General features: G+C 42.2%; 2 protein-coding genes and 1 long non-coding RNA gene across 4 annotated transcripts in view; 1 reads left to right on the top strand and 2 right to left on the bottom strand.

Annotated features, from left to right (window-relative positions):
• The window catches only part of get4 (guided entry of tail-anchored proteins factor 4), a 19,482-nt gene extending 13,514 nt beyond the window's left edge, over nt 1-5,968 (bottom strand). For both annotated transcript variants that reach the window (XM_034241278.1, XM_034241271.1), the window contains exons 1-5: nt 5,782-5,968; nt 4,156-4,234; nt 2,173-2,254; nt 1,916-2,065; nt 331-469 (exon numbers count right to left, since the gene is read on the bottom strand). In XM_034241278.1, the coding sequence (XP_034097169.1) occupies nt 331-469; nt 1,916-2,065; nt 2,173-2,254; nt 4,156-4,234; nt 5,782-5,921 (590 nt within the window). In that variant the 5' untranslated portion in view covers nt 5,922-5,968. The remainder of the gene's footprint in view (nt 1-330; nt 470-1,915; nt 2,066-2,172; nt 2,255-4,155; nt 4,235-5,781) is intronic.
• A 10,599-nt stretch (nt 5,969-16,567) lies between these two features.
• On the bottom strand, nt 16,568-19,369 carry LOC117563161. Its single transcript, XR_004571667.1, has 3 exons — nt 19,283-19,369; nt 17,433-17,777; nt 16,568-17,081 (listed from the first exon to the last, which is right to left on the bottom strand). It is a non-coding gene; the product is annotated as an uncharacterized LOC117563161 (long non-coding RNA).
• Nucleotides 19,370-21,205: 1,836 nt separating this feature from the next.
• Nucleotides 21,206-64,309, top strand: LOC117563152 (myocardin-related transcription factor A-like; the record flags this gene model as incomplete). The annotated part of the gene is given in 4 exon segments (XM_034241331.1): nt 21,206-21,445; nt 22,334-22,395; nt 29,329-29,491; nt 64,244-64,309. Coding segments are annotated over 2 exon segments (208 nt in total), but the record flags the coding sequence as incomplete, so codon positions are not given.
• Between the last annotated feature and the right edge of the window lie 7,780 nt (nt 64,310-72,089).

The raw sequence follows: 72,089 nt of genomic DNA, 5'->3' as shown, positions 1-72,089 counted from the left end.
AGGGGACACATGTTGATGTAGAAGAGACATGAAGAAGAGGGGACACATGTTGATGTAGAAAGAGACATGAAGAAGAGGGGACACATGTTGATGTAGAAGAGACATGAAGAAGAGGGGACACATGCTGATGTAGAAGAGACATGAAGAAGAGGGGACACATGTTGATGTAGAAGAGACATGAAGAAGAGGGGACACATGTTGATGTAGAAGAGACGTGAAGAAGAGGGGACACATGTTGATGTAGAAGAGACATGAAGAAGAAGATTTTGCACAATAGGTGACCTTTAAAATACAAGAATACAAAGTAAGGGATATTGTAGTTTCACTCACTGTAGGACGGCCTGCGCCACAAACATGTCGACCTCGCTGCGGAAGCCTCGTGACGCTGAATACTCGACCAGCATCTGTGCGCAGCCCTCACCGTCAGTCGAGTGCAGGAAGTGGTAACGAGACTCACTGTAGTTTTGTTCTGAAGAAACAAAGTTATTACATATTTAAACTGATTCCCTTTGAATGGTGCTGAGTTATGAGCAGCACAAACACCCCGGTCTTTTCAAATGCTACATAGCTTGTGAGCAAACAGTCAGATGGTAATTTGGGAGGAAGTTGGGACACGTGTGCTGTGATTCATTTGTCATCGACACATCAGTCATCCATATTCTTTTTTTAATGAAGTAGGAAATAATTACAATTTACATGTGAACTTGTTCTAAAAGTGACGCATTTCTCTTCAAATAAGTGCTGTGTGGTGGATCTTATAAAAGCCGATGTGAAGCTTGGTTTATTTAGATTTTAAAAAGTAATTGATACAAATGAATCACCTTAACCCTTAGAGGCATAAGTGGGTCTTTTTTGACCCGGTGAGGTGGTTTTATTGAAGTATCTTTGTAATTACATTTTTTTATCATTTCATATTCCAGCTATTCCTCAAAAAACATGTTTTGGATATCATGCCATTCACATTTTAAATTTAAATAAATTGTAGTTTTTGTATTTCTACCCCAAGCTTCCATAAGTGGGTCAAAAATGACCCGCATGCATTTCCTATGGGAACCTTTAATTCCTATCACCTGTTGCTGTCAGGAATACATTCACTGTGGACCACACAGACGACATCACAAGTGACACCTCTCAGGAAGATTATTTTACACAGCAAGATCTGATACCTGTCAGTATGATAATAATAATACATTATATTTGTATAGGGCTTTTCAAGGACTCAACATCGCTTTACAATATAAGGGAAGGTTAGGGTGGGGGGGTATAGGACTATCAAACTTGATGGCATGGATTGATGGGGGGGGGGGGGGCTATGAGTAGACAAGAGGAGAAGAGATGAGTTTTGAAAAGGGACAGGAATACTGTGAGGGTCTCAGAATAGCGGAGATCTTTGCCTCGATATGTTAAAAATGTTTTTTTTCAAAATGTAAACAATTTTTCTAAAATTATAAATAGTGAAACATTTAATATAAAATATTTCTAATGTGAACCAAAATATAATACAAGTTTTTTTTTTAACCAAAATGACAAAAATGGCATAAAAACACATTATTCTAATACAGGTCCTTTTTGACCCACTTATGGAAGAGTGTAGGGTTCAGTCACTCGGGCATCTAAGGGTTAAACAAATGTGGCGGTAGATTGACTGTTTGATTGGGTTAGCTTTAGTCAACTTGCGGCCTACAGTATATAGACTTTTTGCACTACTTTTTATTTTATCATATATGTTGCATCGTTGGAGGAGCTCAGGTCAGAAGAATTTCATTGCCATTTCTACACTGTAGCTTTGTGCATATGACGATAAAAACCTTCTTTGAATCTATTGTATACCATTTAGTTCAAAATGTATTCTGACTTGTGTCAAACATGAGTTATAACCCTGTACACTGGGTCAAGTTGCTGATCCATAGGTTACCTTTCCACAGGGTGACAGCCAGCAGCTGGTGTAGTTTTGGGTGTCCCAGTTTGCCGGGCCCTCCTGTGGACCATTTCAAGGCTCTGGACACAAACGCTACCCTCTCCGGAGAGTTCGGCTCCATCCGGCTGAACAGCTTCGCCAGGCATTCTGCTCAACACACACATAACAAAAATCTCACCGTAAACATCTCGAAGCAAAGGGATTATTTTAGGTGTATTTGAAATCTTTTTTAAAAGTTCAAGGCTGCCACTTACCTAATAGTTCATCTTCAACTTTTACCTCAGATTTCTCAAACACCTCGAGCACCAGCATGGAGAGGTCTGCTGCGCTGTTTTGCTGGAGAAACACAAGTAAGGGCATCTTTAATTCCACATTTGACAAAGAATTTAATAACGTTTGCACAAGAGCCAGTGTGTGGCAGCGTTTCCGCCAGGGGGTGTCTTGCCGTCCAAAAAATAAATAATTAGAGAGTAGATCGAGAGTTTTTATCGCTTGAAATGACGAAAAGGAAAAAGGACAAGGACATCCCTCTGTTGGAGGGGCAAAGGAGTCTGGTGGGATTCTTTTCGCCGCCAGCAAAGCGTGTTCCTGTGACGGAAGGTGTACTGCCGGCGAGCCTTGACGGGGGGGTCTAGTGGAGCACGCGCGTGAACTGCGAGCGCCGGAGCCTCGCAGCGGCGAAACTGAGGCTCCGTGGTAAACTGTGGTAACATGAAGAGCCGTTTGGGAGCCGAAAGAGTCGGCTCTTCTTAGTGAGCCGAGCCAAATGATCCGGCTCACTAAAAAGAGCCGGAATTCCCATCACTAATACGTAAAGAGATAGTATCTATAAAGGACAGCTCAATTCAAAATTCAAGTCACGTGACGTCACCCCTCCCTCTCTCGGGATGGACGCCCTCTCAGTCCCGGGCTGCAGTCGAATAGTCCATTTAGCTTAGGAACCTTCCTAACCGAGTGAAATGACCCGGAAGTCCCTCAGTGGCAGCCATGATAAGTGCCGTTCCAATTCTCTAGAATGAAAGGAAAGGAGGTTTCAAACTTCCTTTATAACCTCCTTTAGCTTAGGAACCACTGGACCTCCCTAACCGAAAGGAGAGGAGAAAATGCTGCCCCACAATGCATTGCAGCCGCAGCATTTGCCGTCACACAACAGTCGGCCGTTCACGGAAACAACCGATTATGACGGAGAAATGATATCATGAACGTTACGGTGCTTATTAAGCATTTTAAAACGTATGTGGTAAGTTGCCAAAGTGCTTTGTTTTGAACGTTCATCAGTATTATAATCCAAAAGAGAAATATGAACGTTAGTTTTTACTGAAATGATCAAATAAAGTCAACATCTCACAGTCTTTACTGAGCTGTGTGGGGTTTGTTCAACTTTTAAAAGATGTTTGAATGGTGATATACACAGTGATAGATGTTAAGGACTAACGTTTATAATAAATACATCTGTATTTATTTTAAGATCTTTTCATAGTTCATACAATCATACGTATTGGGATCATTTGTATTAATGTGGACCGGAGGGAGAGGGTGACGAGCAGAAGCTTCACTTTTTTATTTCAATTCCAACTTTGGTCCTGAAGAATATGTTTCTCTGTTGTCCACGTTCATAAAGCATAAAGCAACAGCGTCAGAGCACGGTGCAGAGTCTCTAGATGAGTCCCTCGTTCTTATTAAACATCCATGTTGTAGTCCGCTGTATAGAGAACTATAGTTTCCATAGTTTCCCCACAGCAGCAGCAGACGCACACAATGACGTCCGCTGGCGCATCATAAACACATCGGAAAGTGAAAGTGCAGTCGGATTCTCTAAAGTACCGCAGTCTCTTCTCCTAAGTCCTTTTGAATTCTCCTATCCACTATCCCTTAACCCCGTGACGTTTCACTCAGAGGTCAAGGAATAGGAGATAGGGTTAGACGTTAGGAGCTGATTTTTAAACTATCCGAACACAACCCTGGTCTGGCGGAAACACTGGTGTGTGGCATTAGTGCGATGGGTCTCCAAACAAACTCTAAAGTGTCACCAGTAATAATCTGATATGCCTACTCTGGTATTAAAGTCAAACTAAAGTAGATAGTAAAAACAGTGGCCCAACGAACTTTGAAACATAACATTTTCATCAACCTATCAGGGGGCGTGTCCACGAACATGGGCACACTAATCTAACACTTGAAACAGGTTGAAACAAACCTGTTGTGGCCGGCTAATTGAATGTAACATCTAAATGTACCTGGTTATGGCTGAAGAAGAGTAGAGCTCCATTGTACATCAGCTCCCTGGCCTCAGCATGTTTTGCCTGTGACATGTACCTGATGAAGGGAAAGCACAACAAGCTGATATTATCTTACAACTGCTTTTCGAAACAGTCACACGCTTAGTTTGCATCACTCAAGAACTTTCCCGCATGGGGTGAAAGATAAGACCCATGCTGTGGGTTTAGCTTGAGGGACAAAACATGGTGTCATTGTGAACTTTGCAAATAAGTACAACAACAACTTGTTGGGCCAATTGAAGCATTTTTTTTTTTTTAGACGAACCAGCTTAAATTTAGGAGATGATTTACAGGAGATAATATTGCAATTGTAAGTGTTGGTCAAGGGAAGGACAATGACCAGCAGAAGGGAACACCCTCACTATTTGATATGGCGAGGGATATGTTTGGATTGAATTTAATTCGGAACAGATCACCTTATTTAGTTTACTATGCTCCAGGTATATATCAGTTTGGCAGCATTACTTATACATTTATTACGACAAACTGCTATGTTTCTATACATATATGTGCATGTGTGAATGTTCTTTAATTAATGGAAATAGGCAGACACTGGGTTTTGATCCTACGTGTCCAGCTGTCATGAGATCGTAATAAGATAAGATACATAGACTTTTTCAGCCCATCAGAATGTTAGGCATTGCACATAATTAAAAAAAAAGTAGAAAATAAACCAACAAAAACATCTCAAAATAGAAAATAAAACAGAACTGATATTTAAAATATATATAAGTTGACCGTAAATGAAACAAATGTATTCTGAGACAGAACATGCATTTCAGCTTATATTTTTAAAATGTATTATGCTAGTTTTTATCTTATATGTTTGTCTGTATGTATCGTTTCTTAATATTAAGGTGTGGAGAGCTGAACGTAAAGTAATTCACTGTTCTGTGAAACTGCCCAATTATACTTTATATATATGACAATAAATATATTGAATAAGTAGCTGTACAGAATAAATACATTAGGTAAACAGTAGAAAAAAACATGTTTTTAAATGGTCTTTTAATCTATATTTTAATATCGTTTTTGTATAGGTTTTTTTTTTAGCGTATTGGTTTTGCCTTCCTTTATTTTACCGAGAGGGATCATGCTTTTATAATATTGTGGTTTATTTTTATAAAGATGTATGGGTAGCACCTCTTAGCTCAGACTGCGGTGGTGCATAAGGTGGCTAAATGGCTACATGCTAACGCAGCTGGACAGCCTAAATAAGAAAACCACAACGGTTATGTTGTCTTAATGTACATGTAAAGTATGTTTTCTAATAACCCAAACACACAGAACTTCTGACTGTCTTGTTTTAGCAGTCTAGCTAACTCGGTTTTGGCCATGTATGTGTTGCTAAAACACGTAGCTAGCTCGCTAACTAGCATTCCCATTTTGTGGATTTTTGATTGACAGCACAGCTTGTCCACACAAACAGTCGGTCCAACGAGAGTGGGTGGGTCCGCGGTGGGATTCAACCAATCACGAACCGACAGGCGCACCAGCAAGGTTGACAGTGGAAGGATCTGGAACAGGCAGGCCCTGAAAAGCCAACTGACAGTTACAACTGCACATACAAAACGTAAGTCTTACCTAAAAAATAAAGTCCTGTACATCTGGTGTGCTTCATAGTAATCCCCCTTTTCTACGCTGGCTCTCAGTTTTCCTTCCACCCTCTGTACTCCTCCACGGTTTCTGGCACTGGAGCCCCGCAGAGACTCCGGCTCCGACATCGCTGCAAATGTTGACAGTGTGGGGAAGCGGAAAAGCCTTTAATAAAACGGACCCTCCTCGCTTTCCGTAGCCGGCGTGCTGTGGTTATTTGTGGTCGGGAAATAGTGAACACCAAAAATAACAAACTGATAATTAAAAATACAAACTTAGAAAAAGTACAACTCCAGGATAGAATCATTTATACTTCAAAGGTGGTAGTATAGATGCATTTGTTTGTACAGTTTTTTTTTTTTTTTAGGGAAAGGTCATATTCATTAAAAGACATGTTTACCAAGAATTAAAACAATGAATAAAAATGCAATCAAAAATAATTGTGTACTTAACACCTTTGTTTTCCTTTGTTGTATTACATTATATGTCTACCCAGGGGCGGATCTACGGGGGGCAAGGGGGGGCAGCTGCCCCCCACTGTAGAGCCTTTCCCCCCAGCTGCCCCCCTAACTTTTGTTTCCCTAAAACTGTACTAAAACAAACCTACACTATTTCCACAAGCTTCTCAAGCAACAAAACAAGCATTACATTAGTTAAAAGTGAATCATTTTAAATATCATTTTAGGCCCGTTAAAAACGCAGCTACGGCCCTGCATTAAACTGCGGAGCGGCGTTAACACAGACCGCGGTTCACACCGCTGCAGAGAGGGAGCGAGCTGTCCCAGCACCTATGGATCAGCTTCCCCTGGGAGTATTTCCCTTTTGTTTTGTTTTTACTAAGGACGAGAGCTTGAAACTAAATATTAATAAAACGCTGCCGTTTGAATCGATAGCGTTTAACAGACGGGCGCTATTTGGGGCGTTACGTTACAAAATACTACGCACACAGCGTTAGCTGGGAGATCGATCACTTTGCTAAACTACGCGGTAGCCTACTATTAAATCCACGTAAACTACACATCACAGCAATGAGGCCAGATCAATGAAACCAGGATACTGTGGTGACACGTTATTGGACATAATTCACCTTGCTTATTGTGTTGCCACACGGACCCTTTATTGGGGAACACCTGTAGCTTTAGCTGCCATTCCTGCTAGCTCATCAGGCAGAGCAGTGCATGTGTTAACCTCTCTGAAAGTAATGGATAATAAAGATTGGAACTCCATTCTTAATACACCGCCTCCGACTCTCTTTTCACGGCACTACACTGGTGACCCTGACTTTTCCGAGAAAGTTTCCGGAAAATTAACGAACATGGCTGAGCGCGATGTTTTCATAAAGCTGCCGGAATTCTGGGAGCACGCCGCGGAGGCATGGTTCGCACACGTGGAGGCACATTTCGCCTGCCGACAGGTCCGTGACGGGGACCTAAAATACTACCATGTGGTAGCAGCGCTGGGGAGCTCCACGTCGTCCAGGTTGGTGGGATTCATCGCAGCCCCCCCACATCATGGCAAATATGAGGCGATTAAGGCCCTTCTCCTTAAAGGGATAGTGGAAATGGAACCTCAAATAGTTTCGTTTTAACTTATATACAAGCATAATTACGTACCAAAACAATCACACCTGATTAAAAAAATATAATAATTGCCTTACGCATGTTAGAAGCACTTTATTGCAGCTTCCCCGAAGTTTTTTAGAAACGAAATGTTCGACTCAGCCAAACCGGAAGTGACGAAAACTCAGGAAGACGATACGATAACAAACTATGGCGTCTATGCAGAATGAACGTGGAAGGGCAAATATACCAGACAAAGAAGAAGGATTGTACGAGGTATCCAGTGATGATAGCGAGTCAGAAACATCCTCTCGGCTTTCCTACGAAAATGTCGTTTTAGGAACTGAATCTGAATCCGGTTCAGTAAGCGACGATGGTGAGAATATTGAGCCAGACGATGGACCATTACGTCCTTATTTGTTCGAGCCCGAGGTGATGGTTCACGGCATGGGCAATGGCGAGGATGACCAGGACCAGGCGCCAGATGATGCACCCCTACGCACAAATAATCTTGACTGGTAGGTCCCTAAGCATAGCTCACGCATCTTAAGATCACCTGTAGCCTTTACAAATATTAATCATTGTTAACCAGTTAAGCCCGAAGGTCCCCCCAGTGGACCCCTCCCACAGTTTTTTTTCTCTCACATGTCTCAGGGCTTCTTAACATTTATGAAACTATTAATGTTTCATACCCTTTTAAAGGTAAGAAACTCCGCTAACTGACAATAAGAACAATTGTTAGCTAGAAAAAAACACAAGAGTAATACCAAGCCTTTGAATTAGCATTGAGCGAAACAATGCTAACTAATGCTAACGCTTTTTTACACACAACACACGGTGGAAATGCCCTTATTACTATCTTAACTGCACAAACAAGATATACGATTTAAAGCTGAGACTCCACACATGTAATGTCATCACTGTAAGACCTCGGATTCCTGGAGCTATCAGCCAGAAAAGAGAAAGTAAACAACATCCGGTTCCAAAAATATTACAATAATTACGTCTTACCTTTTTTGATTTGTGATCAAAAGTTGTGTTCAACGGAATAAAAACGCATCTCAAGGTTAATCCAATGTCGTTGTGTCACGTAGATTTTTTTACTGATAATCAATCATCATATTTATGGCAATATACTTGGTATAAAGTATTGCCGTCTTACAGTCTTATAGTATTACCTATAGTGAACATTTCTGAACAAATTTCACCCACTGACGACGAATGGCTGGGTTTCTTGGAAACGCATGAGTCGATACGCCATTCTCTGCATTTGCTGTCGCACTACAGCCATACAAAACACATCTATTCACCATAATAAAGGTCGGCTATTCACATGCAAATGCTATTGAATGTCCGCCATTGTTTGTGCCCGTCTTCCTCTGCTCTCGTCAGCATCCGAAGATTCCCGACGATTCCCGAAGTATTTCGTTTCATTGAGAGGGCGCAGTAAAATTGAAAATAAAATGAAACTAGGCGCATGAAATAAAAAAAAATTGTTTATTATGCTTATTTTTAATACAAATACATAAGTTAAACCCAAAATTCGCGGATTTCCACTATCCCTTTAAGACATTTAGCTTATCTGCTAAGGAGAGGGCCCGCCAGATACTTGACATTCAAGGCCTAGGAGACAGCAAGCCATCCCAGCTAATGGAGAAAATGCTAAATCTGCTAGGGGGGGAAGATCCCCGGATTTTATTCACGGAGATTTTCCTGCGCCACTTGCCTCCCCGGGTACAGACGGCGCTGGCCAACACGCCTGTCACGGAGCCCCGTGCTTTGGCTGAGGAAGCGGATTGTTTTTTCCTGGCTACGCAACAGCCCGGGGCAGAGACGTTAGCCGCGACGCTCAGCGGCCCACCGGCAGTCAAGAAAGCGTGGCGGAGGCCGGACACGGCTGTGGCTAGCCGGCGTGGAGACGCCGGAGAGTGCGTTTACCACGCACGTTTCGGGACAAGGGCGAAGAGATGCATCGCTCCGTGCAGCTACAAACCCCCGGGAAACGGAGGGGCCGGCGCTCAGTAGTGGCTCAGAGCGTCGGCGGCACGTGCAGGCTCCTCTTCGTCAGCGACAGCGTTTCGGGGAGCTTGTTTCTGTGTGACACGGGCGTCGAGTGAAGACGTCGCCCGTGGGGGGCACGGACCGCGATTGACGACGGCTAACGGCAGTCCCATTCGCACGTACGGCGTGAGGCCTATGTGTTTGTGCATCGGAGGACAGCGTTTCAGCTGGGATTTTGTGACAGTGGACATTTCTTTTCCCCTCCTCGGAGCGGATTTTTTGTGTGCTCATGGACTCTTAGTGGACGTTAAGAATAGGCGTTTGGTTGATGCCTTAACGTTTTCTTCCCTCGTGTGCACACTTGGCAGCAGCGTACGAGCTGTCAGGCTCGCTGTCAAGTGCAGACACGTTTCTCAGACTGTTGGCCGAGTTTCCAGACCTGTCGCTACCCACCTTCTCTGCGCTTACCACTAAGCATGGCGTGGAACACCACGTCACTACCGGGGGGCCTCCTGTCTATGCCAGGGCCCGGCGGTTGAACCCTTCTAAGCTGGCTGTAGCGAGGGCGGAGTTCGCAGCCTGGGCATTGTCCGCCGCTCCGACAGTCCTTGGGCTTCCCCCCTGCACGTCGTTCCCAAATCGAACGGCGGGTTCCGCCCGTGAGGGGATTACCGCCGACTCAACGACGCCACTACGCCTGAAAAGTCCCGAAAAGTCCTGAATGTGCAGCACCGGATAGCGATCCGGTGCCGCACATTCAGGACTTTTCGGCGCATCTGGCCGGTACGGGGGTGTTTTCCAAGGTGGACCTGGTGCGTGGATACCACCAGGTGCCCATGCACCCCCTGGACATTCCCAAGACAGCAGTGATAACGCCTTTTGGACTTTTTGAGTTCCTGCGGATGCCTTTTGGACTCAAGAATGCCGCTCAGACGTTCCAGCGCCTGATGGATTCGGTGCTGCTGGGACCTGCCGTTTGTGTTTGTTTACCTCGATGACATACTCGTCACCAGCGCTTCAGTGCAGGAGCACCTGTCCCACCTCCGAGCCCTTTTCACAACGGCTCAACGAACACGGATTAATCATCAATCCTGCAAAGTGCCAGTTCGGGGTGTCGGACATCGATTTCCTGGGGCACCGCGTCACCAAGGGCGGTGCGACAACCTCTGCCAGCCGAAGGTGGAGGCTGTTGCGGCGTTTCCTCGCCCCGCTCACAGCCCGGTCGCTCCGTGAGTTTCTGGGGATGGTGACTTTCTACCACCGTTTCATCGCCCGGGCCGCACACATCATGCGGCCGCTGTATGAAGCGTTGAAAGGCAAGACCCCCGTCCAGGAGATCGACTGGACAGCAGAGGCGGACGGCGCTTTTGCTGAGGTCAAGACCGCGTTGGCTCAGGCGGCTTTGCTGGCACACCCATCATCTACGGCTCCCATCTCCATCACCACGGACGCGTCAGACTACGCGCTCGGCGCAGTGCACGAGCAGTGGGTGGAGGGCGCTTGGCAGCCGCTCGCCTTTTTCAGCCGCCAGCTGACGCCTAGAGAACGCAAATACAGCGCCTTTGACCGGGAGCTCCTCTGACTTTATTTGGCCGTGCGGCACTTCCGTTTCATGCTGGAAGGCCGTGAATTTACGGCGTTTGTCGACCACAAGCCGCTCACCTTCGCCATGTCAAAAGTGGCGGAGCCTTGGTCGGCACGTCAGCAGCGGCAGCTGTCCTACATATCGGAGTTCACTACGGACATTAAGCACGTGGCTGGCAAGTCGAACCTGGTTGCTGATTGCCTCTCCAGGGTCGTCATCGGTGCCGTCCAGTTGGGCCTGGACTATACTCGCATGGCGGCAGACCAGGTCACAGATCCCGGCGTCCAGGCCCTGAAGGTGGAGAGCGCGGGGCTGCGCTTGGAGGACGTGGTGTTCGGCGACGCGGGCATTACTCTCCTGTGTGACGTCTCTACGGGCCTGGCGCGGCCTGTCGTCCCTGCCAGCTGGAGGCGTCCTGTGTTCGAGGCTGTGCACGGCCTGTCACACCCCGGCGTTAAACCTTCGGTGCGTTTGGTAGCGGCGAAGTTCGTTTGGCAAGGACTGAAAAGGGACGTGAGGACTTGGGCCAGGGAGTGCGTGGCTTGTCAACGCGCTAAGGTGCACCGCCACACGAAGGCCCCGTTGGAGCGTTTCCTGGTGCCTGAGAGGAGGTTTGATCACGTCAACATTGACCTGGTTGGTCCGTTGCCTTCCTCTCAGGGGTTTTCCTACCTCCTCACCATGGTGGACAGAACGACCCGTTGGCCGGAGGCGGTTCCGCTCGTTTCGACATCAGCCGCAGACGTTGCCCGGGCCTTCATTGCAACGTGGGTGTGTCGTTTTGGCACCCCGTCAGACATTTCCTCAGACAGGGGCTCTCAGTTCACGTCCGAGCTCTGGAACGCTGTGGCAGGCGGTTTGGGGGTTAAGCTGCACAGGACTACCGCTTACCACCCTCAGGCTAACGGCCTCTGCGAGCGCTTTCATCGCTCCATGAAGGCGGCCCTCAAGGCCGGCCTTACGGACGGTAACTGGGTCGACAAGCTGCCCTGGGTGATGCTGGGCCTGAGGACCGCACCTAAGGAAGATCTGCAGTGTTCTACAGCGGAGATGGTCTACGGTCAGCCGCTGAGAGTTCCGGGGGATTTCCTCCCAAATGTATCGGCTCCCTGGTCGGCGTCGGCCCAGCGGGCTTTCCTGCGTGATGCCGCTGAGGCCTTTGCTCCAATCCCTACTACTCAGCACGGTACTCAGGTGTCCCAGGTTCCCGCAGAGCTCTGCTCGGCGGAGCACGTGTTCATCCGGCACGATGCGCACAGAGGCCCCCTGCAGCCCCCTTATGATGGGCCTTTCCGGGTCTTGGAGCACGGGGACAAGCACCTGGTGGTCGACCTCGGTGGCAAGGCCGAGCATGTCTCGGTGGACCGGGTGAAGGCTGCTCACCTGGACTTGGACCAGCCTGTGGTGCTGGCTCAACCTCCGCGACGGGGCCGCCCCCCGGCCTCGTCCCCCGTCACGGATTTAAGACCTGTTGTTCCGGTCCCTCCCCTTCCGGGGGCCGCACAGGCGGGAGTCACTTTTCCGACTCCCGTGCTCAGGAGTCGTGGGGGTCGGCCATTCCTGCTAGCTCATCAGGCAGAGTAGTGCATGTGTTAACCTCTCTGAAAGTAATGGATAATAAAGATTGGAACTCCATTCTTAATACACCGCCTCCGACTCTCTTTTCACGGCACTACAATACATCCTTTACTGTAAAAACTGGATCCAAACACAGCTGCCTGTGTGCGCTTGATCAATACTTTCTGATGTTATATGATATGCTACATATTAGCTAGGCTACATGGCCCTAACGCGTAAAGTTATACAAGCATTTGTACTAGTGCTTTTCACAAGTAGACTCTTGCAGGCCAGAGTATAGGAGTGATTCAACAACAACACAAAGACATATGAGAAGTGATCAGGACGAACAGAAAGAGGAAAAGGAAAAGAGAGTTCACTGAAGAGACCAGGAGGGTCAGAGCAGGAGGAAGAGGAGGAGATGAAGAGACCAGGAGGGTCAGAGCAGGAGGAAGACATTAGTGAAGAAGAAGAAATGTATGTGAGGAATAAAGATGAAGTATCAGAAAGAGGGACAGAGGCAGGGATCAGGAGGCAGATGAAACTCCAGCTGGACCACATGGTATGTTCTTAATCCCCTTACATATTCCATCACAGCAGCACAATCTAGCAGCTCTTAGTATTGACAAATATTGATTGAAATGTGTTGCTGCACAGGTCACCTTTAGCTCTCTGAAGAGATGGGTGATGTCATTTGTGTACTTCATTATAAATTGAAATGTTGAGTTTGTCAATCTTAATCTGAAAATACAAAAACTGAAATATAGGTAATGAGGAAACTGACACTTTTGTGATGTAATTCCCTCAATGCAGATCACACATGGACTGATCCATTATTTTAATAGGAGGGTAAATGGTATGGCGTGACGGGGTTGAAACAAACTGAGGGACAATATTGCAATTTCATAGATAATTCAAGTATTTTTTCAGAATTTATTTTTGATCAGTTAAAGTTGACAAGCATATGATTATATTAGCAGCAACATTTTGGGATAATTGGCCATTTTGATTGGTTTGATATTAAATTAATATGTAATAATGCTTAGTGAGGACATGCAAATATGTCTGTCTAATACTAAGAAAACCAATTTTTTAAAAACTAAATATATATTTAGTTTGACATTGTAATGCAAAAAAACCTGTTCCATTAATTCATTGCTTTAAAATACATTTTGTAGTTTCCTTTCATTTAAAATGGTTGAGGTAAGCTTGGGGGACTCAAAGGGCACCCGATTGTTTGTCTGAACACCTTGTTTCTCTTGTGCATTAAGAACACTTGTGTTAGGGCATGAATTAACAATAAATAGGTTATATACAGTATAAAATACCACGTACTGTCCGCCCTCCCATGCCACCCTGGCATGACCTCTTGCCCCCCCTTTGCCCCCCCATGTAAAATGTTCTAGAACCGCCACTGTGTCTACCCCTCTACAAAATATATGATGTTTATATAAGTTCTTGCATAAAAACATTTGTTATAAAATAGTGAACAACACGACCTCGGTCCAAGAAACCCTGTGACACCCTGAAGGCAGCATGGGCAGGGTCATCCCTCCCTACAGGCCGATCATGCAGGCTGCATGGAACCTCACATTGCGCAGGGGGCCTCGCGCAGGGTTCCTCAGTTTATGAGCTCGGCTTGTGCGCAGTTCTCCGCGCACAACATACCATTTTCATTGCAGGACTTTTACTGTAACAGAGTATTCCTACACTCTGGTACTTTTACTCAAGAACAAGATCTGAGTACTACCAAATTAACTTCTTAATAAAACTACTTGGTGGTTAGTTGAACATCGCAATAATGGTCATGATCACGTGGTTTTATGAGGTTCATTCAAGTTGTCTCTTCCTCTGCTCTGCCTTAGGTTCAGGGAAATATGGGTTCAGCGAGTCAGTTCATGCCCTCAAACATCTCGTCAAAAATTACACAATATCCTGTCTTGGAAGCAATGCCATGAGTGAGTGATATTTGTTGACTTTACTGAATAAAAGGCTCAAAACCAACCAAATAATTCATGTTTGATTAATAATTGTTGTTGATATTGAAGCTGCAGGTTCATGTAAGATTTTCCAACATTGTGTTCTAAACCTATAAGAAGGTTTTGAAAGATGGAGCAGTTATCAGTGCATTTATTATCGAATATAAACACAGAGCAAAATTGTTACAATTTAATATATATATTTATTATAAAAGACCATTTTAATTAGCTATTTCTAAGATATTTAAAGCTTGTGGGGAAAAAACTGGAGCACCCCGGAGAAAAAACTACGATCATAATTAACCTCCTAACCCCCCTTTTGGGAATTAATCTCAAAACAACGAGATGTCTTGAGATTGATCCACCTTTAACTCACCGTTAACCCTAAAATTGTAAACGGTGGTGTAGTCTATTCACCCCAGTTATTTAAAACCTGCAGCCTCACATGGCGGAAGACTCCTTTACTGGGATCCTGGAAAGAGACAAGAGATTAAAGTAGAGTCAGGCTTTTACAACAATGAAAGGATACAAGAAATGTTAAAGCAATATTCATCTATGTGGATTACATGCTTTGTTGGGAGCACTACTCAGATACCCTTATGTTGTGTTCGGGTCTCCCGTGACCCGTTTCAAGTTAAAATGATATATTAACTACGCTCTAGTTTTTTTTATCTGAACAAGGCTCCATGATATCCTCCACAACAGATATATAAACACAACTGATGTTGACCATTTGAGCCAAGTCTGAAGGTCTCTAAAAATAAAGTGTATAATTTGGTGTTGGGGTCTGGGGAGTCCCAGCAGAATTGTTTTGGGTGACTCGAGGTCAAATTTGGCCCAATCAAGATTCATCTTTGACTTTAAACACCCTTCCCCCTTCATCAACTGTAACAATATTTGTTCTCAACCTTTATATATACAGTCTATGTTCTCAACATGCACCTGGTCTCCCCTCCCTCTGGCCCCCTCCCCCACGGGAACTCGACCTTTCTCAAAGAATATGTACGCTAACACTTGAACCTGAACACACACATGCACGTGTGCAATATGTGGTGTAATGTGCTTTGGGCCATAACATTAAATTACAACAGGATTGTACGGTTATGGACGCATAATAAGTTAGTTATGATGTAGTTAATACAATTTTGGATGATAGTCATTTTTTGTGTGTGTTTTGGACTGAGATACATGATACCAATACCATGAACGGTAACAGCTTTCGAACACAATACAAGGGTTAAGTACAATTAGAAAAACTATGGTCTTAAAATACTTCACTACAAGTAAAGTCCTGATTTCAAAATGTTTTGCGAATAGTTTTAATAGCAACTCCATCTCTACAGTTGTCATGTGTTGTGTAATGATCTTAGCCCCTTAATATGTTTTTGAAAGTGTTTAAATAAAAAAAACAAGCATGTTCATAAGACCTTCACAGTTTCTCTTGAGTTATACTTACAGGCAGAGCAAAGGTCTGATATGCTGGACCGTCTTGATCGTACACCATTTTTCCCAGGAAGGTTCCTCTTTCTCCCGCGGTCCTCATTCCCTGGAGAGTAAAGAGAGACAAGGATGAGATGAATATTTTCATGAATCAATCAATCAATTGAAGTTTATTCATATAGCCCAATATCACACATTTTACATAGTAGGCTCTACAGTTTGTACAGAATATTAATATGACACCCTCTGTCCTTAAACCCTCACATCGGACGAGGAAACACTCCCAAAGAAACCCCAAAGTTAGTGGGGGAAAAATGGAAGAAACCTCTTTGATAGGAGGGATCCCTTTTCCAGGACGGACAGACGTGCAATAGATGTCGTGTGTAAAGATAATACATTTACAACACAGACAGTCCTAATGCTAGAAAAGATCATATGTCTATATACAGTATAAGAAGAAGATGGATCCAGGTGGATGTCAACAATCCTCTGGGGAAGTATTTTGTTGTGCATTTTGTGAATTACCAAAAATATACAAGACATATGGAGGATAACAACAGAAAATGTGTGACGTAGACTTCAAACTCCCTCGGTGCGCTGGGAATGTTTCTGATGATTGATTGGCTCTCAGTGATGTGACCCAGAGTCACCTGGGTGATGGACACTGGGTGGGACAGGGAGAGCATGTGCCCTCGTTCACCTGCAAAAGCCCAGCAATCTCCTGGTTGCAATATTGAACGTCCCTGAATAGAGAAAACAATTAATATGTACAATGTATAGACTACAACTGTTTTTCATTTGTTTCATGTGATTGAAATCCTAGAAGTAATACATTTGACTTCCTATACCTGAATCACTCGTCTCTGATTTTTTTAAAACCACCTGCTGAATATTATATCCGAAATTCCTTCAGTTGTCTGCTGGGACCACTACGTATCGGACGTCCAATGATGTAACACCCTAGCCCCTGCATGGACACAATGAAAAGTTAAGAAGAAAACAAGTTCCACTCTAAATCACATGTACGATGGAGGGAGATAAAGATGGCTCCATCTTGAGACTCCAACGCGAAATTCGACGTGTTTGGAGGAAGCAACATCACACGCTGTCTCAATGTCTGCAACTCATCCCAGTATGCGCTCATTGTAAAACATCCGTGTGCCAGACCTGAGGAACAACCAAGAAGAAGGTTCAGACATTTTAATTTGACTTACAAGGAAAACCTTAACATGTTTACAAGAAATGATTGTTGCAGACAATTAAGTCAAAGTCAACTTTATTGTCAATCTTTCAGTTTGTGTGTACAGACCTTTATATATACAGTATGGTACAGACCCATGGTACAGACAGAGAGATCGAAATACCGTTTCCCACAATCCCAAATACAAAAATACTAATATATATAAAAATATGTATATCCTATATATACCCAATCAACAGACACATTTATACATACGCACACATTAAGACATAAATAAAAGCACAACGATCAATATATACAAAATAACAGTCACTTACCACCAGCCAGAGGGATCAGGATGAACGAACAGCATATTTGTTTCTCTCCGATCTTCCTCGAAGTCCCTTGCTCAATTTTCCCGCCGTTGTCTCCATGGCTGTCAACTGACTGCTGGTCAACCATCAACTCGTGGTCTCCCATTAATTTGTGGTTGCCCATATACTTGTAGTCAGGGGCGCCGCCAGGGATTTTGGGCCCCATGAAATATCACATTGGTTACTTAAACATTTTTTTCTTAATGTTCTAAAATAGTTTGGGCCCCCTGTCAGTTACGGCGCCCCTGCTTCATGTACTTGGTCTCTCAGAAGGTGATCCTGGCCTCTTCCTGTCCTCCTCCGAAAGACCTTAAATAATGATTATAAATTGATTACACATATGCGCACGAAATGACTGCTATCGTGTCAGTAGCGGGACCTTAGCATATATATAGGATATCTATTTACAATATATACAAAGACACAATATTGGACACAGACTATAAAGGGCACACAGTTTCATTCACTAATGAAAGTCAAACACATGTTTGTTTCCACTGTTTTATTGTGTGCATAGGCCTGTCGCGATAAGCAATTAATTGACTTATCGTACGATAAATAAAAATGAACTCGATAAATTGCCATTTACATGAGGATGTGACTAGCAGTTTGAAATGATGTACTTGAATTATTATTATATATTATCAGTATGTCAGTGGTCTAAAATGGTCATACAACGGTGCCGACAATATTATCGTTTATCGCAATAATTTCCGGGAAAATGTATCCTACAAAATAAATTATCGTGAGAGGCCTATACACACACACAAACACATCTACAGACTTACTCCAAACTGCCAAATATATGAATTAACACACTCTCACTCTCATACTCTTTGACTCTATTTTAGCCTAGTAGAACAATAAGCAGCAGACTTTTACTTTTTATCATTTCTACTGGATCTTAGATCTGCGCATGCGCAATATGGGGCGGCAGTGGCGGCCACGGAGTATTTTTGTCGGGTAATCTATGGTAGGGCTAACCCATACAGTGGTGGGGCTCAAGTCAGTATTTGCAATGTAATTACATACACACTCCCCTTGACAGTGAAACGCCACGCGTGAGATTTAGATTATTTCCCTGTCTCAATCCAAATTGAACTGTATGAAATAAAAAGGCACATTTGTCTTTTAGTAAATAAAAAGGGCGACCTGGAGCCAAGCCTGCAATTTCCCCACAGGTGAAAGAGTTGACCTGCTGAAAACCCAACCCCTGCAGGGGGGTCTGGGGGGATTCTCTTGAGAAGAAAAATAAATACATCTATTACTACAGGACATATTTAAACAAATTAATGCCATTTTAGTTTTTTGTTACTTTGTTCTGAAAGCTGAACCTGCTGCTCTTCGCAGAGAGAAGAGGCTGTGTGAATGACTTTACATTGTGGATAAGGGTGGATAGCCCCCATTGTTCTGTGTCAAAATGAAAGACAGCCCACACACCTATCAATCATCAAACCGTGGGGTCTTATTTCATTACGTGTTGATTTCTATCAACACGTAATGTTGTATCGATGTATAGAGATGTACTACAGCAAAAGTATTCTTCGTCGGGACTTCCTGCAACAACACCACGCCGTTATCTTGATTCTGATTGGCCAGAAGACATTATCAAAGATGTTCTATTGAGAAGACGATCACTACGTGACAAAAGTTTTCAAAACCGTTTCTAGTCTTCGGTATTCTTGTTTTGGCGTGAGAATAGTTTGGGCAGCGTGAGAGCGTGAGATTGAGAGTGAAAGCGTGTGTCACACGCCAGATGCGTGAGAGTTGGCAACCCTGATATATAAAGGAAAAAAAACACCACAGCAACGTACCAGACCTCCTTGCATTGCACAGTTTGACATCCTTCCTCGCTGTAATAACCCGCCTCCTGCAGTGACGACTCATTGTTGAGTTGGACTCTGGAAAATATGGGAAAAGAATCATCAGTGACATAGCAACACTCAAATGAATACAGTCTAAAAGGTCAGAGGTGGGAGAAAGTCACTATTTTGCATGTTACATGTACATCTGAGGTCTTGGGACGCTAGAAACAAGTCCAAAGATTTGATTTTTAAGTCATAAACCAGTCATAAAATTAGATTTTTCTTGACCACCACGAACCAGATTCGGATCATGGCTCTCAGTTATTGCCTCTTTAATTGATGTTCTCTCCTGTAACTTGATCGGACGTTTTCAGATTAAATAAAGGATCTGGTAAACCAAATGTTGACCTGCTAGTATGAATGAAAGGTGTTTTAGTAGATTTAAACACACTGTGTAATCAGCATGCTGTTTAATCTTAGGGTAATCTATCGAGTCACAGAGGCAACCAAAATATAATTCTGCCCATTTGACATTTAAACCAGAACATTAAAAAAATGTTGGATTGTTATTTTATCACTTTTTTTAAATGTAGTAATGCTTTCCCCAGAAAATATATGTAATGAGACTTCTTTTACGCAGCAACATCAACATACTTGTAAAATGTGAAATATATCACGTACAACACATTACAGGAAATCATACAGTTCACTATATATAAAGACACATTTATTTTCAGAAATTATGTATATGACTAAAGGAATATTTATATATTTACTTGGGTTTAACATGAACGCCTGCAGAAATCAACAAACTTGCACACTTTCTATATTAACCTTATAATCAGATAACATTTGATTAGATATACTTTATTGATTACATTGTATTGCATGTCGCTTTTATCCAAACTTCTTCTGTGTGTGAGATACAGACAGGGAGATCCAAATGCGTCTCTCACAATCCCAAGGAATACAAATATCAAAAACCTTTCAATCTAAATTAGACCCATATTACACTCATATTACACCCATGGCCATGTAACACCAATATTACACCCATATTACACATGAACACAACCTGTCAAATGCTTGAATCGCCAAGGATACAGAAACCATTTAACAAAAGTGTGTTACTGTAGTGTCCCGTGAAAAATGTTGAATCTAGTCATGCTTCATGTTTAGTCTTTTTTTGTCTTGTCTCCCACTTCCTGTTTTATTTTGGTACTCACCTGTTATGTTTCTTTCCAGGTCTCTTGACTCCCTATCCGTGTGTGTGTCTCCCGCTCTCATCAGCGCCAGCCCCGCCCCTGATTGTTTCCACCTGTGCCCAGTTACCTCTTGTTTAAATTCCCCAGTCTCCCGTTGTTTTGTGTCAGTTCGTCTTGTAGTCTCAAGTAGTCAGCGTGCCTGCGATTACTCTCCTTGTCTCAAAGCCTGATTTAAATGCTCTCAAAGTTATTTTTGTAGGTTTGTTCCTCACGTAGTGAGCGATTTTCCTCTGTGCCTTTTTGAACCTTTTTTGTCACCTCATCAAGAGTGTCGATTCTTATTTATATCCCGTTTTTTTTTTTTAAATAAAGTATCTTACTCATACTTTACCCAAGTTGTCTCCTGGGTCGTGCATTTGAGTCCAAGACCTTTTGTTTCCAAGTTCGTGACAGTTACTTCCATTAGGCCTACTATTTGTATTGGCTGGTTGATTGGAAATATGTCAGTGTGTGTAGCCAAGATGTTAAATGTGAATGCTTTCAAACACACGCATTTATTTTTGGAAGGATGATCTGTATTGATCAGTATTGAGGTCACACAAAAACCTGTAGCTTTTAACTCCTGAATTACATGTAGTCTGACACTAGATGGAGACACAGACTCTGCATGTGTGTGTTGTTGTGAGCCGCATCCATGCACTTATAGTCATTTTTAACCACCTTTTAAGTTAAATACTATACATATTCTCTTAAAGGCAGTATTGTGTATGAAATGACTGGACTTTAATGTCTCTGATAACAAAATAATAGTTAGTCAACTGGTGGTAAAGGTGTTGTGGAGGAAGTGGCTGTTTTGCTTCCCACGCAGAGGAGGGTTTTCCGGTGAAAGTTTCCTTTGTGATTCGGAAGTGGCGGTGTGATGCCGTTTATCTTTACAGACACAACACCCAAGAGACAACCATGACAAGTAAGCGTTGAATAGATAAAGTTACATAACATAAATTAGCATTTGCTACAGAAAACCCGCAGTGACAAACAAGAGTTAAAGCTAAAGAGCTAACCGTTAATGGTAAATGCTAATGGCATGCTAACGGTAGCTAGCTAATTTGTGAATGTCTGCAGTAAACAGGGATGGGGATTAGATTTAAAACCTAGCTTGTGTCTATAATAAAGATGATATTCAGTTTTTGGTTACATTGTTAGTTTATGATGTCGTTTAGGTGCGATTTCACATAGTGGTTTGACTTAAATGTGCGTTTAGACTTCAGGTTAACTCCCACCCAGACATGCTAACAATAGCTTAGCATGTCTGTGTTTTGGACACTGACAGCTGTAGCTCCATGACATCTGTGGAAAGGCCTGTGAAATGTGGTCTTGTTTAACCCATATTATCATCTTTCTTTATTATATTTGAACTTATGTTACTCCACTAGAGCCTTTGTTTTGTACATGTCCTGGTTACACTGATACCAAAGCTGCTGTAATCCGTACAGTATTAGCAGAGGTGGAAGAAGTACTGAGATCTTGTACTTGAGAGTAAAAGTACAAGTACCAGAGTGTAGGAATACTCTGTTACAAGTCCTGCAATTAAAGTGTTACTCAAGTAAAAGTATTACCATCTAAATGTACCAAAAGTAGTCATTGTGCAGATTGGTCAATTTCAGAATAATATATATGATATGTTTTTATAATTACTGATGGATTAAAGTGTTCTCAAAGCTGGTAAAGGTGCAGCTAGTTTTAATAACTTTGTATACTGCAGGGTAGCTTGTTAATTTAGTAAAATATCTGAGCACTTCTTCCACCACAGGAAATAGCTTTTCTCCTATGAAGCTTTTTTAATTTTCTTCAACAGAACCAAACAAAGCTCCATCCTGCTGAAATGAGAACACGCCTCTCCAGGATTTAGTAATACAGGTAAGCAACAAACCAATTTCCCATCAAGCCTAATGTGTCTCAGGTCATTACATTGGAACCACATCCTGTACCATCCTGCTCACTGACGTGCTGTTGTAATATTTTGGGGGTTTTCCTGTATCTGATGTTGAAACAAAGCTTTGTGTGTGTGTGTGTGTGTGTGTGTGTGTGTGGAAAAAAAATGTTGATGCAAATTTGACAGGCTAGTGTGGGCAGGTATGGAGGAATGCTAGAGTAATAAGTGTCCTTCTCTAATGTATTGCAACAGACACACACTGCATGTTGGAACAGCAGCCCTCTGTTGGGAAAGGAAGGATGGGGCAACTGAGGTAGATTTCGATCAGAAATGGTTATTTAACCGTCTGATATCCAGGTCAGCCATGGCCCTGCTGATCTACATGATGGAGGCATCACTGTGCGCACTGCAGTAGAGCTCCTGCAACCGCATCATCGATTAATTACTCATTAATGCTTTGGTGTATAAAATGCTAGAAAAAAAAATGTTGTGAATCGAGTGGCCTGTGTTCGTCGTCCATAACATACGCCTGCCCATACCATACCCCCACCACCACCATGGGCCACTCGATTCACAACATTACCCTAACCCTACCCCTCACACCAGATACTGACTGGTTTTCGGACCCCCCCAATAAAGCAAAACTGCACGTTTCAGAGTGGCCTTTTATTGTGGCCAGCCTAAGGCACACCTGTGCAATAATCATGCTGTCTAATCAGCACCTTGATATGCCACACCTGTGAGGTGGGATGGATTATCTCGGCAAAGGAGAAGTGCTCACTATCACAGATTCTTTCAGATTTGTGAACAATATTTGAGAGAAATGGTTATTTTGTGTAAATAGAAAATGTTTTAGATCTTTGAGTTCATCTCATGAAAAATGGGAGCAAAAACAAAAGTGTTGCGTTTATATTTTTGTTCAGTGTAAATAAAACCACTGAAAAACCTTCTTGTGTCTTGATGGCATTAGATTTGCATCTCAAAGTGATGTGTTCCCCTGATACTGAGATCACATGATGTCCTGAAGCCAACACTCACACCATCTCTGTGTAAATCACAGTAGCTTGCACAGTAATCAGGCATGCAGCGTGTCCTACTGTAGATGCTAGTATTGCTTGTTAGTCCACACTGCAGCGGTCGGACCCTCCATTCTTTATTGTTATTATTCTGCTACATTTGACCACCTCAAAATGTCACCGTCACGTCATTTCCTTAGTTCCCCTGCTTGTTTCCTGGTTGTTTTTTCTCAGCCTCCCTTGTGACTCCCTTGTTGGACATCTGTAACATGTGATCAAGTGTGTAATATAATCACGCCAAGATGTGCATGCAAACTCAAGTCTGTACGCTTTGAGGATTTGCTCAGTGTCATGGCGGGGGAAATTCTTTGACTGGAGGACATCAGGTGATTCATTATGTAAACAGGGTGGTGTTGAAAGGCTTCTAAGGCATTTTGACTCATCATACCCTCTATATAATCTGTTGAAATCTCATGTATCCTATTATAAATAGTGATACGCTTAAATCCAAACACAAAACTGACACCTTTCTTAATTGCAGGATTAAAGGATTATTTTGTTCATGGTGCAACACACGGTTAGATGCAGTTATACTCATGGGGAACAGAACAAAAACAAAAGTCGTGTATTCCCCTGAAGTGATTAGCAATGATGAAATATCTGGGTAAATAATATGGTTGGCATCTTTAACACGAAAAAGTACACAATAGACATTTCTATTACTGCTTGTGCATTCAACATCTTTTTAATAACAACTGTCAAATAAATTCAAATGATGCCCTGCAGGCTAAAAAACATTGTCTCAGATTAAATTTGACACGATAAATCTTGCAGACTGAGGTGTGTGTGTGTGTGTGTGTGTGTGTGTGTGTGTGTGTGTGTGTGTGTGTGTGTGTGTGTGTGTGTGTGTGTGTGTGTGTGTGTGTGTGTGTGTGTGTGTGTGTGTGTGTGTGTGTGTGTGTGTGTGTGTGTGTGTGTGTGTGTGTGTGTGTGTGTGTGTGTGTGTGTGTGTGTGTGTGTGTGTGGCGCCTAGCATTACTATCCTTGTGGGGACCTAAATCTGTTTACAGTCACATGTGGGGACTCGCCTCCCTTATGGGGACAAATTGGAGGTCCCCATGAGGGCAATCATTAATTTTAGGGTGAAGACTTGGTTAGGGTTAGGAATGTGATGGTTAAGGTTAGGATAAGTCTCCAGGATGTGTGTGTGTGTGTGTACTCAAGGGCTGGGAAATATATAGTAATCTGGATACAAGTCTAGATTTTGGATATTGTAATATTGCATAAGTGTCAAACCTAGTTTTAAAGACACTTTTTGGGGTTGTTCCTGCTGTGTGTTATATGGGTTTTTGTGCATGTAAATGGTCTGCAAACGCTAAAATCACAAAGTTAGGCAAAGCTGGCGTCATTTTCTAAACTTACCTGACTGTTCTGTTGTTAAATATGGAAGTTACGTCATTTTCTTTAAAATATTTGTCACTACAAAAAGCATACGTACAGCAGCAATACACATTTCTATGGTGTGGATATTATGGTTTATTTTAGATGTCAAACCATGGAAGAGATACAAAACAGCTGACTGAGAACAGCTGAATAACTTAATGGGGATATTTGTCTTGCAGCTAGATCAACACAGAACACACATCTTTTACAGCTTCCTTTATGAAACACTTCCTTGTGTAAATGGTCAAAAGTAACATGGTTTAAATGTGTGGAAACTGCTCTGGTTGTTAAAAAAGATCCATAAACAAAGCACTGCCTCTTTGAAGCAGCGACCACAGCAACAGTTGTAAAAGCTCAAACATGCAAATTCTTCCCTGACGGCAGCCCCACGCACACACACACACACACACACACACACACACACACACACACGCACACACACACACACACACACACACACACGCACACACACACACACACACACACACACCATGTATACATAACTTCAGGGGACATTACATTGACTTACATGCATTTCCTGGAGACTTATCCTAACCTTAACCATAACCAACACATGCCTAACCCTTAACCTTAACCTAACCCTTACCAAGTCTTCACCCTAAAATTAATGATTGCCCTCATGGGGACCTCCAATTTGTCCCCATAAGGGAGGCGAGTCCCCACACGTGACTGTGTAAACAGATTTAGGTCCCCACAAGTATAGTAATGCTAGGCCACACACACACACACACACACACACACACACACACACACACACACACACACACACACACACACACGCCTGTAAAGTGCCCTGTAGGAGCCACATATGAAGCCATTTCTGTGTTTGTTACGATACATGTTTTTTGAGTCACTATAGGTGGTGGGCGTGTCATTGGATTTGTGTGGTGACGTTTGTGCTTATATCCGGTTGCTTTTACCTGCGCACGTGGTAATAGATGGGAGAGTGAGCTAGAGAAGGACCATTTTTGTTGACCGCACGCACACACGCACGCAAGGATACGTATATGGATATGGAATATTGCATTTTTGCTTTGGAAATAAAAGGTCAAACGCATACTGTGTTGGAAAGACTGAGTTTTTGCGCGTCCACAGTGTTTTTTCTCTTGTTTAGTCCCTCGCGGCACTTTGTTTAAGATTACTGCCGCAATATGCTCCAAGTACCATTTAACTATATTTAATTTTATCTCATGGCTATGATGAATACTCAACTCTTATTGGCCAATAAAGACAACCTGATAAGATAGTACACACAAAGTGATATTACAGGGCCGTTCTGAAGAATCAAACTTTGAAAAATACTTACCCTTCCTTTTTTTAACAATATAATCAGGGGTGCACATAACTTTGTTTCCCTGGTTCTCAAAGGAGCACCTGGAGATGTTGCTTGGTGCTCATCCTTAAAATGAAATAAACCGTAACTTTTGAGGGGTCTTGACTTTATTTGCCAGACACACGGCACTGAACACACAGAGGTGAACACAGAACACACATGCAGAGGTGAACACAAGACAACATTAGCACGACCAGTAATCCTGCAAGCTGTCATCACTACCCTCCTGACTGTTCTCCTCACTGTCTTCCTCTCTGTCAGACATGGTAGCTGATGATGTAGGCCTACTTCTTTCTCTCTGGTTGAGTCTGTGATTAGCTGCTTGCATCCACAAGTCAACAGCTGTGTTTGGGTCGAAAGTCTCTGTTGTCATCTTAGAAAAGTGGATGTAATCCAATAAGTATGTGAACATAACCAATAACCTACCATAGCCAATAACAAATGAATGGAACTTATTTTATTTGTGTTGTTCATTAATATCTTATTTTACCTTAACATTTATTTATTTATGCATTTTTTTGTATCTCCAGTTTTAAAGGATATTTTTGGTTACTGTCCTATAGTATACATTGGAATGATTTCAAACCTGTTTATCCCAATAATTATAAAGGAGTGCCTTGGAAATATGTGTTTACATAAATTGTGACCAAACCGTTTGAACTTAGACTAAAGTTAACTATCTAAACACTCAAGAGTCCTTTACCTCACTGAGCTGTAGTTATCAGCCTCTCAGTCTGACTGGAGAGGACTCTCCCTCCACATTATTGTAGAATCATCTTCTTCTTATATCCGTTAGAGCAGCTAGCACCAGATGCTAATAACAACAGCGCTGGCCTGGTACCGGTGCACCCTCCCTCTCTCCCTCGCTCACTCGCACTTTAGCTGTGAGCTGCGGGCGCCAGATAAGCCAACATCCCCCATTTTCATCACTTACAGCGCCCATCGTACAGGGCAAATGAAACGTGTAACCGGGGTGAAAAGGGTGTTACATTTACTTAATTATGAATGTTGTTACATCAAGGCCTAAAATTAGGATGAGCCCCAACGGTCAAAATGTTTGTTTCCCTCCCAGAGCTACCAGCGCAGCGACTCCCCAGATCTGGCGCCCTAGGCGAACATCTAGCCACTGCTACGAGCCGGCCCTGAGTTAATATCATGGTTCATATGCAACTCGCAAATATCTTTCTCTCTCTCTCTCTCTCTTCTCTCTCTTCTCTCTCTCTCATCTCTCCTCTATTTTCTCTGTTCTCTTTTCTCTTCTCCCTTCTCTCTTTCCCAGGGCCGGCCCCTGACCAATTTGCCGCCCTAGGCAAGATTTAGCTGGCGCCCCCCCCCCAAAATGCAGACACTTACTATGACTCGTGCGTGCACGGTTGTGGCATGACCACCAAAACAGAAAGATGTGTGCAACTGTATTTAGTTTCCTATCCATTTGAACATGATTTAAGTGGGGGGGGGGGACCTCACCTCCTCTAGGGGGGTCCGGGGGGCATGCACCCCCGGGAAGACTTTTTTTTTTAATATTGAAGTTAAAAGCATCAATCTGGTGCACTTTGAGAGCAACATTAGGAGATCTATGGATACATCCCCCCACACCCATATGAAACAGAACTGTAATCAGATTTTCTTTTTCTTTATGGATATTTTACAAATCACTCCCCTTTCAAACTGTATTCTTGTTTATTAATAACAACTTTTTTCTATTCTCTTATTTTTTTATAACTATAATGATCATATAAAGGTGTGCCTTTACCTCACTGAGCTGAGGTTCAGAGCCGCTCAGTCTTTCAGGAGAGAGCTCTCTAAAGCTCTCCCCCCACGGCCGCTTACACAGTAAATTCCAATGTTAATAAAAGCACACAGAAGCTGTGTACGTTTTTTGGGAGTTTGATTTATTTTAAATGAATACAAATACAAAATTAAAACCTATAATTGCAAATTAAAACCATTATTTCAAAAAAAGAACAATTTCACATAAACCCCTGGTTTTTGCTGGGGCAGTTCAACTTGATTTTGGGGGGGGGGGGGGTGCCATAGTTTATGGGCGCTGTACGCAATATAGGCGTAGTTCTGTTAGTATAAGATAATAAGATGCACTTTGTTGATCCAAAATCGGGAAATTGTGTTGTTATGAAATTATTTTAATTTTAATTTTTAAATAAAAAAAAAAAAGAATTTCTTCAGTTTTCGGCGCCCCCTATGGGTTGATGCGCCCTTAGCATTCGCCTATGCTGAGGGCCGGCCCTGCTCTCTCCCTCTCTCAATGTTGGTACGCAAATGCGCTTTGTTTCAAATGACCCGATGCTCTTTTTTTGGCGGAGGTGCGCATGCGCACCTGTTATGTGCAGCCCTGAATATAAGCAAGGCACAAGCTTGGCAAATTATTGTTAAATGTTCAAAAGTCATTTTGTGATTTTATGTCTTAATAGTATTTTTAAAAACCTCAATCGTCTTAAAACCTATTTTATTTAATTAATAAAATAAATACAATTAGTATTTTTCACTTACGTATTCAATAAGATATGTAATAATGAGCATATCTCCTGTAAAATAAAATGTCTGTTTGCCTAAATATTGGAATAATAGGTTTTGATGCACATGAATCCATATACATGCAGCCCAAATAGTTTGGAGAAAGGAAGTTAAATGTGTGTGTAAGTCTAATGGCTGCAGAACATACATGTTTATGGGATCTATTCAAAGCATTACTCCAACAGTGTATAAGAAAAATACTTTAAAAGCAAGTTCCTTTTATCCTTTGGCAAGACAGATACAACTTTATTTTCAAGGTTCAAGGCTTTTATTGTCATGTGTACATAGCTACAGGTTAGTTATGACAATGAAAATATTAGGTCACAGGCTCCTCCAACAGAGCAACACAATACAACTGATAAAATAGTGCAAGTAAATAAAATAAAATAGAAAAAGCACACAACGAAAAGTAAACAAACACTGAAATAAAGCGGAAAAAAGGCAGAGTTGGAGAGGAGTAAAAGACACGGCAGCCATCTTTTTAAATAATAAATAAAATAAAATATAAGCTTTATTTTTAGTGTTAAAATGAATTTCCGAGCACCGTAATTAAACCCTCTGTTTGCCCACAGGTCTCTCCGTCACCCCTGGCGATGCTTCACCCCCACAGAGAGGAGGATCTGGGAACCGACAGCATGGAGGAGAACCCTCCGAGCGAAGCGGTGGCCTGGGAGCTCGAGGAGCTGACCCTGCAGACCGGATTCCCCCCAAAGCCCCTGCAGGAGAGGAAGAATGGTGAGACTGTAGTGCACGATATATTTAAAGGTCACCTATTATGCAGAATCCACTTCTTCATGTCTCTTCTACATCAGCATGTGTCCCCTCTTCTTCATGTCTCTTCTACATCAACATGTGTCCCCTCTTCTCCATGTCTCTTCTACATCAACATGTGTCCCCCTCTTCTTCATGTCTCTTCTACATCAACATGTGTCCCCTCTTCTCCATGTCTCTTCTACATCAACATGTGTCCCCTCTTCTTCATGTCTCTTCTACATCAACATGTGTCCCCTCTTCCTTCATGTCTCTTCTACATCAACATGTGTCCCCTCTTCTTCATGTCTCTTCTACATCAACATGTGTCCCCTCTTCTCCATGTCTCTTCTACATCAACATGTGTCCCCTCTTCTCCATGTCTCTTCTACATCAACATGTGTCCCCTCTTCTCCATGTCTCTTCTACATCAACATGTGTCCCCTCTTCTTCATGTCTCTTCTACATCAACATGTGTCCCCTCTTCTCCATGTCTCTTCTACATCAACATGTGTCCCCTCTTCTTCATGTCTCTTCTACCATCAACATGTGTCCCCTCTCCTTCATGTCTCTTCTACATCAACATGTGTCCCCTCTTCTTCATGTCTCTTCTACATCAACATGTGTCCCCTCTTCATCATGTCTCTTCTACATCAACATGTGTCCCCTCTTCATCATGTCTCTTCTACATCAACATGTGTCCCCTCTTCTCCATGTCTCTTCTACATCAACATGTGTCCCCTCTTCTTCATGTCTCTTCTACATCAACATGTGTCCCCTCTTCTTCATGTCTCTTCTACATCAACACGTGTCCCCTCTTCTTCATGTCTCTTCTACATCAACATGTGTCCCCTCTTCTCATGTCTCTTCTACATCAACATGTGTCCCCTCTTCTTCATGTCTCTTCTACATCAACATGTGTCCCCTCTTCTTCATGTCTCTTCTACATCAACATGTGTCCCCTCTTCTTCATGTCTCTTCTACATCAACATGTGTCCCCTCTTCTTCATGTCTCTTCTACATCAACATGTGTCCCCTCTTCTTCATGTCTCTTCTACATCAACATGTGTCCCCTCTTCATCATGTCTCTTCTACATCAACATGTGTCCCCTCTCTTCTCATGTCTCTTCTACATCAACATGTGTCCCCTCTTCTTCATGTCTCTTCTACATCAACATGTGTCCCCTCTTCTTCATGTCTCTTCTACATCAACATGTGTCCCCTCTTCTTCATGTCTCTTCTACATCAACATGTGTCCCCTCTTCTTCATGTCTCTTCTACATCAACATGTGTCCCCTCTTCTTCATGTCTCTTCTACATCAACATGTGTCCCCTCTTCTTCATGTCTCTTCTACATCAACATGTGTCCCCTCTGTGGAAAGAGACTTGAAAGTTTCAGGAACAAAGTTTCTCTCTCTTTTTGATCCATTTCTATAAAATCCTGTCTGAAAATAAGCTGATCAGATTTTGGCCACTTTATGATGTCATAACGATGTGATGGCTTGTGTAACCATTAGCCAATCAGCAACCAAGGTAACCCCCCCCCCCCCCCCTTATCACCTGAATCTCCTCCTAGAGCTCCATTGTGTTCTTTGTAACCAAATCTCTCTCAGAGGGCGTGGGGAGGGGGCTCCTTATTTCATCTAAAGTAACAGACAGAGAATCAGCACTTTGGAAACAGGGCTGAAACAGAGGGGATTATGGGTAATGCTGTAATGATCTGTTTGGTGTTTCAGCCAATCAGAGACAGGCTCTGTATATATCTGAGACCTGTGATATATTGATGAAAAACAGTATGATAGGGGACCTTTAAATTATCTTACACTTTTATCCAAAGCAACTTACAATAAGTACGATATGATAATACTTTATTTATTTAATACTTTACAGACTTCTCTACGCTGTTTCTGAAAGCTATGTAAAGAGGATGATTTCATGTTGTATTTAACACTAGAACCGCCAACGGGTACATTTTACCCGCAGCTGTTTTTTGATTGTATGTAACTTTTTTTCCATAACATATTAAAGTCTCCCAGTCCGTGACTTTTCCTGAAAGTGTGTTATGTCGCACCCTCTGTTGTTAAAAATGGTCAATAGGAAGTCAGAATGAAAAAATCGCCAAAAAAAAAGCCACTTATACCTATATCCGCCAGCGGGTAATATTTACCTCATAGAAAATGCAGCGTAAGCATGACGTGTTGCTATAGCAACGCCTTTTGTCTACTGCGGTTCCTTATAGATAGAGAGATAGATATATTGATAGAGAGAGAGAGAGATAGATAGATAGATAGATAGATAGATAGATAGATAGAGAGATATAGATAATGTAACATCTTGGAGAATACAAGATCTTGGATGACTGAGCTCACGTTGAGGACGTAATGCATGTGTGCAGGTTACGTGCCAGTTGAATAAAGATGGACACTCGGAATGAGAGAAGTAGTCCGCGTCGTCTGTTTATGTAGACAATTATATGTCCATAGAACAGAACATTACAGATAGATCGATAGATAGTTATATATAGATAGAGAGATAGAGAGATTTGTACCTAAACAAAACACAAGTCGAACACCAAGCGTTTAAATCAGCACTTGTAGCGATATTTTATACTTCATGCTATCTGCAGAAACTATATCACATGAAAAGCTGAGAGTCCACAGATTCTATTGGTATAAGTTTCATCCCTGTGCGATCAAAACTCACTGTTCTGTATGATAAATAAAAGAACATTGTACCTTGAAAATCAATAGCGGGTACATTTGACCCGTTGGCGGTTTTAGGTACACAGCGACCTCTGGCGGTTCTAGTGTTAAAGATGTTTCCTGGCTATAGGGCACTTATTTTATTTCTGTGCTGCAGGGTAAATGTTCTGCCATCACTCTGCGAACCTTGTAGGCCAGTGAAATAGTTGGCGTTGCTCTTCTACTCCTTCACAGATGTGGCTTATATCCAACACAGATTCCTCCAAGCTTACAATGTGTGCACGGAGAACATGCTGCATAAATAAAAAGTGGGAGAAAAAAGTTAAATGTCAGCACAGCTTGTTCACTTGTCAGTAGTGACCTCACTGCAGTGTGTGTGTGTGTGTGTGTGTGTGTGTGTGTGTGTGTGTGGTGTGTGTGTGTGTGTGTGTGTGTGTGTGTGTGTGTGTGTGTGTGTGTGTGTGTGTGTGTGTGTGTGTGTGTGTGAAATAAGGGAGTGAAGAAGCCGCTGTTCTTAATTGGCTTGTCCCTCGCTCTGACCTCTTGTTACAGTAGATTAGACGCTGCTGTACGTTTTGCTCTGTGGACTTAAGACTTCTTTCTGTGTCTGCCGTTAGCTTCGAGCTTCGAGTTCTCTGCTCTCTAGTGTCCTTTGGTTTATATCACGGTGGAAAAGTTGACTTTTCTTGCTGCAAGTTTGTATTTGGTTTGTAAAGCTTCACAAAGCCGAATAAAGTCAATCAGATCTCATGACTCTCAAAGTTTTATTGGTAATATGTCTCAATATTGTCTGAGATTTTATGATTCTGAATCCAGTCTTTGTAAGTTCAATACAAAGACAGTAGACCTATTATCCTTTATCTGCAATAAGGAAGTAATAAATATTGGCATATAGAGCTGAAACAATTACATAACGTCCACATGGCTGCGTTGCTTCAACGGAGACGCTTCCCATTCACTTTGAATGGGGTGACGTCAAGCTTTGCCGAACTGCATTGTTCCGTCGCGTCGCTTTGCCTCCGTTGCTCGCGCTGAAAGTTGATAAAGTTCAACCTTTCAACCGTCGACGGAAGCGCCAGCCAATCAAATAATATGCCAGTACAAGGTGCTAGCCAATCAAACGCATGCTTGTGTGTCCGGGGCGGGAGATTAATGTGATCGGTGTTGGTCTGCGCGCCAGACAACACCCACCGGAACAACGCGACGGAACGTGTGGACGCACCGCTAGAGGCCCCTGGTATTCTCATTTCCAGTTTATATCAGTATTTAGTGTCTCTCCTGTGACATGTCTTTGTTTTTCTCATACTGCCTGTGCTGCAGCACCTCTTTTCACCCTCTGTCTGAAACCAGAGCACAGTCTGCTCTGATTGGTTAGCGGCACGGCTCTGTTGGGATTGGTCAACCTCTTAGAGATGTCCCGCCCCTTAGCCTATCATGTAGAAATGTGTTGGAGCACGAGTGGCCCTGAAATTGAAGCTAAAACATCTTATCGCCCCCTGGTGGCTGGTTTGGATGTTAGTTTCGGGTTCACAGGAAGCCAAAGTTGTTATTGCTGTTAATATTTGATGAATTGTGCCGCCTCAGTGAAGCGTGGGATCGTGTAACTGTGTCTCACACACACAGAAACACACCTCACACACACACGTAAACACACCTCGCACTATCAGAAGTGGCAGCCACTGTGGCCATTGTTCCCGTCTGGGTGTTGGCCTCCCACAGTTAGTGGAGAGACACAGTGACCTGCTTATATGTCAGGAGAGGGAGGTGAGGCAAATTAGGTAAATGATTTACTTTAGGAGTGGCGGAGAATAATGCTAAATAACACAATAAAACTCAACGGTGGAAAAATAAGTCGGCTAGATTTCTATCAAGGCAAGGCAAGTAATTCAAAGTGCTTTACAGAAATGAAAGACATTAAGAGCATAAAAACACATTAGAAGCATTAAAAAGCAAAGATAATAAAACATGAATAACACAGGTAATGACTAAAAGTTTACAGTGCAGTGTGAGATGTGAATTGGAAGTAAAACATAGAATTAAAAGTGCATCATTGAAGACATTTTGACAATCACAACTTTGCAGAAGAAACAGGCCCCAAACACAGACCTCTCCGCCCCAAGGCCACCACTCCCAGATTTTGAAACAAACCCCTGCCCCTTTTACACATTTCCCTCTGCTAGCCCGAACATGTTGCTGCAGGCACTCCCTGATCTGACACGAAGATGCTTTCAGAGCAGCGGAACGAAGCGTTGCATGTGACAGCATGTACATTCGTAACATGTGGGGCAGTGAAAGAGAAAGGAATGCCCACATAGAGAAAGGCTTATCAAAGCTTTATCATCTCACTCGGGTCATGCAATGGTTTATGGACACGGTTCCTGTCTCAGTCACGGAAAAAAGATTTACGGTTAAACCACTCGTGTGTGTGTTTATAGAAGGAGAGATAGCGGACATGTTTTGCAGGATGAGGATCATGGCAGATGTTGAGGCCCATATGCACCTTAGTGTTTACGCATGACTTTAAGGGATGGGCATACATGGGATAGCCTTGAAAGCACTTAAAGGGGCCCTATTGTGAGCATTCTGGAATCTTTTGTGACATGTTTACATGCTATAAGTTCAAAAAATGTCACGGTCTTGATTGGTCAACCCCTTAGAGAGTCCCCACCTTTTAGGCCCCGTCACACGGACACGAAACGGGTTGTTATCCGCTACAGTTCTCTATCGTATGGAGGGTTCGTCCACACGACGGCCGTAACGGAATCGCGGAGGGAACCGGAGCCCTCAACGATAACGGCTCCCAAGGTGGATAGATCTGTGGACGGAACGCTCTGGGGGCCAAACGGCTCGTGTGTACGTCCTATACGATCATTCATGACGCCACAGCCCCACCTCTGCTAGTACTGACATGCTACAGATGTTAGAGCAAAATCTACAGCTCCTCTACCACAACCATCAGCAACAAGTGGACCTGGAGAACTACATGAACTACATGTTGCTAAATCCACCGTGGAGAATAAACCAGAAGGGCAACCATGGCAACCATGCTCGGGGGTCTTCTCGCTGCTTTTGGTGTATTTTTGTGAAGTACAGCGCCACTTACAGGCCCGGCATATGTTACTACAGCGTTTCCAGCGGGTCGAGTGGTCTCATGTGGACGGACACGTTTCTTGAGCCGATACCGTGTGGACCAGTGTTTCTCAAACTTTTTCATACCAAGGACCACTTAGCCAATAAAAAAACACTCGCGGACCACCTAACTCCACAAATATTCAAAAACACATAGTTTTTTACAAATCGCCTGAAAATTGTACAAACAAGTGGCAACACGTGTGATGAAGGTGTTTATCTGGGCTATATCATGCAATCAAAAGTGAAACTTAAGCTCTCTCCATTGCGGAGATATTTCCCGCGAGAGTGTGGAAAAACTTAAATAATTAATTAATTTCAAATGTGACATTTTACCAATATAATCACAGACCACTAGGGGGCGGCTCACGGACCACAGTCCGCGGACCCCACTTTGAGAAGCACTGGTGTGGACGGAAGACTTTTTTGATATCGAATTCGGTTAGTTTTCGTTTTGTTCCGTGTAGATGCAGCCTTAGCCTATCACGTACAATGTGTTGCAGCGCTAGCCCAATAGAAGGGTGAGTGTTACATGGTGATGTCATTATGTTCAGGAAGTAAACAAAGAAGTCCAATGGAGGCGTTTCAGGCAGAGGGGGGAGAGAAACTCAGGGATTTTTGGCCTCTGAAGACCCATTTACATGCAAGACAACCTAAATAACATACTAACAGGAAAGAGGGAAACACCAAAAATCATAATAAGGCCTCTTGTCTTTTATTGATTTATTATCTGCAATATGCAGTATTTTATCCACTGTACAGTATTTCATGTTACACTCTGTTATTATTGTATCTTATACTATATATTTCTATATTTTTTCTTGCACTGCTTGAATGGTTTTACGTCTTTTTTTATTAATGTTGGTATCGTTGAACCTGGGACTTCATTCAGGATTTTCATGGCCAAAACCAGTCTGTAGCTATTATGCAAATGACAATAAAGCCATTGAATGATTCTTATGTTTCCCCACCATAGCAAAGCAAAGTGCCCCCTAAGATAATGTGACTGAGGTCAATCATAACCCTAAGGTTGAGAAGCGAGTTTCTGGGAGGGAGGAAGGGCTACATCACAAGAAGAAAAAGGATCAAAGGAAGGAGGGGGAGGTCATGACTGAATATGGCAGTATTGCATAACTTCTCAGAGAAGCGAGGGGTAATGGAAGCAACGAAAAGGAGGGGGTGTCGAGGACTGACTTTTTTTATTCTGGAGTACAGGGGAGGAGGAGGAGTGAAACAAAAGGTGTTGTCACGGAGAGATTGGAAAACCTCTGGGTGGACCTTGTTGTGATCCCAGCAGCAGAGAAAGGGGCAGACACACACACACACACACACACACACCACAACACACCACACACCCTCTCTCTCTGTGCATGCTCACACTTGTAGACAGACAGTCCAGAGAGAAGGGGCAATGTGAGGTGCTACCTGTGCACTTCCAGCTTGCCGGTGAGAGGAAAAAACCTTTTTTTTTTTTAATGTGGCTTCTCTCTTGCTGGACTTCTCCACTTCTGCCACTGTTGTGTTTTCCCCCCGCTGTGTTTATTGTGCTTCCGGGAGTATGAATCTTTAATCTTTGCCGGGAGGGTGAAGCTTCAGCATGGTGCAGAGGGACATGCCTATCACGCCAGGTAAAGTTCATTTGAGTACGCTGTCGTCTGCTGCTTTGATTTCTTTTGTGTGTCCCTTTTTAAAAAGTGATGACCTCTGAGGGAAGTCTACTTTATCTGAGCTTTCCTAACTACATGTGGGTGTGAGCGTTTGCATTGTATCGGAAAAAGTGTATTTACACCGCAGTTTCAAGTGTTGGCATAATGTAACTTGTTTATATGGGAATGGCTGCCTCGTGTGATAACTCTGCAAAGCTCCAACTCTGAAGATTATTGTTGTTGATACCATCATATCAGAAACAGTTTTTATTAATTACGTTTTTTTCTTCGGTGTATTGATGCATAACATAAGGATAATATATTGTAAAGAATAACTATATCATATGTACAATATACCTAACTTAAAATGAAAGCTTAAATTAGGAAAATGTACATCAAAAAATTACAATAACAAATTAAATGAAAATGTATAGAAGTTGTAAGAAGATAACAATACAAATATTTTACAAGTACTATAAAGTGATGTGCCAAATATCTGAAGTCAAATGAAAGAGTTAATGACTTTTTAGAAGTTTTAGCTTAGTGCGAAAGTGTGCAAAAGTATCCAATACATAGACGAATACCACAGTTTTATTGGATGTAAGTTAAGATGTTTAGGGAAACACTTTTATAAGTGAGTAAATGTCAAACAGAGAGCATGTAGTTTGTAAATGCTGTCAGGGTTTCACCTCAGAGGCTCCCCACAACAAAGCTTACAGGGGGGGCAGGTTAGAGGGGATACATACTGAGAAGTGGTCAAAAGATGGGGTGATACATTGGCCTTTTCTCAGAAACTAACCCCCCTCCAAACATCCCTTAAAGCAGCAGTCCTGCTCCCTGAGGCCAGGGGCCAGACAGGGCAGGGAGTGAGGAGCTAAGGGGGGTTATCTGAGGGAGGAGGAGCTGAGGGGGAGGGAGGAAGTAGGTAGATACTGTTGCTCCAGATTTAAGTTGAAAAGACCTTCCCTTTATAGACAGAACAGAATTGCTCCAGATACTGACTCTGGCTGCCTACTACACACAGAGGAGAGGGTAAATGATAAATACAACGAGGCAGCGAACAGGGATTTTTAATCATGTCTCAAGGCGGCTTAAAGAGGCGCTATTATGTATTTTGGGTTTTCCCTTTTCCGTATTGTGTGTGTGCCAGGTTTTTGTGCATGCACTCGAACATCAGCAGAAGAGGACTCTTTAAAGTAGAGACACTACATACTGATATACAACCTGAACATCAGCAGGAGAGGACTCTTTAAAGTAGAGATACTACATACTGATATTATACCTGACACATCAGCAGGAGAGGACTCTTTAAAGTAGAGACACTACATACTGATATACACCCTGAACATCAGCAGGAGAGGACTCTTTAAAGTAGAGACCACTACATACTGATATATACCTGAACATCCAGCAGGAGAGGACTCTTTAAAGTAGAGACAACTACATACTGATATACACCTGAACATCAGCAGGAGAGGACTCTTTAAAGTAGAGACACTACATACTGATATACACCTGAACATCAGCAGGAGAGGACTCTTTAAAGTAGATGGACACTACATACTGATATACACCTGAACATCAGCAGGAGAGGACTCTTTAAAGTAGAGACACTACATACTGATATACACCTGAACATCAGCAGGAGAGGACTCTTTAAAGTAGAGACTCTACATACTGATATACACCTGAACATCAGCAGGAGAGGACTCTTTAAAGTAGAGACACTACATACTGATATACACCTGAACATCAGCAGGAGAGGACTCTTTAAAGTAGAGACTACACACTGATATACACCTGAACATCATCAGGAGAGGACTCTTTAAAGTAGAGACTACACACTGATATACACCTGAACATCAGCAGGAGAGGACTCTTTAAAGTAGAGACACTACATACTGATATACACCTGAACATCAGCAGGAGAGGACTCTTTAAAGTAGAGACACTACATACTGATATACACCTGAACATCAGCAGGAGAGGACTCTTTAAAGTAGAGACACTACATACTGATATGAACCTGGGAATGTGCATAATAAGGGCCCCTGGAAGTGTCTGAATGTTTTTTGAAACTCAACCCAACAACAAATGATTTCACTGATTAGTCAGCGACAAATGAATTACATTGTGTGGCTTGGATTGAAAACCTGTTGCTGAAACACAGCCAAGTCCACACAATGATTATTATCATAATGACTGCTTCTACTCTTGTCACATTGAATAAACTATACTGTCAAGGAGGTGGTTTTACCAGTTTGGTGCTACGGCTAAATTGTCACCTGCAGCACAGGATAAAGAAAGAAAAAGCCTGATACCTGAAATACATGATACCGCTGAGTATGGTGAAGAATGGAAATGTAATCAGAGACTGGTGGGTAGATGTTGTGTGTTTGGATCGTGGCTGGCTGCATCTCCCTGACTTGTAAACATAAAGAGATAGCCATCAGCTCTCCGCCCTCGCATAATAATGACAAAAGATGGTTCTTTGCTTACACTGCGGCGTCGTTTCATTACTGCTGCACGACAGGAGCCAGGAATAATCTAGAAATTAAAATCTCCAAAGTTTTCAGCGAGATCTATAGCCTAGCTTCAGCAGTGATTCAGGGAGGGTGATGGTATGTAGCCGATTGGGAGGCTGCCAGCTAGCCAGTAGGAGGGGAGAGAAACTGATAGATGGCAAGAAAATAGGAGGAAAAGACAATGAGGAAATGTAAAATGAGAGTCGAGAGAACGGAAGAATTGAAATGCAAGACGATAAAGAGTAGTGTAGGACACGAGGAAGGAAGGAAGGAGTTATTGTAATCCAAACAAAGCAGCTGCATGTCTCCTCCCCTCTGTCACCTTTTATGACATGAGATAACCTCAATACTCACCCCATATTAACCCCATATTTCCAAAACAACGTAAACAAACCGGAGGGAGATGAAGACAATGAAGGAAATGTAAAAAGAGAGAATGTAAGATGATAACAAGTAGTGTTGGACAGGAGGAAGGAAGGAAGGAAGGAAGCAGCTGCAGAAAACACAATCCAGCTGTATGCCTCCTAGGACGAAGATAGGACGAATGTGCATGGAGAGAGAAGACAATGAGGGAAATGTCAAATGAGAGTAGATATGTTGAAAGGTAAGACTATGAAAAGTACTGTAGGACATGAGGAAGGAAGCAAGGAAGGAGTTGTTTTAATATAATCCAAACACAATCCAGCTGCATGCCTCCTCACCTCTATGTCAGTATTTATGACATTAGATAACCTCCATATTCCCAAAACAACATAAAAAAACACATTGTTATGACGGCAGCAAGTTTTTTAACCATGGAAATACCTGTTTAAATCAAGACGTTTACTTACGAATATGCGTATTTGATGTTTAAAGCTACATAAATCATATGATACAGGCGAGATCTAAACAACTAGTGAGAAAATGACGCAGTTTTTGGCGAACGTAACACCTCTCTGTCTAATAAACATACAGGGAACATATTTATGCAACCCAGGCACACACACCACACACACACACACACACACACACACACACACACACACACACACCACACACACACACACACACACACACACGCACACGCACAGACACACACACACAGACATGACTCACCAATAAACAACACAACTCATATTTCTGTTGAATCCTGGACATGCACTTACAGGCTTTGCTAGCCTTCCATTTCTCGACATTGTGTGTGTGTGTGTGTGTGTGTGTGTGTGTGTGTGTGTGTGTGTGTGTGTGTGTGTGTGTGTGTGTGTGTGTGTGTGTGTGTGTGTGTGTGTGTGTGTGTGTGTGTGTGTGTGTGTGTGTGTGTGTGTGTGTGTGTTCTGTGTCCTGACAGCACTGGTATTTAAACAAGCACTAACACACTCACATGTTTGATTTGTGATCCAGTAAATTCCTGCTAGATAATGAGAAGTGAGGGAGATCTGTAGCCCCGAGCTAAAGAAATGCAGCTCCGTAGTTCTGCTCGTAGCAACAGGAACGCAGAGGCTGCACCACCCACAGGTACAAGCCCACTCATGTAGCCAAGTGATCTTTAAAGACACACACATATATTCTTACAACATGCAAACACACAGCTGAGCACACATTTCCTGCAACACACACACATTTCCAGGTCTATACACACCTGTATGCTTACTGTACTGTAGAGTCCATTACATTTGCATAACATGGAAATGTCTCATTAATAACCAGTGTTGTGGGCAGCTAAATTAAAGCAGCATCTTGTGCAGAGTACAAGCTGCAATGGGATGTTTTAAAAATCACAGCATCTGTCTTTTATTACGGTGTAGGGCGGCACAAGATGTAGTTATACAGGGAGTAATGAAAGAGGCCCTTTACTCTATAAGTCCTGTACCATCTAATAAAGGAATAAAAAGCCCCAAAAATAGATTTAGGACAGCCCTACTACCATGCTGGGGACATTTCCTCCTCACCACTCTTTAAAATGGCTATTTTTGCCTTTTACTCCTAAAATTAAAGAACTTTTAAAAGTATAATTTGTAAGAAAAACGAATCGGAAAAAAGCTAACACCAAGACATGCTAACTTACAAATGAAAACTCTTTCAGAAAAGGTTTATTCTTGCAATAAGAAAAGATAAAATTCAGTGTAAACGTAGAATAAATGGATGTGCATCGTCTTAAGCTAAAATAAAATCCCCCTAACTTACTTATTATAATGACCAAAGATCATGCATGCACTGATCGGTAACTTCAACAACTTCTTGACATAGTTTTGTATTAATCTTTAAAATAATCTACTCTTAACTCAATCAATCAATCAATCAATCAATGTTTATTTATATAGCCCAATATCACAAATGTTACATTTGTCTCAGTGGACTTCACAGTTTGTACAGAATATCAGTATGACAATACGACACCCTCTGTCCTTAGACCCTCTGTCCTTAGACCCTCTGTCCTTAGACCCTCTGTCCTTAGACCCTCACATCGTACAAGGAAAAACTTCCAGAGAAAACCCACAGTTTAAAGGGAACATGGGAGAAACCTCAGGGAGAGCAACAGAGGAGGGATCCCTCTCCCAGGACGGACAGACGTGCAATAGATGCCGTGTGTAAATTGAAAAGATAATACATTTGCAACATAGGTAGTCCAAATGTTTGGAAATGCATGTGTGTATAATAGGAAGATGAATCCACGAGGATATCCATCCAGGACCTATGATCCAGGACCACAGCCACGACTCAAGATCCAGGGCTCGCGATCCAGGACAGAGGAGCGCAGGATCATCCATGACTCCGGATCCCGGCGTATATAGACACCAAAAAGAAAGACATGTGGGGAAGCTGGGGTTAATCGGAACATGAGAGTACACAGGTATAGACAGAGAGAAGGAAGAAGTAAGATGTCCCCCGACAAACTAAGCCTATATCAGCAAAACTAGGGGCTGAATCTAATCAGCCCTAACTATAAGCTTTATCAAAAAGGAAGGTCTTAAGCGCACTCTTAAAAACGGATAGGGTGTCTGCCGCCCGAACACAAACTGGAAGCTGATTCCACAAATGTGGAGCTTGATAAGAAAAGGCTCTGGCTCCCATTGTACTTTTAGAGACTCTAGGAACAACCAACAACCCTGCATTCTTGGAACGCAATGCCCTAGTAGGACAGTAGGGTATAATGAGTCACCCATTACATTTCCTAAAACGGTATGTTGAAGACCATTTAAAACAACTTCCGACCCCCTAGGTCCCCACCACTTTCCATCACAGAGTAAAGCCCTATCTTACTCCTATGTTTTTAAACGTACTCAACCCAACACTATCCACTACAGACTCCCCTCTTGTAAAATATGTGTTATAGAGATGTAGTCGTGCAGATAACACTTCCTGCAGGTACAGACCCGGTGCTGTGGAAACTCTCAAACAAACAGAAGACATGTATCTTCCAGTCGGTTTACTTTGTGCCTTCTCTGCAACTCTGAATAATAGAACAGCCATTAGCCTGTGACTCTCCTGCAAACACAGAGCAAGGCGCACTTAGCTGACGAATGTAGCGGGGGTCACAGAGCTCCTTGTGCTGTGACTCATATTAAACCATGTGCAGAAGAAAATCCAGTGTTGATGAAAGCGTGAAGTGGAAGCAATGTGATGCTATGGCTGGTGAAGATGTACTTTACTTGGACTACATGGGAATCTTATTTAAAGAGTCATGATTTGAAATGGTTAGAGTAAAATTTGAGCTTTTATTTATGACAAATGTCCAAAAGACCTTGAAAAAAGTACATTTTATGCCTCGATTATCCACTCCTGATATATTCACGATAAAGTATGCTTCAAAATGGCACTGAAACACACACTTAACCTTGTATTTTGTTAAAAAAAACATATTTGTGTTACACTCTTTGAGGTAACAACCTTTTTAGGGAAACACAAACACTCTTTAACAAGTTCATCATAATTAAAGGATCTCCCCGACTTAAAGGGCACCTATTATGCAAAATCCACTTCTTCATGTCTCTTCTACATCATGTGTCCCCTCTTCTTCATGTCTCTTCTACATCAACATGTGTCCCCTCTTCTCCATGTCTCTTCTACATCATGTGTCCCCCTCTTCTTCATGTCTCTTCTACATCAACATGTGTCCCCTCTTCTTCATGTCTCTTCTAACATCAACCTGTGTCCCCTCTTCTTCATGGTCTCTTCTACATCAACATGTGTCCCCTCTTCTTCATGTCTCTTCTACATCAACATGTGTCCCCTCTTCTCCATGTCTCTTCTACATCAACATGTGTCAAATGCCCCTCTTCTTCATGTCTCTTCTACATCAACATGTGTCCCCTCTTCTCCATGTCTCTTCTACATCAACATGTGTCCCCTCTTCTTCATGTCTCTTCTACATCAACATGTGTCCCCTCTTCTTCATGTCTCTTCTACATCAACATGTGTCCCCTCTTCTTCATGTCTCTTCTACATCAACATGTGTCCCCTCTTCTTCATGTCTCCTCTACATCAACATGTGTCCCCTCTTCTTCATGTCTCTTCTACATCAACATGTGTCCCCTCTTCTTCATGTCTCTTCTACATCAACATGTGTCCCCTCTTCTTCATGTCTCTTCTACATCAACATGTGTCCCCTCTGTGGAAAGAGACTCTGATATATTCAGGAACAAAGATTCTCTCTCTTTTTGATCCATTTCTATAAAAAACCTGTCTGAAAATGAGCTGATCAGATTTTGGCCACTTTGTGATGTCATAACGATGTGTTGGCTTGTGTAACCATTAGCCAATCAGCAACCAAGGTAACCCCCCCCCCTTATCACCTGAATCTCCTCCTAGAGCACCATTGAGTTCTTTGTAACCAAATCTCTCTCAGAGGGGCGTGGGGAGGGGCTCCTTATTTCCATCTAAAGTAACAGACAGAGAATCAGCACTTTGGAAACAGGGCTGAAACAGAGGGGATTATGGGTAATGCTGCAATGATCTGTTTGGTGTTTCAGCCAATCAGAGACAGGTTCTGTATATATCTGAGACCTGTGATATGTTGATGAAAAACAACATAATAGGGGACCTTTAAATAAAGAATACATTTAAACATGTAAAAGAAACAACAACAGTGTAAGTCCCTTTTTTCAACACTGCTCTGCTTTGATAGCGAGTTACACAGCTAAGGAAGACATTTAGGAATATTCTGATAGTGGAATTTCACCAAAATCAACTTATTCTGAGTGTTGTTTTTATTGCAATCCTCAATACATTACATTACATTGCATTTAGCTGACGCTTTTATCCAAAGCGACTTACAATAAGTACATTCGACCAGGAAGATACAAACTTGAAGAAAACAGAATCATATAAGTACATCAGGTTTCATAGAGCCAAACATTTCAAGTGCTACTCAACTGGCTTTAGGTAAGCCAGTCCTTTATTAGTATAAAAGTGCTTCGTTAATAGTTCTAACGCTCGAAGTGGAGTCGAAACAGATGAGTTTTCAGTTTGCGCCGGAAGATGTGCAAGCTATCTGCTGTCCTGATGTCAATGGGGAGCTCATTCCACCATCTTGGAGCCAGGATAGCAAACCCACGTGTTTTCGCCGATGGGAACTTGGGTCCCCCTCGCAGCGAGGGCGCAACGAGTCGTTTGGCTGATGCAGAGCGTAGTGCACGCGCTGGGGTGTACGGTTTAACCATGTCCTGGATACAATCATAGATCGTCCACTTCCTGTCTCAGACACCATTAAATAAACAGTTTGATGTCACAGGAAGTGTGGGAATCCAGCTGTGTTTTAACCCACAAACCACTGATGACAGTAGATAGCCTCTACAGTGTCACCAGACTCTTCTGTAACATCAGTTTTTCACCCTTTAGCTCTGAACACATGGGACCACTGTCAGACCAGAATACATGGAACAGCTGTTTGATCTTGCATTGAAATGCTTATGGTCATTGGGGATTTATCACAGTCCCTCTCATTTTCACATATGCTTTTCAATGTATTTGAATGGGTCAGTGCTGCGTCTTTACTTTTAGCTTCGTAGCTTTCTTGATTTGTGTCTCAATGTGGTTTCTGTGAAGACAGTCTGTCCCTTTTTATAGCATGAGTTATCATTAAGATGCATCAGAAAGTGAAAGACAGATATCAGCAATAAACCAACACAGCATGAGTAATCCCGTAGGCAGAGATATAAAACAAGGTGCTTTGGAAAGACCCACTTAGAGTAGACGGAAATAAGCAATGAACTTAAGAAGAAAAAAACAATGTCGTCTTTTTTTAACCTTTGTATTTCTTTCTTTTACATTTGATTTGATATACACTTCTAAAATAGAAACCTGCGCCCCTATGAAAAGGTCGGTGCCTCATAAAAACCCTGCTATTTTTAGTCGCTGTAACAAATTAACAACCAGGCTTTTATTACACGAGGAAGGCAGCAAGAAGAGGGCCTATAAAACCACAAAGAACACACACATACAGTATCAGAGAAACTCTCAAATCCCAGCCAATAAAAACCCTTGTTCGCATGCCTCAGCCTCTCTTGTAGTCTTTGACCCCATTTACACGGGGACGCAAACGAACCGAATTCGATATCAAAAAAGTGTTCCGTCCACGGCTCAAGAAAAGTGTCCGTCCACACGAGACCGCTCGACCCGCTGGAGACGAGTACATATGCCGGGCCTGTAAGTGGCGCTGTACTTCCGCCACAAAATACACCAAAAGCAGCGCAGAAGACCCCCGAGCATGGTTGCCATGGTTGCCCTTCAGTTTATTCTCCGCGGTGGATTTAGCAACATGTAGTTCATGTAGTTCTCCATGTCCACTTGTTGCTGATGGTTGTGGTCGAGGAGCTGTAGATTTTGCTCTAACATCTGTAGCATGGTCAGTAGCACTAGCAGTAGCTACTGACAGTAGCTACTGCTAGTGCTACTGACCATGCTACAGCAGTGAGCAGCAGAGGTGGGGAGAGGCGGGGCTATGGCTTCATCGTTATCAGGAAATGATCGTATAGAGGCGTACACACGGAGCCGTTTGCCCCCCCAGAGCGTTCCGTCCGCAGATCTATCCACCTTGGGACCCGTTATCGTTTGCGGGGTCCGTTTCCGCGGTTCGTTTCCGCGGTTCCGTTACGGCCTCGTGTGAACGAACGGGCTATACGAAAGAGAAAAGTACAACCCGTTTCGTTGCCGTGTAAACAGCACTTTTATGTCTTCTTCCTCTGGTTGTGTTAATTGGCTTTGGCCGGCTCTTTAGCACCCTGGAGTGTGTTGTTGTTGGACAGAAATGGAACCCAAAAGAAAGGAGAAAAGAAAGCAGAGTTTCCTTTGTAAGTAGGGCAAGGGGGTTAAGGGGTTTACCACAATAAAAACGAGTTTTAGATGTCCGAGTTATGTAAGCGTCTGTTACTAAGCCGTCATCACAAGACGGGGAACACCACTCTGAAAATCTCCTCTCGCTGAACATGACCTCCCCTCCCTTCCTCTATCACTCCTTCACTCCTTTCTGGATTTACAGGGAAAGGTTTATGTCACCAGATGCTAACAGCTGCCAGCTGGACTTTGCCTTTCCCTTCCTTCAACACTTGTGCCCTTTATAGAGGCTTTTTTCTCCTTCAACAGTTAACAATTAGACCATAGTTTGACTACTTTTTATTGACAAGGTGACGGGTGCTCCTGCAGACCGGTCAATGGCAACCAAACAAAGGTCCTTTGACCACAAAGAAAGCACTCAATACCTTTTTTCTTTACTTACAACTTAATTGAGTGACCCCTGTCCATATGGCTTTAATTTCCTATAGTGTTCTGGGTTTGCACATGTGATGAAGGTCTGCTTGTTTTTAGCTCTTTGGAAGTGTATTATTCCAGTGAATTTCCCGTTTAATTGGCTTTAAGGAGAAAAAAACCCCACTATGGGTGTTTCTCAATGTCGAGTACGCTTGCTTGGTAGCACATGTCTTCCGAGCGTCTTGCTTCAGAAGCGAGGCAAGAATACTTCCTGGCATTCAGAAAACGAAGAGTGGAACAGGCGAGCAAGTGTGCGTCATATGAGAGGCCCCGTCTTACATTTTCCGCCACAGATTTGGGGAAATTGGTCCGTGCGCAAAGCATTGTGGGGATTTTAAGACCGCATAGTCTACACATGTGCAGCCTCGAAATGTCTCGCTACGAAGTACGCAGGGCTCGGTAGATTTCCAAGTATGCTGGACATTGGAACAGTCCTTCGGCGACACTCGATGACATAGTATGCTTGAAATAGTGGCTCTGGAGCAGCCTTACTCGACATTGAGAAACACCCTACTGTTTGGTTCAACAAGGCACTGAAGGTAGATGATAAGATAAGATTCAACTTATTGTCATTACGTAGTACAGGCACTATGTAACGAAACGGTTTCTCTGCATTTGACCCATCCTAGTGTTAGGAGCAGTGGGCTGCCATTATGTACGGCGCCCGGGGAGGAGTGTATGGAACGGACACCTCGGTAGCACTTGGTCTTTCCGGGAATTGAACTGGTGACCTTCCAGTTGCCAAGCCAAGTCCCGATGGACTTCGCCACCACCGCCCTTGATGATACAGAAGATTAGAAAATTATTGAAATTCAAGACACCATATCATGACAGACATCATTGCATTGGACATTTAGTATCTTGACTATATGATAATAAAACTACTTCTTCCTGATAATACACCTACCAGTTGGATTTACTAGATTAAAGATGTTTTTAAAAGATCTGTTATTTACATTCTGGGTTTTTAAATTCATAGCTTGGTAATGATATACCATTATGATTGTGTTGCTTAAAATAGGTCCAACATCCGCATGAGCAATCAGATAATAAGAAAGTAGTGCATGCAAACACAGTTATGTAGGAAAATTGGGTATTATCAGCGGTATTTAAGGTAAAATTGCTTTGCGTTTAACCTCAAACTAAAAGTGGCAATCCTAAAACTTCAAGCTTGTTCACAACGTGTGTGTCCTTAAGCTATGGAAGTAGGATTCATAAACATAGTTTTCCTTTCACGACAGTCTTAACTTCTAGACCAGGGGTGGGGAACCTTTTTCCTCTCAAAGGCCATTTCAATTTATTTTTCTTTATGGATATTTTACAAATCACTCTCCTTTCAAACTGTATTCTTGTTTATTAATAACAACTTTTTTTTACTGTCATATAGTATTTTATACCTGTTTACTTTATTCTCTTATTTTTTTTATAACTATAATGACCATATAAAGATGTGCCTTCACCTCACTGGTTGTAGAAAAAGCTTCTTATATTCGTTAGCATAGCTAGCTAACCAGATGCTAATAACAACAAAGTTATTGACTGTATGATCAGAATGACAGATGAACAGATCGCCACTGGGCTTTCAACTAAGACACAGGCACGCAGAAACTGCGGCATGTGTACGGCTCCTTATGGGTACTGCTTGGAAGTGCCGGAGTGACGTTCTGGTGCTCTCCGTCAGAACTGCACCCCTGTCAGACGAGACATATACCACGTGATGGCACGTTAGGCTCGTGTTGTGTTCAAGGACCCTGACCTTGGCTAGGAAAAACAGGCACTCGCTTGTTTCATTTTTTTGCGGTCTAGATTTCTCTAATTTTTTTCTTTTTTGCTTGTGTTTATAAATTACCTCGAGGGCCGTACCAAATTGTCTTGCGGGCCGGGGGTCGGAGGTTCCCCACCCCTGTTCTAGACCCTCGTCCCTTTTGACAATTAGGTGACTTTGAGTATTCCTCCTTTGCACTCTTAACCATTGTGTAATTTCCCTTTCATTCATTCTTTCTCGAAGATAGTGCAGTAGTAAACACACCTGTAGTCTCTCTTTGAAAGCTATATGTTAGTAGACCATTCTTTGTTAACATGATTCCATTTGGAAATAAAAAGCATTGGGTCTGCTTGGGATAATCCATCTGATATCCTAAGGACTTGTACAATTGCTTTATCTTTAACACATGCATGAGTGAGGTGAGTGGTGGTGAGTTCACCTCTTCCAGAACAAGTTGTGACTACAGTACAGTAAGTGATTAAGTGCCGGCTGGCTTTAGCACTGTTTACATTGGGGTTTTGTTCCCGATTCCACATTCTTTCCCTATGATTACACATAAGGCTGCCGGGAGTCTCCTCGGTGCGAGTGCGTCGATATCATTCATTAACCAGATTCCTCAGGCTGTCTCTGTGCAGTTCAGTGGATCAACACAAAGAAAACCTCGACCTGATGTCAGTGTTGAGTCATGGCCAAATGCAAACAGTGCTGGTAAATTCCATAGAAGAGCGGGTGGGAGGGGACCAGGAAGTAAAAGGGAAAAACACCTTCTGTTTTCCCTGCTGGTATGTTAATGGCTGATCTGACCTGAGGTAAACTGGCACAAGACCGATGGTTTCCCTGCAGGTCGGGATTTGTTATTTACGTCTGTTGGTTGTTGCTTTATCCATCTGTCTTGTTGGTAAACTTGTTTGACTAGACTAGAGTGTCACCTGTTCAAACCCCATAGCATGTTTGTTTCGAATATTTGTATTGAGAAGAAGCATACAAGTGTAAGCAACAATACAGACTTCTTTGGGGTGGAAATCATGCTTCCCTGTTTCAACATAGAAGACAAACAACAGCCAACAAGAAATAATAAAGAAAACACAGCATGACAGGAATCCAGCATCTTTGGAAAATACAAGTTAGGCATAGAAGGAGATGCCGTGAAGACATTGTTTTTGTTGTAGTACCACCAGGTAGTTTGAATTGACAACAAGCCAATATATATTTTTTTTTATTGGAATATTGCAGAATATATGATCGGTGGCAAACACACGTTTATGATTCTTACAAATTGACATCACAATTCCTAATTTGGAAACGTGAATGCAATCTCCAGAGGTTAAAAGCTAACGTCACCATGACTACAGCCTCACGTCTCCAACGCTAAGCTAAAGGTGGCTAATGTTGAACGTGATTATGTTTAGATGCTCATTGTGAAACTAGCAACCATCGTTTTGAGACATGTAAAACAGACATTCACCAGTGGGTTATTTACTGAGGTTTTGTATGACATAGAACTAAAAGTGAAAATGTCATACGCTTGTATCAACCACAGTCCTTATTTCAGGCTTCTCACCAAAAACACATTTAAAAAACTTTGACTTCAAGACAAAAACTTGCGAGTTATAAAATGTTAACTATATTCCGGGATTAGGACTCATTCCTGCACAACTCCATTGCTAGGTATATGGCCCAAATATTAAACAAGTTTCTGTACAAATATAGAAACAATACCTTATTTGTGTTAGACTTTGGTAAAGACCACGCTCTTATTGTGAGAGATGCTGGTTTCCAAAGTACATGGAGAATGCCAAATGAGAGTTTTTGTGGCAAGGACCCATCAGTGGTAAACCTCTACTTAGCAAGCAAACAAAATAGCTGCTTGGTTTTCTTAATAAGACCCACATTTATTAGCCAGTAATATTACGAGGAACTTAAACTGTTACGCACCGTCCACACTACAGCTTCAAAAAAAGCTTGGAGCTGGGCGTGTCTGAAGCTTGGGGATTTTATTCGAGCAACGCGACCAACAACCAATCACATGAATCTCCCGCCCCCGACATACAAAGCAAAAAACCCCGGGGATTTTATGCGAGCAATATATATATATATATATAAATTCCCCAAACAGGCGAAAACCTACCAGTTTCACCCACTGTCTCTGCCACCTCCCTCCATGCCTGGTTCCTCCGGTTTGTATCCCGGTAGGTGAAGAGGGTCTGCTCATACAAAACCGGGTGATTTCTACGGCGATAATTAGTTTCTCCTCCATCTTTTTTTGAAATATAGAAATGAACGGCGGGATATTTCTCCCAGCTTAGACGCGGTTTGATTGGCTACGGCTTGAGCTGTCATATTTTCAGAAACGGGATTTGATTGGCTGGCGCTGGCTACTCCGGTGTCTCCGGCGTCAGAAGTTGAACATTGTTCAACTTCTGACGCCGGAGACGGACCGCTATGCTACCCACATTCAAAGTCACCCCATTCAAAGTGAATGGGCAGACGCGTTGGAAACCGTTTTTGAAGCTGTCGAAGCTGTAGTGTGGACGGGCCGTTACTGTCAACATCACTCTGCGGCTGCCCTGCACAAACAGGATGTAAAGAAATCAAAACATTGCAAACTGACAGGATTGGATGACATTTTACAAGAAAACAAGCAATGTTTTCGATGTTTATGTCACGCTCTTCCAGGTTATAATGACCGACTGGAAGCTGTGGGGGACTTTTCCGTTTATTCACACATCCACAGGAAGTCCTTGAGTCACTATTTCGCCAAGACCTTTTATACAGTAATTATATCCCGTCTGCTCGGCCAAAAAGCATTTTTTGTTTTCTCTTTGTTCAATTCCCAGAAATGTTTTTCTGTGATGGATAGAGAAAGACCCAGATAAGGACGTCCAAGGCCGCCGAATACTCTCACTAGAATGTTCCCAAACTCAGACGGTTAGCTTCTCTCGCTAAAGGTTAACTTCATCTCCCAGTGTAAAGGTTGTGATGAGAATACGAGAACAGCACGCATAGCTTAATATAGAAGTAGTACTAGTATACATTTTAAATATTGACAACCCTCCTGGGAATCATGCTGTCGTGCTCAAATGTTTTTTTTTAGCCGTGTTAGCTGCTCTAGGGATAGCAACGTTAACACCAGCGTGTTAGAAATATCATTCTCAACAATTTGCACAGCCTTAGCATTTCATTTCATTTCAAACCTTTATTTATACAGATAAATCCCATTGAGATCATTGATCTCTTTTTCAAGGGAGACCTGCTCAAGTAGGTTCCACATGAAACATAAAACATAAATAGAACAACAAAAGGACATCATACAGCATCATTTACATAATTATCCACATGAACAGGTACCAATAGCTTCCGATTGAGTAGCATCCAACCGAGCTTTAAAAACATTTAGTGGCACCAGATTGTTCAGTTTCCATTTAATTTGCAGACTATTCCAGACAGAGGAGCTGCGCATCGAAAAGCTGTCTTCCCTAAGACAGTCCTAGCAGTTGGCACATTTAATAAAACCACAGCATGCGATCTCAGGCAGTAGCCACTTACAATTTTCCGTGAGATCAGGGAGCAGATATAGGATGGAAGTTTCCCTAACATGGCTTTGTATATGAAAATGTACCAGTGACTGAGCCTCCGTACAGTTAGTGAAAGCAAACCAGCCCTTGCATACAGGGTACAGTGATGGGTTAATGCTTTACAGTTTACTTAAAGGCCCAGCTGTGCCACGTATTTAGATTTAAAAAATGCATTACACTTCATTAATTTACACATAACGTCAATACTACTAAAAAAAGAAACTTCAAACTGGCCCTGTTTTATTTTTAAATCACTGTTTTTGAAAGGATCTACATCCAGCCAATAGAAGCGCAAGAGTTACATAGTGATGTCACTGTGTTACGGAGGAAAACAAAGGACTATTTACAAGCAGAAAAAACCTAAAAACACACTACAGGAAAGCACAATAGGGCCTCTTTAAGTACGCTAAGGTTGCTTTTTATTGACCAGGCATGACGACGACATCCTTGAATACTGTGGTTTATTCAACGTGTATAACAACTGTACTTAAAGAGGCCCTATTGTGCTTTTTGGGGCTTTCCTGTAGTCAGTTTTATAGGTTTTTGTGCATGTAAATAGTCCTTTGTTTACCTCCGTAACACAGTGACATCACTATGTAACTTTTGCGCTTCTATTGGCTAGATGTAGATCATTTCAAAAACAGTGCTCCAGTGCGTGCAAGGAGATCATTTTGATTTTAAAATACAGTTTTAAGTCATAATTGTGGCTATAGCCCCGAACTCAGTGCTAATATGGTTTAGTCAAGTCATGGGAAAGAGCCTTACTGTGCTTCCCACACACGATGAGCCCTAAAACCATAAAAATGCCCCTGCAAACGGCTGCTTTCGCCCCTGGGTCCAGTGTACAATCATCAAACAACACAGATTTTATACATGACTGTATCGCCGTCCTCTATGATGTGCTTATCGCCATTGAAATCATAGCCCTGTGAGTTTTTGTTATGTATGAAACACAGATTAAATCAATGAAATTAAAAGTTGAAAAAGTGCAGTTGCAGGAAAACTGAAGTGAGAATGTGAACATGTTAATTTGGAGCTATAAAGAACGCAGTGTGTTCGTTTATGATGTGTGCGTTGCTGAGATTGTCACCCACGCGGCGACATCCTAATCCCTGAGTGTGTGTGTGTGTGTGTGTGTGTTGTCATCTCTGTCATCTCTGTTTCCTGCCCAGACTGTGAATCATAACAGCAGGTGGACTCTAATCACACACTCACAACAGACAGTTATTGTCGATACCAGCCAGCGTTTGTTCAAGGGGCTCGTCTGTGTTTTCAGGTGTGTGTGTGTGTGTGTGTGTGTGTGTGTGTGTCACCTGTGGGATCCAGCCGTGATGTCACACTACTTTCGTGAGTTTTCATGTTTGATATTTATACTCTTGCCTTTGTTTTATTTATGCCGTAATGTATAGTGAAATGAACTGTATAAAAGTATCTCCACAGCGACTCATGAAACATTGATTCAGTGAAGGGGGTGTGTGTGTGTGTGTGTGTGTGTGTGTGTGTGTGTGTGTGTGTGTGTGGTCTAGCATTACTATACTTGTGGGGACCTAAATCTGTTAACACAGTCACGTGTGGGGACTCGCCTCCCTTATGGGGACAAATTGGAGGTCCCCAGGAGGGGGATCATTCATTTTAGGGTGAAGACTTGGTTAGGCATGTTATGGTTAAGGTTAGGATAAGTCTCCAGGAAATGCATGTAAGTCAATGTAATGTCCCCTGAAGTGATGTATACATGGTGTGTGTGTGTGCGTGTGCGCGTGCGTGCCTCAAAGTAACCCTACCCTGCGGGTGCACAGGTGATACCGAGCTGAATATAGCCCCTTTACGGCCAGCTGGTCCTTCTATTTAAAACAGAGAGAAGGGGGAGGGGGAGGCGGCTTAGCATCAGCATTCTGCGGGATCCAGAGACACTTTGGTGGTGGGACTAGACCGCAACAACAAAAATCAAGAGTTTGTACAAAGAAAAGTTCAAACTGTGACATCTACAAACACAGACATTGCCAATAAGTGAATGAGACACAAATGAGTCAGCGATCCATGCATTATCTACAAATGTGTTCCTACTAATACGCTTCAACAAAGGAACAAACACACATCAGGTGACAACCAGATGACAAATCTGTGTCTCTGCTCCTATTGGTCTAAAGTCCCTCAAGGGTACGCTGCTCAACAATCCATCTCAGAATTGCAGCGTTGATGCAAAGTCAATCAATGACTCTAAAAGTCAACGTGTGATTCACCCCCGTATCACATTTACCTAAGAGTCTTTGCCAAAGGTCGATTATGTCGGATGAGGTCGTCATTGAAACACTTACTGCTGCGTTAGCAATAAAAACCGCCCTTAGATGAAATCATTTTTGCGTGTAGGTGTTAAAAAAACTGGATATTTGGTTCTGTTTGAATGAGTTTTACAGAGAGGGGTTAGCATGTAGCAGCCCCCCCCCTCCCTTTAGCCTGTAACAGTGAATGAATTGCAACAGCTGAGCAGGAGAACTTTATCGGCAGAACTCCCTGCTCGTGTGTGTGTGTGTGTGTGTGTGTGTTTCAGGAGGAGCTGCAACCAGAGCAGTCTCTCTCTGCCGAGCTCTCTGCTATGTCCTCTCTCTTCCTTCGCCACTGGCCTCTTTTTCATATTCCTCCCCTCAGCTCTTCTGCTCTTTTAATCCACGACTCGCCCTGAGGATTTCTCTCCTCCCTCGCGGTCTCTCCGGCGCTGTCGTGACTCGCCGGCTGCCACTGCAAGGGGAAGGAAAGAGCAGGAGGACGAGAGAGAGAGACAGACCAATCGATCCCTCCGATACAGAAGACACTTGGAAAGAAACAGAGGCGGGTTTTTTCCTCCACGTTTCGGCTTTAAAGGGAGATTTTCTTTGACTTTCACTGGAGGTCTTCCGAGGAATTTGATTCACGTCCTTCCCCTGGAGAGAGAGGACGGCTAATTGAAGGGACAGCTGTTCGCAGTTTTGACACATCAAGGACTTTTCTCTATCCTCCCCTCTTCAGAAAACATTTGGGACTTTGTGTGGACAGCATTTGAATGACGAAGTCCAATGTTTACCACATAATTTATCTGCGTTCTGAATGATAATGCTGGACACCAACCATTGCCTGTCCTATGAGCCCTCCCCCCCGGGCTCTCCTCCAATGGGAGAGGACATGGAGAAGGCAGGACTGACCCTGGATCAGGACAGACTTGTCTATCACAGCCTGAAAGAAGGTGGGCGATCGGGAGCCGCACACAGTCAGTAAAAACACAACACACCTCCGATGATTTGTGTGCATGTGTTTCAGACTACAGGTGCATTTCGATACTAATCCGATGTCGAGGCGTTCCTAACACGAGAGATTTTGCTGACTTGCTTCTGTAGGAAGGAAGTAGCAGTGGTTATCTGTTCTCTCTGATAAACCTGTTAAATAGGCAGACTACTAAACCACTAGGTTTAATTGAGGAAGTGTGTGCAACCATGCATGCAAATAGCGGAGTCTGTGGTGTTTCACTGATGATGAGACATTACAGGCATTGGTCAGTTTTGAGTGTTTGGGCTAGTTTGCATCCTTAACACGTTTTCTTTCACAATATTGGAACGAAAACATAAAAAAAATGCACATTTAGGTGTTTAATTTAGCTTTTCTGGCTGTTTGAGATTAGTAGATTTCACCTAGATTCACTAAAAGTTAGGTTAGATGCCTTTTTTTTGCATATTTTAAAACTGCATTTCTTAATACAGGCAATCAACTGGGGATATTTCATGGTGATATCTCTGTTAAATGAGTTGACCCGACTTATATTGAGTCTTTTTTTAAATTAAAAGTTTGTACAGGACACATCGTTAAAGGCAGCTTTCTCAACAGTAGTGTTTTCCCCATACCTTTTGAGTCGGAGATCTCCTCTTTTGAAGCACTAAAAGAATACACCAGACTAGTTCAATGTAAATTGTAATGGTTTCTACAGAGGGGTTGAGTCAGAGTTTATCATTCATAGCCTGAAGTTTCATTGTGATATCTAGCAGTTAAAAGTCCTATCCACCTGTAGTGTCTGCCCTTAAATTCTCCCTATGCATTGTTGTTATTAAGAAACAGACCCTAGCTATTAGCTATCAACACTTAACACATGTAAAACCATCATTTCATCCATATTTGAAGTAGCTGCTTTTATGTTTTCTAGTTTTTGAAATAATAGTAGTAGTTGTTGTAGTAGTAGTAATAATAGTAGTTGTTGTAACAGTAGTAGTAGTAGTAGTAGTAGTAGTAGTAGTAGTAGTAGTAGTAGTAGTTGTAGTAGTAACAGTAGTTGTAGTAGTAACAGTAGTAGTAGTAGTAGTTGTAGTAGTTGTAGTAGTAACAGTAGTTGTAGTAGTAGTAGTAGTAGCAGTAGTTGTAGTAGTTGTAGTAGTAACAGTAGTTGTAGTAGTAGTTGTAGTAGTTGTAGTAGTAACAGTAGTAGTAGTAGTAGTAGTAGTAGTAGTAGTAGTTGTAGTAGTAACAGTAGTAGTTGTAGTAGTAACAGTAGTTGTAGTAGTAGTTGTAGTAGTAGTTGTAGTAGTTGTAACAGTAGTAGTTGTTGTTGTAGTAGTTGTAGTAGTAGCAGTAGTAACAGTAGTAGTAGTTGTAGTAGTAGTAGTAGTTGCAGTTGTTGTAGTAGTAGTTGTTGTTGTAGTAGTTGTAGTAGTAGTAACAGTAGTTGTAGTAGTAGTAGTAGTAGTAGTAGTTGTAACAGTAGTAGTTGTTGTAGTAGTAGTAGTAGTTGTCAGTTGTTGTAGTAGTTGTAACAGTAGTAGTAGTTGTTGTCGTAGTAACAGTAGTTGTTGTAGTGGTAGTAGTAGTAGTAGTAGTTGTAACATTAGTAGTAGTAGTTGTTGTAATAGTAGTAGTAGTTGTAGTAGTAGTAGTTGTAACAGTAGTAGTTGTAACAGTAGTAGTTGTAGTAGTAACAGTAGTTGTTGTAGTAGTTGTAGTAGTTGTAACAGTAGTAGTTGTTGTTGTAGTAGTAGTAGCAGTAGTAGTAGTAGTAGTAGTAGTAGTAGTAGTAGTTAGTAGTAGTAACAGTAGTTGTTGTAGTAGTTGTAACAGTAGTAGTTGTTGTTGTAGTAGTAGTAGTAGTAGTTGTAGTAGTAGTAGTTGTAGTAGTAGTAGTAGTAGTAGTAGTTGTAGTAGTAACAGTAGTAGTAGTAGTAGTAGTTGTAGTAGTTGTAACAGTAGTTGTAGTAGTAGTAGTAGTAACAGTAGTTGTAGTAGTTGTAGTAGTAACAGTAGTTGTAGTAGTAACAGTAGTTGTAGTAGTAGTTGTAGTAGTTGTAACAGTAGTAGTTGTTGTTGTAGTAGTTGTAGTAGTAGCAGTAGTAACAGTAGTAGTAGTTGTAGTAGTAGTAGTAGTTGCAGTTGTTGTAGTAGTAGTTGTTGGTGTTGTAGTAGTTGTAGTAGTAGTAACAGTAGTTGTAGTAGTAGTAGTAGTAGTAGTTGTAACAGTAGGTAGTTGTTGTAGTAGTAGTAGTAGTTGCAGTTGTTGTTGTAGTAGTTGTCAGTAGTAGTAGTTGTTGTCGTAGTAACAGTAGTTGTTGTAGTGGTAATAGTAGAGTAGTAGTTGTTAACATTAGTAGTAGTAGTTGTTGTAATAGTAGTAGTAGTAGTTGTAACAGTAGGTAGTTGTAACAGTAGTAGTAGTAGTAGTAGTTGTAGTAGCAGCAGCGTGTTTTAGGCTGTATTTAATGTGATGGTGTATTCCTTTTCACAACAACAAGAGGAGAACTAACTCTGAGGGCTTAAAGACATGTTTTCCACTTAAAGGAAAACCTTAAGAGAGCCAACAATGACATAATATAAACTACAATGCTAATATAGCCTTATTTGGAATGGCTTACAGTCAGTATAACAGTTAAACAAGCTTCACTTTGTTTATCACTAACATTTAAAGAGATGTTCAGAGGTTCAGATCACCGTCTAGAGCTGAAACAAAGCCTTCCTGTGAGATTAAAGCCAGTGGAAAGTATGAAACAAAGGTGGAAAGAATTGTTTTGTACTTTAAAAAACAGCTGGCATGATCAGTCACTGCATAGCTTTCAGTTATTAATAAAGCTGCTTATTGCTTACCGCTAAGTTCTTTAAAGGTGCCAGGCATCATGTAGAGAAAGTGAGAGTGACAGGAATTGCATCAAGCCATTAAAGCTCTGGGAAAATGGCTGCTTTCCTCTTGAACTTTAAGAGAATTGGTATTCACTGCAACCCCTCCTGTTGTCGTCTCAACGTGTGAGGAGCCTTAACCTTGTACTGTTCCTGCCCTCTGGCCTCTTTCCATTCTCACTGATGTGTGAAACATTTGCTGCGGACATTTAAAAGCGATCTTTGGTCGAGCCAAAGTGGTGTACATGTAATAAAAACACATTACTACAATCACAATAAAAGACAATAATTTACAACAGAAATATAAAAATCGGAAAGTCAGGGGAAAGTCAGGTGTCATGCTCCGCTCTGAACGATGAGCACATGCAGGACATTCACAGGCTTTCCTATTATAACATTTCAAACGCCAAGGCCAGTTTTTGACGCCGAGGGTCAGTGGAACCTGTGTTTTTTGTTGTCCTTTAAATGTAATTAAACTGAAAAAGAAATTAAGAAAAGAAATAGAAAATGATATATTAAATATAACATTAAAAACTATATATACATTGTAACCAAAATGCATTTGTTCAGAGAAATATTAACGTCTGTCTTAACTAAATTAAACATATTCAAGTCAGTAACTCAGGGAAAGTGTGTGTGTGTGTGTGTGTGTGTGGCCTAGCATTACTATACTTATGGGGACCTAAATCTGTTTACAAAGTCACGTGTGGGGACTCGCCTCCCTTATAGGGACAAATGGAGGTCCCCATGAGGGGAATCATTAATTTTAGGGTGAAGACTTGGTTAGGGTTAGGCATGTGTTGGTTATGGTTAAGGTTAGGATAAGTCTCCAGGAAATGCATGTAAGTCAATGTAATGTCTCCTGAAGTGATGTGTGTGTGTGTGTGTGTGTGTGTGTGTGTGTGTGTGTGTGTGTGTGTGTGTGTGTGTGTGTGTGTGTGTGTTAAGCAGTGCCAAGCCTCTGCAGGGACAGTGACAAACTCAGACGTGTTTAGAACTAATGACAAATGAGCGCAGGAGGCTTAGCCTAGTTGGCCAGCGTGAACCTGACTCTACCTCACTGACCCCGTCCTCCTGATGCTTCTCTATCCTTTACCTACTACTCTCACGTTATCATGGTGTTGTGCACAAGTTGGACATGTATACATGTGTCCTAAGTCAGTATATACACTAGGAATTCCCTAACTTTCATATCTTACTACTACCTAACTATAAGCCTGGACAGTTTTGTATTGGGTACAAGGAACATTTGATATGTCACTTCCTGCATGAAGCCCTTCTTTGCAAGACCGCATTGTTTAAGTACTGATGATCACCTGATTAACCTATTCATTCAACAAAACGTTATTATTTGTTATTTATCAGGTGAAACATCAAAGGTTTGCTAACTAGGGATTACAATTGACTTGCCTTTCTTTGGATATTTATTTGCTTTTCACCGTTGTGTCAAAAGCTGTCTCCTTAGCCCTTCATGAGTGCGTTTTTGCAGTGGCCTAGTATCCCAATAAAGCTGCCCTGCCTTTTCATCCTTTCCCTAAATGAACCTCAAACCTGATTTAGATAAAAGCATTGTTAATCATCATCACTATCCAATGAAACATTAATACTGAATGTAGCTCTTTTCACGACACAGACACAGGTCGGTTCTTTAAAACGGGCGTTTATTTCTTGGGAGTTTTCATCCTGTAGCCTTCCCTCTTCCGTTACGCCGTGAGAACTACAACACCGAAATGACACGCATACATAGCCAAACACATTAGCATATTGTGCTACACATATGAATGAAAACAAGAACATGAAAACACAAAACAAATACCTCGTTGGCCGCTTGTCGTGAAAGGAGATTAATTTAGTTCCTTTTCTGCATAACTTCGTCACAGACCTCCCGTCACACTAAACTGTATCACAGACCTCAGCAGAGCTTCAAAAAGACGTCAACCCACATGGAGTTGTACAGTGTAACAGCAAAACACGCAGTACCAGCACATGAACAAACATTAGTTCCTAGGCACAAGAACACATACGCATATCGGCCCAAGATGTAAAACAAACTGTATTAAATCATGCCATATTTAACGATTATAAATAACATGAAATAAAGTATTCATTTATCCAATTGAACTATGACATTAACCGTGTTACTCCTTTTAATTAAGGCAACTTCGTTACGTCATTTACACTGAATATGTTTACATGCCCATAAAACCATGATGCATTGCAAAATCAGAGTCCGGTAGAAATCTCTAAAGTTAGATGAAGTCTGTATGTTATTGGCTTGTCATGTAGTTATTCTCACTTCTCTGCATCGTGTGATTTGGTTTCCCCACATCGACTGTCTACAGTTTGAACACCACTGCAGCTTTTCACACATCGCACCTTCACTAGAAATGATGAGAGGTGTCACTGTGAAACTTGAAAGTGTAGGAGGAGCGGCTAAAGGAAGTCCATTCAGTGTAAAAGAGTATGCAGAGTGAGTGTGGGGGCAGAGTGTAAGATTCCCTTTCCCAGAATATCCCCCTCTTCCCTGGAAGTGTCTCAGCGTCTCGTCCTGCTCTGAGGCTCGTGTTTTAGCCCGTGTGTTTTGGCGCTGTGGAAATAGTGAGTCTCTTAGCTGCTGGAGCAACATATAGACGAGGCAGCCGGGCTGTGTTTACGTCTCTGACATGTTATTGCTTCTCTAGAGCTAGCCTGATCCCTCGCGATGTAGAGCATGCTCACTTGTAAATAAAACAGAGTAGGGCTGAGATCACCAGAGAGGAGTTCCAGCAAAGTTAAATGACATTTACTGTAGCTGCAGAGACGTTAACACTCGCCGCGTTTCTGTCCACGATTGTTTGTCATAACACAGCAGCAGCAGCTACGCACGGCGGCTAGGTGGTTAGCTCGCCTGCAACACTAATGTTTATGGCTGCTGGATAATTGCAAGAATTTAAATCGTCATAGTTTTTGTCAATATTGAGATAATAGGTCACTTTTAAAAGATAATATATGAATTCAACATTTTTACACAACTATTTAAAATAATTATAATTATAGCGGTGGACGTAAACAACGTGACCTAGGAGCTCCGTAAAAAACAATGCAGTCTGACACTATGCGACACGAATTTCATATTTTTGGAGTAATTATACCTTTGTTGACGAACAGAAATATTGTTTTCTGGCACCACTTTAACATTTCATGGGAAAAATCTGCATTTTGGTATGAGAGCTATATATATATATATAATATATATAAATAATTCTGTCCTTATGTCATATGGGATTACAAACACTAACTTGCATTGTTAGTGGCAAGGAACAGGTGCTGTTTGTGTCGCAGAGAAATTCTTGTGAAGCCACAGAATGAATGCGGCGACAACAGCCCCACCCACACACACACACACACACACACACACACACACACACACACACACACACACACGTCAGTGAAAGTAGTGTTTAGTCTATAAAAAAACTCCTTCCTTCCTTTTGATTTTATCGAACACTGTAAACTTGAAGATAGGCAGTAAATGACTTTAAAAAAGGAAACAGGCTGCCGCTTTGAGCCCAGAGGAAGACGTTCAGAGAGTATCAGTTACTTATCGCCCTCAGAAAACACATCACACCACCGCCAGTGTCTGTGTGACCCTCAAGCTGTTCCTTACAGTCTGATCATTGTTCGGGGTGAGGGCGTGTGTGTCTGTAAGACTGACTGAAGGGTCACTTCCCTAAAGTATATCCATGTTGAAACTGATACTCCAGGGCGTCATGAAATACAATGCACTAAAAGATAACATTTTGCATCCCTCCTAATTTTTAAAGAGGCCCTGTTATTTTTTGTGTGTGTTATATAGGTTATTGTGCATGTAAAGGGTCTTCAAACGCCTCTATTCAACTCCTTTGTTTACTTCATGAACATAGTGACATCACTATATTACACTTCTATTGGCTAGCGCTCCAACACATTGTACGTGATAGGCTAAGGGGCGGGACATCTCTAAGCGGTTGATCCATCACAACAGAGCCGGCCAGCTAACCAATCAGAGCAGACTGGGCTCTGGTTTCAGACAGAGGGTGAAAAGAGGTGCTGCAGCACAGACAGTATGAGAAAAATAAAGAGCTTTTTGAACATTAAAGCATGGAGACATGGATAGAGACACTACATACTGATATACACCTGAACATCAGCAGGAGAGGACTCTTTAAAGTAGAGACACTACATACTGATATACACCTGAACATCAGCAGGAGAGGACTCTTTAAAGTAGAGACACTACATACTGATATACACCTGAACATCAGCAGGAGAGGACTCTTTAAAGTAGAGACATACATACTGAGATACACCTGAACATCAGCAGGAGAGGACTCTTTAAATTAGAGACACTACTACTGATATACACCTGAACATCAGCAGGAGAGGACTCTTTAAGTAGAGACAACTACATACTGATATACACCTGAACTCAGCAGGAGAGGACTCTTTAAAGTAGAAGACACTACAATACTGATATACAACCTGAACATCAGCAGAGAGGACGCTTTAAAGTAGAGACACTACATACTGATATACACCTGACCATCATCAGAGAGGACCTCTTTAAAGTAGAGGACACTACATACTGATATACACCTGAACATCAGCAGGAGAGGACTCTTTAAAAGTAGAGACACTACATACTGATATACCACCTGAACATCAGCAGGAGAGGACTCTTTAAAGTAAGACCCTACATACTGATAACAACCTGAACATCAGCAGGAGAGGACTCTTTAAAGTAGAGACACTATATGCTTGAATTACACCTGAACATCCAGCAGGAGAGGACTCTTTAAAGTAGAGACACTACACACTAATGTGAACATAAAAATGAGCAGAATAGGGGCCCTTTAAGTTAATTTCTAGTTTATTTCTAATTTGATATTAAGTGTTTTTTCCATGGTGTTAAAGCATGCATCTCAGTAGAGTGATGTCATTACCAGACTGTTCTAACTTTGCCACTCTGTGCCCTAACCCACTCAGACATGACTAATAAGTATTTTGTGTAACTATCGCACCGCCTCTGTTACGTAACGAGCACTTCCTGTTTTGAAATGAAGGTGCAATCGACCCACTGCACTATTTCTTTACTTGTCTTGTTTCAATTTCTGCAATGTAATTATTCTTCTGACCTTCCTCTGCTGGTTTCTGCTGGTATCTTTTTATCGTTGAACTTTTTACTGAGTCTTCTAAAGATAACAGTTATTTTTAGAATCACTTGCACCCACTTTGCACACAGAAATAAAGTCGAGAAACAGGAAGTGCAGTCTGCTGCTCACGCCCTCCTTGTACCCGCCTCCAAACTTTAAAAAAAAGCATCTGTTTGAAGGGGGAGATGTGATGAAGAACTGAGTGCAGGTTCTTAGTCCAAATGCCTCTGTGTTCCCGCGTGTGCTTATTTCTGTAGACTGCTGATCGCTGGACAATAAGGAAGCTTTGAGAGCTCCATCGCTGCAGTTTCCTTACTCTCACCGGCCGTCACTGACTCCCTTCTTCTTCTCCCATTCTTTCTCACCTCCTGTCTCCATGCAGTCCTCCAGCTCAAACTCCAGCAGAGACGAACACGAGAGGAGCTGGTCAGCCAAGGGATCATGCCACGTAAGTCCTTTGACTTTTTACTGTTTTCTGCACACTATAATGTCACACACCTTACGCCAGGGATGCATACACACAGCAGGAAGAGCTCGAACAGAAAGGGCGAGGCGAGGAAGATTTATTGTTGTCGTATGTTGTGTGTGAAAGCGCTTTATGATGCTTAATAGGAACTTGTGCTGACTGTGTCTTTGAGCCAAGGTCTACGTCATCCGATAGCAGATTGAATGCTTTATTACATAAATACTGAAGTGTTTTTGATTCATTAGTTCAATGTGCCCGTGATTACCTCATACAGGATTTGTTGACTTTCTTCACATAAAACTGTATTTAAAACGTTTTTGCATCACTTTTTCGCTGTAAATGTCATCTGTTATACATGTGTCATATTTAGTGTGTGTCTTTGCACCACTTTGTGTTATCAAATAGGGCAGCTTCCCCTTCTTCTGTATCCACTTCCTGTTTCAGAGTTCCGCACATCACAAGAGGCAGAGATGGGTTTTTTTTGCTTCTGTTTCAGCGTAGATTGAATCTGTGGGCATCAAGTCGGAGTGTTTTCTCCGAGAAGAGTCTTTGTTGAAGGAAGCTGCAGCTGATTCAGAACGCTGCTGCTCGAGTCCTCACTAACACTAAGAAAGTGGATCACATCACTCCTGTTCTGAAGTCTTTACACTGGCTTCCTGTGTGTCAAAGGATAGATTTCTAAATACTGCTGCTGGTTTATAAAGCACTGAATGGTTTAGGCCCAAAATACATTTCTGACCTCCTGCTAAATTGTGAACCATCCAGATCTCTCAGGTCTTCAGGGACTGGTCAGCTTTCTGTCCCCAGAGTCAGAACTAAACATGGAGAAGCAGCGTTCAGTTATTATGCTCCAAATATCTGGAACAAACTCCCAGAAACCTGCAGGTCCGCTGCAACTCTGACTACTTTTAAATCAGCAAGAAGACTTTTTCTTTTTGTCGCCTGCTTTAATTGAACAATTCATATCTTAGACTGCACTGTAACTTTTATCCATTGTATTTTTTCTTTTAATGTTTATTTTATTAGCTTTTCTTTTAATGAACTGATTTAATATGCCATATTTCTTTAATCTCTTTCATTTTTTGTAAAGCACTTTGAATTGCCTTGTGTGACTTGAAAAGTGCATATAAATAACTTGCCTTGCCTGTGAAAAAGCACGGCCTCGTACATTATACGGTAGATTATCTGCTTGATAAAGTGAGTGTGGGAGAAGTAGACAATGAAAGTGAAGAAGTAGTTACTGTTGGGCCCCATTGATCAACTCAAGATGATGATAGGGAGGCTGTTGCAAATCCCCGCTTTGTCCTCGGATCTAACAAGTGACATGTAATGTAATAAGATGCCTCTTAATGTTTTTGTAGGTGTGAATGAAAACGCTTTTTTCTGGATCCTTTGTCACCCATTTAGGTGAAGGAACCAAAGATGTTGCATTTCCTTAAACGTTGGATAATTTTCAGCTGCTATTATTCTACATTACATTTCATTGACTTTTATCCAAGGGGGTCTTACAAAAAGTGCATTCAAAAAACTAACTCCAACGACATGCAATATTACATTATGCTTCAGCGAGTAGTAAGCGAATAAAACCATGAAGGTTAAAAAACTCAAAACAGCTAATAAATAACGGTACATTCTCCTTAAGTAAACCAAACCATTGTTCTGCTAATTCAAACGTCACCAAAAGTGGTACAATTATATTAGAAATGCTACTAGTAACTGACAATATTTTTGATATTTTATCGGTTATCTTGATGTGAGACTAGATACTATCCTATATTTCTGATACTGTAATATCACACAAGTGTATTTCCCTGTTTTTAGGCCTGCATTAACAGTGAAGTGATGTCTATTTTTGAATATTAGTGACTGTTATTAGCTGTTCTTATATTCACCTTTTCCTATTAATTCATTATAACCACATTACTAATGATCTTTTTTTGAAATACTTCACCAGAAATCTATTTTTTTCTATGTATGGCCCAACCCTAACCTGACTTATATCAATACTAGTGAACTATTCTTAATTTATATGCAGGTGGAGGGAGGCGGTGTGGCGCAGTGGGTGTGTGCGTGTGGGTGTATGAGGATCAGGGGGTCAGGTTTCAAACCCCACTGCAGTCAGCATGTCGGTTGTGTCCCTGAGACACTTCACCCCAAATTGCTCCTGTGGGGATTGCCCACAGTATTGAGTATTGAGTCGTTTGGACTAAAAGCGTTCTAACAAGTGACATGTGATGTATTGCGTATATTTTCTCCCACACTGCCCGCTGCAGAGGAGTCGGTGCTGGGAACTGATCTAGGGTCAGTGGTTTAGTTCTCACACTAGTTTTTCAAGCTGCGAGGTGTGAATGAGTAATACTCCACCTACTCACTAACCACCGACTGGGTGGTGTTGAGCAAGGGCCACTTGACCTCAGGAGTTGTTGTTTTGTGCGTCAGTATGTGAGTGTGAAGCAGGTGTTTCTGGACAAACGTGAGAACAAAATACTATCTCAGTAACGGTTAAATGCAAAGGAACGTTAACATGCTGCTAATTGGATGTAATTGGGGTATTGAGCGGTGAGTTTTTATTCAGTATTTTACACTGGAATTATAACTCCTTTGTTATCTTAATTCCCGGATTTAAACCTTTGCAGGAAATTGCACTTTTAGGTTTTATTTTCAATTAATTTGAATGGGACCTGTGGAACAAAAATGCTGCTATAGTTTGATTGAGAAGAAGCAGTATAGAGTTATAGTGTCAGGTTGTGGTGCTATGTTTTCTCACAGTTAACCATGATGAGTTTAAAGGTCTGCTTTAAGCAAAGTGCATCTAAAACCCATATAGTAAGTAACCGCTTGTTTGTTTAAGAGTGGTGTAGGATTAGTATCTGGTAATTTCTTTTAGCAGATACTCAAGTTTGCTTCTCTCTTGTCTTGATTTATACGTCATATGTCCTGAGCTGCTGAATGATATATTTAACCACTTAAGAGTTGACATTTATTGTTGTTATTCTGCAGAGATTAAAGTGTCTGTGTCATGTTCCCAGTATTGAAAGCAGATTCTTGCACGAAAGCCTCTTAAGAACAATATATCATTCTCTAAGGGAGCCAGTTAGTCTCCTTGTCATCTGGAGATTAATCTCTGTTCTGTTTTTTTTGGTCTGACTCTTCTGTATTTGAGTAAAGCCAGATGCACGCTGTGGTGCTTTCACTGTTTCTGTGCATTTGAGTAAAAGTAGTGATTGATTGGCACAAAGAAGGCCAGCTGTGCAGACATGCAATTGCATTATTTCATACTGTCTGCTGAAACAGAATAACATCTCAATTACAGCTACATTATGAGATGGATTGCAATAATTCTTCTAGAGTCTCAAGGGTTCATTCCGGACAATATTACAAAAAACAACAAAGCATTACTGTTAAATAGACATGTTATTTCCTCTACGCCTTTCCTACTAATGTCAGAGCAAGAGGCGCTTTCACACCTAAGTACTTTGCCTACTTAGTTCATGAGAACTCTTTAGTTCTCATGAACTAAGTAACAGATCGCGTTCACACCGGAATAAATCCCTGAGGGAGGATTAGGCAAATGAAGCCGCTGACGTCACTTCTTCTTCTTCTTCTTCTGCTTTGGGTTTACTGGCAGGCCGCAAACAACTTCACGGCGTATACTGCCATAGATATCTATAACACACTAGATGACTCACCCGCGCTGCTGGCCAATGGAGACCGACGTTGCCACATGCGGTCATCTTGCCACAGGCAAGCTCGCTTCATCATAACATTATGGCTCTGGGTGCACTATTGAAATAACCGTAGATTGCTCCATTTTTCAACCGGTTTGGTTCGTTATAAACATCAAAGATGTAGTTATGATACTGCATACTTATAATTACAATCATGGACTTTTTTTTTCAAACATGTCTAACCCTCCTGTATCATAGCCATGCTAATAACCGTTTATAATAAACCAAACCGTTTGTAAATCACTCAAGATTTCAGCGAGTTAGTTAAGAGTATGTTTGTGCAGATCACTCACCTTACAACAGCTGTAGCAGGTAGTTGTTGACTGTGGTAAGATGGCCACCGGTGAGCTACGCTGGCGATCCCCTTGAGCCATCTAGTGTTTTATTATATATCTATGTATTACTGCCACCCGAAGTCCCCGGAGTTGGGGACTCGGCTTTCTACTGAAGCCTTCCGAGTAAATCGCCAGAAACGCCGACACCTCCTCATCTCCACCGCTCCCATGTTTTTTGTTGTGTTGCCATCTGCGTTGGTGCGCGGAGCTAATGCTAATAATGCTAATGCCAGCAAATACAATGCGGCTTCACAACACTTTATCCGAGTTTACGGGGCGTGGTTTTACAATCCGCCCAGCCAATCAGAAATTGGAACCTTTTCCTCCCCAGGAAAGTACCTGCTCTCTAGTAGGGACTAAAAAGGGGGTGAAAAGGTCTCATGAATAAGTTCTAGTCCAGATCTTTTTAGTGTGAACCGCAAAATCCCAGGAACTATTCCTGGGAAAAGTACTCTGGGTGTGAAAGCGCCTAAAGTGAATCCCTGATATTATATTCTTTATAAAAGGCCAACATAAGTCTGATATATTCACATAATGACATCAGTAAAACTCTCATTGCATAAGCAAGACATGTGTTGTCGTCTTTCAGCTGAGGATGTGAAGGATCAGCTGACCGGCGGTGTGTTTGTTATGATTTGTGACCGTTTTGTACATAACAAGCGTTTGGTATTTAGCTCTTCTCTAAGAGTCAGGGCTTGTGACACACACCACACACACACACACACACACACACACACACACAACCACACACACACACACACACACACACACACACACACACACACACACACACACACACGCACACAGTTGGCAGTTGACACCCCACTGTCTCCAGGATGTCCACACACACCCTCACACACCTTTTGGATTTCACCAGCTCTTCTTGACCAATCTTAATGAACGCTACGTTGCATCATCGTAACTGCCGCTGTCCTCCCCATATCCTTCCCCAAATACACTGAACATCATTATTACTGTCTGTTTAGATATTAGAACACAAACGTTCTTGATATTGAAGACAGTTCTGATGTCTATACTTAACATTTGGAAACTGTGCTCTTGGCTAAATGTCCGTACTATGGGAGACCGGGCCTTCTGCTCGGCTGCTCCCAGTCTGTGGAATGCTCTCCCTGACCAAATGAGAGCACCACAGACCGTGGAGGCTTTTAAAAAAGGCCTCAAAACCCATCTCTTCAAAAGAGCCTTTGCATAGACCTTCTTATCACACCCTTTTATTTATTTATTTGTTATTGCTTTTTATTAATTTGACCGTATTGTGTAATGTTTATTTATACTGTTCATGCTCACCACTTGTAGCACTTCGGGATTTGGAGTCAAATATGAGGTGCTTTATAAATGGAACCCATTATTATTATTATGTCCTAAAGGGAATGCGTCGGACAGATTCATCTAGAAAATATGAATAAAAGATGGAAAGAATCATCAGTTAGTAATTAAGGTAACTTTTCATGCAAAAATGGCAGAAAATGCGTTTTTTTTGCCTCATTTATTGAGATTTCCTGCATTATTGTGCATTATTTAATCTGAAATTGAATATTTTTGAGTCTTTTGCAGACAAAACAAGACTTTTTACGACATGACGTTGAATTTTGAGAAACATGGTTGGACATTTTTCTATGTTTCTTAAATGTTTTAAACAATTAATCTAGAAAATAATCTTCAGTGTTGGGGAATAATTTGCTTACGTATTCAACCTTTGACACTTCATCGTTTTCTCTCTTTACTGTCTCTTTTCCCGGCATAGTTCTACGGCAGGGGTGTCAAACTCAATTTCATCTCGGGCCACATTAGCATTATGGTTGCACTCAAAGGGCCGGTTGTAACTTTAAGACTATATAAATATACATTTATATATATTAAATAATGTATTATATTACATTATTGCCTCTGCATTGGATTATTATCGGATACGGTAATAACTTCATAAATAACTGCGTCTGAGTGCAGAAGTCTAGGGCAAATAATTGCAAGTCTCTTCAGTGAAAATGTCACAAAATGATTTGAGAAAAAGGCTTATTTTGAAGATAAAAAAAGTCAAATTTGAGATGCATTGTGGGACATGTAGTTTATGGGCAACGTGCTTCTGTAAAACGGGATGTAACCGTATAATAATCATATTATATTCTTTGGAAGCTCTTGTGGGCCACATGAAATGAAGTCACGGGCCTTGATTTTGAGACCCCTGGTCTACGGCCTTGGGTATTGCTGCTATCTCTCTTAAGGAGGAGCAGCTTGGGCGCATTGTTGTTGCCAGTCTATGACCGAGCACAAGCCGCCATGAGGTAGTTTATTGTTCAGGGACGGAGGTTCCCTGGCGCACATTATTTATGGACGACAGCTCTAGATAGATTCAGGGTCCATCATTGTTTAGTCTCGCTGATGAAGAATGTTGATTATTACACTCTGATAGTTCAAACCTGGAGCTACAGGAGAGTTCTTCAGAATTGATTGTGGCATCTCAACCGTGTTGTCAGACACGGTGACATGTCTTGTGAATTCTCCAGCCGAAGCTCCAAATAAACCGTCAGTGTTTGCCATCAAAGCTCCAGCTCTCCTCGTGTCTCTCTGAGTCCTGACTCCATCAAAGCTCCAGCTCTCCTCGTGTCTCTCTGAGTCCTGACTCCATCAAAGCTCCAGCTCTCCTCGTGTCTCTCTGAGTCCTGACTCCATCAGAGCTCCAGCTCTCCTCGTGTCTCTCTGAGTCCTGACTCCATCAGAGCTCCAGCTCTCCTCGTGTCTCTTTGAGTCCTGACTCCATCAAGCTCCAGCTCTCCTCGTGTCTCTCTGAGTCCTGACTCCATCAAAGCTCCAGCTCTCCTCGTGTCTCTCTGAGTCCTGACTCCATCAGAGCTCCAGCTCTCCTCGTGTCTCTCTGAGTCCTGACTCCATCAGAGCTCCAGCTCTCCTCGTGTCTCTCTGAGTCCTGACTCCATCAAAGCTCCATCTCTCCTCGTGTCTCTCTGAGTCCTGACTCCATCAGAGCTCCAGCTCTCCTCGTGTCTCTCTGAGTCCTGACTCCATCAGAGCTCCAGCTCTCCTCGTGTCTCTCTGAGTCCTGACTCCATCAAAGCTCCAGCTCTCCTCGTGTCTCTCTGAGTCCTGACTCCATCAAAGCTCCAGCTCTCCTCGTGTCTCTCTGAGTCCTGACTCCATCAAAGCTCCAGCTCTCCTCGTGTCTCTCTGAGTCCTGACTCCATCAAAGCTCCAGCTCTCCTCGTGTCTCTCTGAGTCCTGACTCCATCAAAGCTCCAGCTCTCCTCGTGTCTCTCTGAGTCCTGACTCCATCAAAGCTCCAGCTCTCCTCGTGTCTCTCTGAGTCCTGACTCCATCAGAGCTCCAGCTCTCCTCGTGTCTCTCTGAGTCCTGACTCCATCAAAGCTCCAGCTCTCCTCGGTCTCTCTGAGTCCTGACTCCATCAAATCTCCAGCTCTCCTCGTGTCTCTCTGAGTCCTGACTCCATCAAAGCTCCAGCTCTCCTCGTGTCTCTCTGAGTCCTGACTCCATCAAAGCTCCAGCTCTCCTTGTGTCTCTCTGAGTCCTGACTCCATCAAAGCTCCAGCTCTCCTCGTGTCTCTCTGAGTCCTGACTCCATCAGAGCTCCAGCTCTCCTCGTTATCTCTGAGTCCTGACTCCATCAGAGCTCCAGCTCTCCTCGTGTCTCTCTGAGTCCTGACTCCA

The sequence above is a fragment of the Gymnodraco acuticeps genome, unplaced genomic scaffold, assembly GCF_902827175.1.
Source record: "Gymnodraco acuticeps unplaced genomic scaffold, fGymAcu1.1, whole genome shotgun sequence".
NCBI lineage: Eukaryota > Metazoa > Chordata > Actinopteri > Perciformes > Bathydraconidae > Gymnodraco > Gymnodraco acuticeps.
Note: the sequence above shows the minus strand (reverse complement) of the source record. Positions and strands in the feature narration are given on the sequence as shown.